Source organism: Salmo salar, chromosome ssa12, assembly GCF_905237065.1.
Source record: "Salmo salar chromosome ssa12, Ssal_v3.1, whole genome shotgun sequence".
NCBI lineage: Eukaryota > Metazoa > Chordata > Actinopteri > Salmoniformes > Salmonidae > Salmo > Salmo salar.
In genome coordinates, this window is record NC_059453.1 from 99,325,233 (window position 1) to 99,397,321 (window position 72,089).

General features: G+C 43.6%; 1 protein-coding gene and 1 pseudogene across 1 annotated transcript; both read left to right on the forward strand.

The window, feature by feature from the left end:
* The first annotated feature begins 9,118 nt into the window (after nt 1-9,118).
* LOC106566247 (asporin-like) lies at nt 9,119-14,651 on the forward strand (annotated as a pseudogene).
* An 18,810-nt stretch (nt 14,652-33,461) lies between these two features.
* Nucleotides 33,462-54,256, forward strand: LOC106566248 (mimecan). Its single transcript, XM_045691992.1, has 6 exons — nt 33,462-33,787; nt 43,184-43,274; nt 48,008-48,172; nt 52,198-52,400; nt 52,739-52,831; nt 53,797-54,256. The coding sequence occupies exons 1-6, from the start codon at nt 33,632-33,634 to the stop codon at nt 53,965-53,967; spliced, it is 879 nt and encodes a 292-aa protein (XP_045547948.1). The 5' UTR covers nt 33,462-33,631; the 3' UTR covers nt 53,968-54,256.
* The last annotated feature ends 17,833 nt before the right edge of the window (nt 54,257-72,089 follow it).

The following is a 72,089-nucleotide window of genomic DNA, read 5'->3' on the forward strand; positions in this document are numbered from 1 at the left end:
GTTTGAGTACCGGGTGGTAGCCGGCTAGTAACAGGTTCAGGGTAGAGTACCGGGTGGTAGCCAGCTAGTAACAGGTTCAGGGTAGAGTACCGGGTGGTAGCCAGCTAGTAACAAGTTCAGGGTAGAGTACCGGGTGGTAGCCAGCTAGTAACAAGTTCAGGGTAGAGTACCGGGTGGTAGCCAGCTAGCAACAGTTTCAGGGTAGAGTACCGGGTGGTAGCCAGCTAGTACAGGTTCAGGGTAGAGTACCGGGTGGTAGCCGGCTAGTAACAGGTTCAGGGTAGAGTACTGGGGGGTAGCCGGCTAGTAACAGGTTCAGGGTAGAGTACCGGGTGGTAGCCAGCTAGTGACAGGTTCAGGGTAGAGTACCGGGTGGTAGGCAGCTAGTAACAGGTTCAGGGTAGAGTACTGGGTGGTAGCAAGCTAGTAACAGGTTCAGGGTAGAGTACTGGGTGGTAGCCGGCTAGTAACAGGTTCAGGGTAGAGTACTGGGTGGTAGCCGGCTGGTAACAGGTTCAGGGTAGAGTACCGGGTGGTAGCCAGCTAGTAACAGGTTCAGGGTAGAGTACCGGGTGGTAGCCAGCTGGTAACAGGTTCAGGGTTGAGTACCGGGTGGTAGCCGGCTAGTAACAGGTTCAGGGTAGAGTACCGGGTGGTAGCCAGCTAGTAACAGGTTCAGGGTTGAGTACCGGGTGGTAGCCAGCTAGTAACAGGTTCAGGGTAGAGTACCGGGTGGTAGCCAGCTAGTAACAGGTTCAGGGTAGAGTACCGGGTGGTAGCCGGCTAGTAACAGGTTCAGGGTAGAGTACCGGGTGGTAGCCGGGTAGTAACAGGTTCAGGGTAGAGTACCGGGTGGTAGCCGGCTAGTAACAGGTTCAGGATAGAGTACCGGGTGGTAGCCAGCTAGTTACAGGTTCAGGGTAGAGTACCGGGTGGTAGCCAGCTAGTAACAGGTTCAGGGTAGAGTACCGGGTGGTAGCCAGCTAGTAACAGGTTCAGGGTAGAGTACCGGGTGGTAGCCAGCTAGTAACAGGTTCAGGGTAGAGTACCGGGTGGTAGCCGGCTAGTAACAGGTTTATCTCAGCCTATGCTACTCTCCAGTCCCTAGACTTACTGGCGCTGACGGAAACATGGATTACCACAGAGAACACTGCTACTCCTACTGCTCTCTCCTCGTCTGCCTACGTGTTCTCGCATACCCCTAGAGCATCGAGCCAGCAGGGTGGTGGCACTGGAATCCTCATCTCTCCCAAGTGGACATTCTCTCTTTCTCCCCTGACCCATCTGTCTATCTCCTCATTTGAATTCCATGCTGTCACAGTTACCAGCCCTTTCAAGCTTAACATCCTAATCATTTATCGCCCTCCAGGTTCCCTTGGAGAGTTCATCAATGAGCTTGACGCCTTGATAAGTTCCTTTCCTGAGGATGGCTCACCTCTCACAGTTCTGGGTGACTTTAACCTCCCCACGTCTACCTTTGACTCATTCCTCTCTGCCTCCTTCTTTCCACTCCTCTCCTCTTTTGACCTCACCCTCTCACCTTCCCCCCCTACTCACAAGGCAGGCAATACGCTTGACCTCATCTTTACTAGATGCTGTTCTTCCACTAATCTCATTGCAACTCCCCTCCAAGTCTCCGACCACTACCTTGTATCCTTTTCCCTCTCGCTCTCATCCAACACTTCTCACTCTGCCCCTACTCGGATGGTATTGCGCCGTCCCAACCTTCGCTCTCTCTCTCCCGCTACTCTCTCCTCTTCCATCCTATCATCTCTTCCCTCTGCTCAAACCTTCTCTAACCTATCTCCTGATTCTGCCTCCTCAACCCTCCTCTCCTCCCTCTCTGCATCCTTTGATTTCCTCTGTCCCCTATCCTCCAGGCCGGCTCGGTCCCCCCCTCCTGCTCCGTGGCTCGACGACTCACTGCGAGCTCACAGAACAGGGCTCCGGGCAGCCGAGCGGAAATGGAGGAAAACTCGCCTCCCTGCGGACCTGGCATCCTTTCACTCCCTCCTCTCTACATTTTCCTCTTCTGTCTCTGCTGCTAAAGCCACTTTCTACCACTCTAAACTCCAAGCATCTGCCTCTAACCCTAGGAAGCTCTTCGCTACCTTCTCCTCCCTCCTGAATCCTCCTCCCCCCCCTCCTCCCTCTCTGCGGATGACTTCGTCAACCATTTTGAAAAGAAGGTTGACGACATCCGATCCTCGTTTGCTAAGTCAAACGACACCGCTGGTCCTGCTCACACTGCCCTACCCTGTGCTTTGACCTCTTTCTCCCCTCTCTCTCCAGATGAAATCTCGCGTCTTGTGACGGCCGGCCGCCCAACAACCTGCCCACTTGACCCTATCCCCTCCTCTCTTCTCCAGACCATTTCCGGAGACCTTCTCCCCTACCTCACCTCGCTCATCAACGCATCCTTGACCGCTGGCTACGTCCCTTCCGTCTTCAAGAGAGCGAGAGTTGCACCCCTTCTGAAAAAACCTACACTTGATCCCTCCGATGTCAACAACTACAGACCAGTATCCCTTCTTTCCTTTCTCTCCAAAACTCTTGAACGTGCCGTCCTTGGCCAGCTCTCTTGCTATCTCTCTCAGAATGACCTTCTTGATCCTAATCAGTCAGGTTTCAAGACTGGGCATTCAACTGAGACTGCTCTTCTCTGTGTCACGGAGGCTCTCCGCACTGCTAAAGCTAACTCTCTCTCCTCTGCTCTCATCCTTCTAGACCTATCTGCTGCCTTTGATACTGTGAACCATCAGATCCTCCTCTCCACCCTCTCCGACCTGGGCATCTCCGGCGCGGCCCACGCTTGGATTGCGTCCTACCTGACAGGTCGCTCCTACCAGGTGGCGTGGCGAGAATCTGTCTCCGCACCACGTGCTCTCACCACTGGTGTCCCAGGGCTCTGTTCTAGGCCCACTCCTATTCTCGCTATACACCAAGTCACTTGGCTCTGTCGTATCCTCACATGGTCTCTCATATCATTGCTATGCAGATGACACACAATTAATCTTCTCCTTTCCCCGTTCTGACAACCAGGTGGCGAATCGCATCTCTGCATGTCTGGCAGACATATCAGTGTGGATGACGGATCACCACCTCAAGCTGAACCTCGGCAAGACGGAGCTGCTCTTCCTCCCGGGGAAGGACTGCCCGTTCCATGATCTCGCCATCACGGTTGACAACTCCCTTGTGTCCTCCTCCCAGAGTGCTAAGAGCCTCGGCGTGACCCTGGACAACACCCTGTCGTTCTCCACTAACATCAAGGCGGTGACCCGATCCTGTAGGTTCATGCTCTACAACATTCGCAGAGTACGACCCTGCCTCACACAGGAAGCGGCGCAGGTCCTAATCCAGGCACTTGTCATCTCCCGTCTGGATTACTGCAACTCGTTGTTGGCTGGGCTCCCTGCTTGTGCCATTAAACCCCTACAACTCATCCAGAACGCCGCAGCCCGTCTGGTGTTCAACCTTCCCAAGTTCTCTCACGTCACCCCGCTCCTCCGCTCTCTCCACTGGCTTCCAGTCGAAGCTCGCATACGCTACAAGACCATGGTGCTTGCCTATGGAGCTGTGAGGGGAACGGCACCTCCGTACCTTCAGGCTCTGATCAGGCCCTACACCCAAACAAGGGCACTGCGTTCATCGACCTCTGGCCTGCTCGCCTCCCTACCTCTGAGGAAGCACAGTTCCCGCTCAGCCCAGTCAAAACTGTTCGCTGCTCTGGCACCCCAATGGTGGAACAAGCTCCCTCACGACGCCAGGACAGCGGAGTCAATCACCACCTTCCGGAGACACCTGAAACCCCACCTCTTTAAGGAATACCTGGGATAGGATAAAGTAATCCTTCTAACCCCCCCTTAAAAGATTTAGATGCACTATTGTAAAGTGGTTGTTCCACTGGATATTATAAGGTGAATGCACCAATTTGTAAGTCGCTCTGGATAAGAGCGTCTGCTAAATGACTTAAATGTAAATGTAAATGTAAGGGTAGAGTACCGGGTGGTAGCCAGCTAGTAACAGGTTCAGGGTAGAGTACCGGGTGGTAGCCGGCTAGTAACAGTCTCTAAGGTTCAGGGTAGAGTACTGGGTGGTAGCCAGCTAGTAACAGGTTCAGGGTAGAGTACCGGGTGGTAGCCAGCTAGTAACAGGTTCAGGGTAGAGTACTGGGTGGTAGCTGGCTAGAAACAGGTTCAGGGTAGAGTACCGGGTGGTAGCCAGCTAGTAACAGGTTCAGGGTAGAGTACCGGGTGGTAGCCGGCTAGTAACAGGTTCAGGGTAGAGTACCGGGTGGTAGCCGGCTAGTAACAGGTTCAGGGTAGAGTACCGGGTGGTAGCCAGCTAGTAACAGGTTCAGGGTAGAGTACCGGGTGGTAGCCGGCTGGTAACAGGTTCAGGTTAGAGTACCGGGTGGTAGCCGGCTAGAAACAGGTTCAGGGTAGAGTACCGGGTGGTAGCCGGCTAGTAACAGGTTCAGGGTAGAGTACCGGGTGGTAGCCGGCTGGTAACAGGTTCAGGTTAGAGTATTGGGTGGTAGCTGGCTAGAAACAGGTTCAGGGTAGAGTACCGAGTGGTAGCCGGCTAGTAACAGGTTCAGGGTAGAGTACCGGGTGGTAGCCGGCTAGTAACAGATTCAGGGTAGAGTACTGGGTTGTAGCCGGCTAGTGACAGGTTCAGGGTAGAGTACCGGGTGGTAGCCGGCTAGTAACAGGTTCAGGGTAGAGTACTGGGTGGTAGCCGGCTAGTAACAGGTTCAGGGTAGAGTACCGGGTGGTAGCCAGCTAGTAACAGGTTCAGGGTAGAGTACCGGGTGGTAGTCAGCTAGTAACAGGTTCAGGGTAGAGTACCGGGTGGTAGCCAGCTAGTAACTGTAACTAAGGTTCAGGGTAGAGTACCGGGTGGTAGCCAGCTAGTAACAGGTTCAGGGTAGAGTACCGGGTGGTAGCCAGCTAGTAACAGGTTCAGGGTAGAGTACCGGGTGGTAGCCGGTTAGTAACAGGTTCAGGGTAGAGTACCGGGTGGTAGCCAGCTAGTAACAGGTTCAGGGTAGAGTCCCGGGTGGTAGCCGGCTAGTAACAGGTTCAGGGTTGAGTACCTGGTGGTAGCCAGGTAGTAACAGGTTCATGGTAGAGTACTGGGTGGTAGCCAGCAAGTAACAGGTTCAGGGTAGAGTACTGGGTGGTAGCCAGCTAGTAACAGGTTCAGGGTAGAGTACCGGGTGGTAGCCGGCTAGTAACAGGTTCAGGGTAGAGTACCGGGTGGTAGCCAGCTAGTAACAGGTTCAGGGTAGAGTGCCGGGTGGTAGCCAGCTAGTAACAGGTTCAGGGTAGAGTACCGGGTGGTAGCCGGCTAGCAACAGGTTCAGGGTAGAGTACCGGGTGGTAGCCAGCTAGTAACAGGTTCAGGGTAGAGTACCGGGTGGTAGCCAGCTAGTAACAAGTTCAGGGTAGAGTACCGGGTGGTAGCCAGCTAGTAACAAGTTCAGGGTAGAGTACCGGGTGGTAGCCAGCTAGCAACAGTTTCAGGGTAGAGTACCGGGTGGTAGCCAGCTAGTACAGGTTCAGGGTAGAGTACCGGGTGGTAGCCGGCTAGTAACAGGTTCAGGGTAGAGTACTGGGGGGTAGCCGGCTAGTAACAGGTTCAGGGTAGAGTACCGGGTGGTAGCCAGCTAGTGACAGGTTCAGGGTAGAGTACCGGGTGGTAGGCAGCTAGTAACAGGTTCAGGGTAGAGTACTGGGTGGTAGCAAGCTAGTAACAGGTTCAGGGTAGAGTACTGGGTGGTAGCCGGCTAGTAACAGGTTCAGGGTAGAGTACTGGGTGGTAGCCAGCTAGTAACAGGTTCAGGGTAGAGTACCGGGTGGTAGCCAGCTAGTAACAGGTTCAGGGTAGAGTACCGGGTAGTAGCCAGCTGGTAACAGGTTCAGGGTTGAGTACCGGGTGGTAGCCGGCTAGTAACAGGTTCAGGGTAGAGTACCGGGTGGTAGCCAGCTAGTTACAGGTTCAGGGTAGAGTACTGGGTGGTACCCGGCTAGCAACAGGTTCAGGGTAGAGTACCGGGTGGTAGCCGGCTAGTAACAGGTTCAGGGTAGAGTACCGGGTGATAGCCGGCTACTAACAGATTCAGGGTAGAGTACTGGGTGGTAGCCGGCTAGTGACAGGTTCAGGGTAGAGTACCGGGTGGTAGCCAGCTAGTAACAGGTTCAGGGTAGAGTACCGGGTGGTAGCCAGCTAGTAACAGTAACTAAGGTTCAGGGTAGAGTACCGGGTGGTAGCCAGCTAGTAACAGGTTCAGGGTAGAGTACCGGGTGGTAGCCGGCTAGTAACAGGTTCAGGGTAGAGTACCGGGTGGTAGCCAGGTAGTAACAGGTTCAGGGTAGAGTACTGGGTGGTAGCCAGCTAGTAACAGGTTCAGGGTAGAGTACTGGGTGGTAGCCAGCTAGTAACAGGTTCAGGGTAGAGTACCGGGTGGTAGCCGGCTAGTAACAGGTTCAGGGTAGAGTACCGGGTGGTAGCCAGCTAGTAACAGGTTCAGGGTAGAGTACCGGGTGGTAGCCAGCTAGTAACAGGTTCAGGGTAGAGTACCGGGTGGTAGCCGGCTAGCAACAGGCTCAGGGTAGAGTACCGGGTGGTAGCCGGCTGGTAACATTAACTAAGGTTCAGGGTAGAGTACCGGGTGGTAGCCAGATGGTAACAGGTTCAGGGTTGAGTACTGGGTGGTAGGCGGCTGGTAACAGGTTCAGGGTAGAGTACCGGGTGGTAGCCAGCTAGTAACAGGTTCAGGGTAGAGTACCGGGTGCTAGCCAGCTAGTAACAGGTTCAGGGTAGAGTACCGGGTGGTAGCCGGCTAGTAACAGGTTCAGGGTAGAGTACCGGGTGGTAGCCGGTTAGTAACAGGTTCAGGGTAGAGTACCGGGTGGTAGCCGGCTAGTAACAGGTTCAGGGTAGAGTACCGGGTGGTAGCCGGCTAGTAACAGTCTCTAAGGTTCAGGGTAGAGTACTGGGTGGTAGCCAGCTAGTAACAGGTTCAGGGTAGAGTACCGTGTGGTAGCCGGGTAGTAACAGGTTCAGGGTAGAGTACCGGGTGGTAGCCGGCTAGTAACAGGTTCAGGGTAGAGTACCGGGTGGTAGCCGGTTAGTAACAGCTTCATGGTATAGTACTTGGTGGTAGCCGGCTAGTAACAGTCTCTAAGGTTCAGGGTAGAGTACCGGGTGGTAGCCTGCTAGTAACAGGTTCAGTGTAGAGTACATGGTGGTAGCCGGTTAGTAACAGGTTCAGGGTAGAGTACTGGGTGGTAGCCGGCTAGTAACAGGTTCAGGGTAGAGTACCGGGTGGTAGCCGGCTAGTAACAGGTTCAGGGTAGAGTACTGGGTGGTAGCAGGCTAGTAACAGTGACTAAGATTCAGGGTAGAGTACTGGGTGATAGCCAGCTAGTAACAGGTTCAGGGTAGAGTACCGGGTGGTAGCCGGGTAGTAACACGTTCAGGGTAGAGTACTGGGTGATAGCCAGCTAGTAACAGGTTCAGGGTAGAGTACCGGGTGGTAGCCGGGTAGTAACAGGTTCAGGGTAGAGTACCGGGTGGTAGCCGGCTAGTAACAGGTTCAGGGTAGAGTACCGAGTGGTAGCCAGCTGGTAACAGGTTCAGGGTAGAGTACTGGGTGGTAGCCAGCTAGTTACAGGTTCTGGGTATAGTACCGGGTGGTAGCTGGTTAGTAACAGGTTCAGGGTAGAGTACCTTGTGGTAGCTGGCTAGTAACAGTCTCTAAGGTTCAGTGTAGAGTACCGGGTGGTAGCTGGCTAGAAACAGGTTCAGGGTAGAGTACTGGGTGGTAGCCAGCTAGTAACAGGTTCAGGGTAGAGTACCGGGTGGTAGCCAGCTAGTAACAGGTTCAGGGTAGAGTACCGGGTGGTAGCCAGCTAGTAACAGGTTCAGGGTAGAGTACCGGGTGGTAGCCGGCTAGTAACAGGTTCAGGGTAGAGTACCATGTGGTAGCCGGGTAGTAACAGGTTCAGGGTAGAGTACCGGGTGGTAGCCAGCTAGTAACAGGTTCAGGGTCGAGTACTGGGTGGTAGCCAGCTAGTAACAGGTTCAGGGTAGAGTACTGGGTGTTAGCTGGCTAGTAACAGGTTCAGGGTAGAGTACCGGGTGGTAGCCGGCTAGTAACAGGTTCAGGGTAGAGTACCAGGTGGTAGCCGGCTAGTAACAGGTTCAGGGTAGAGTACCGGGTGGTAGCCAGTTAGTAACAGGTTCAGGGTAGAGTACCGGGTGGTAGCCAGCTAGTAACAGGTTCAGGGTAGAGTTCCGGGTGGTAGCCGGCTAGTAACAGTCTCTAAGGTTCAGGGTAGAGTACTGGGTGGTAGCCAGCTAGTAACAGGTTCAGGGTAGAGTCCTGGGTGGTAGCCAGCTAGTAACAGGTTCAGGGTAGAGTCCTGGGTGGTAGCCAGCTAGTAACAGGTTCAGGGTAGAGTACCGGGTGGTAGCCAGCTAGTAACAGGTTCAGGGTAGAGTACCGGGTGGTAGCCGGGTAGTAACAGGTTCAGGGTAGAGTACCAGGTGGTAGCCTGCTAGTAACAGGTTCAGGGTAGAGTACCGGGTGGTAGCCAGTTAGTAACAGGTTCAGGGTAGAGTACCGGGTGGTAGCCAGCTAGTAACAGGTTCAGGGTAGAGTACCGGGTGGTAGCCTGCTAGTAACAGGTTCAGGGTAAAGTACTGGGTGGTAGCCAGCTAGTAACAGGTTCAGGGTAGAGTACCGGGTGGTAGCCTGCTAGTAACAGGTTCAGGGTAAAGTACTGGGTGGTAGCCAGCTAGTAACAGGTTCAGGGTAGAGTACCGGGTGGTAGCCAGCTAGTAACAGGTTCAGGGTTGAGTACCGGATGGTAGCCGGTTAGTAACAGTGATTAAAGGTTCAGGGCGTTTTATTACACAGCCACAGCTCCTAGGTCAGAGGGAGGGTTCCTAGGTTCAGTCAGGGTCAAAGGGAGGGCTGGGGGCTCCTAACGCTCCTTTACCGACTCACCTCAACACCATGAACAGCCCTTCAACAACCATCAAATGAGACAGGGTTCAATTATCCTACATCATACTGCATTTTATGGCAATGTAGTACAGTAGCTCCATGAGTCTGGATGGTGAATAATTTGTATGACAGAGTCTGTGATAAAGACCTACTACTGCCTCAGATTCAGCTGGAGGCAAAGGGTCTGTTCACTTCTTATTACACATGATACCTCTCTGTGATCTTATTGGTAAACACCGAGTCCGTCTTTACTGCTACGTGGAGATACACAGCTGGTAGATTGGATTTTACATTTCAAATGTGTTTCCTTGACATCTCGTATCCACAGGGTTGCTCTCCGTGCCAGAGAGAGTCCCCCGGGCCGACACATTAATGATCGACCTCCAGAACAACGACCCTCACTGAGGTCAAGGAGGACAACTTCAAATGGACAAGCTCTATGTAAGAAACACTGACATCCCTCTTACTGTGAACAAACTCTACGTAAAAAAACCCATAAACATCTCTCCTACTTTGATCAACACTGTAAATTCCTTCGCTGTTTCCTCTCAGTTTGGACTAGAGCCCACTGTGCGCAAACTGGTTGAATCGACGTTGTTTCGTCGGAATTTGTCGACGCATTGTGACGTTGAATCTATGTTTGAAACACATTTGGATTTGCAAAAAGTCATCACCCGGTACTGTTTCGTGATCATTTCCACCAGTGTTGAAATGAGGGTAAAACTTCAACTTAAATACAATGACTTAACCTGACTAACGGGTTGGTTTCATTTTATTTAACCTTTTGTGGCAAAGAAGGGGGTCGAGTGATAAATGGCAGATATGTGAGAGCAGAACTAATAAACGGGCTCTGCCCGATCACTAAAATGGCCACCCCGATCAGAACTACAGATCACAAAATGGCCGACTGCCGAAACTACAATTCCCAGAAGCAAGGGGAACTCTCAGAAGGTGGAGCCGACCCACAGATAAAAGGTCAAGAAAAACCAGGAAGGGAGAGAGAGGGCGGGAAGGATCTATGAACCATAGAGAAAGAGACAATCTACATTGGCTGGATTTACCGTGTACGAGCTGGACTGTTTTGGACTTACCTGTTGGCGTTTAGACCTGGACCTACCGAGAACCAGATTTGTGTACCGAACCCTGCTATCCTTGACCTTACCTGCGGCCTGGGTGGACCAGGACAGCGAAACAAACACACAGGTACTGTCATGTTCGAAATAACTTTCATTCTGGTTGAGTACGATGGTCTCGACGACCTCGGCGGACGAACGGGTCTCCGGTCTCCAGGTGAATCAAGTCGAACATCTGTGTTCGGGGGGGTTGTCCCGGTCTGTAGGACCACTGGTGGAAGCGGTGTGCCCTCACGGTATCGGTCACTCCCAGTCTAGTCAGAATCTCTCCCTTGAGTTTATCGTAATCCTGTGCATCCTTCAACTCCAGGTCGAAATATGCTTTTTGAGCGTCCCCTGCCAGGTATGGTGCCAGAAGCCCTGCCCATTCTTCTTTCGGTCACTTCTCCCTCTCTGCCGTCCTTTCGAAGGTGGTAAGATATGCTTCCACATCATCCTGCGCTGTCATTTTTTGAAGAAAATGATTGGCCCACCTTTGGGTATTTGCAGTTGGTAACTGAGCCCCAATTTGGTCCGCTAGCCCCTTTAGGCCTTCTCTTAACTCCCGGGTGTTTCTCTCTTGCTCTTCTCTGAGCAGCTGGTTGGTGCGGTGCTGGACCTGTAACGTGTCCTGATACATTCGCATTGCATCCTGATGAGCTATTTGTTGAGCTCTAGTTGCCTCTTGTTGGGCGGCCGCCGCTTGTAACAGGGCCTGTATGGCTCCCTCCATACTCATTTTCCTGAAAAAAACTGTCCTAACCAAACAAAGCCACAAAAACAAAAAAAACCTGCCTCCCCTTTGGAGTGCTAACTTTTTTTTTCCTTTTTCTACCTAACCAGCGGTATGGTTAATCCAGTGCCCACATTCTCCACCACGTGTGGCAAACCTCTTCAAAGTTAGGAGCGTTTATCACAAATTAAGTGGGAAACTGTCACCAAAGTCAGCCCAGAATGAAAGTTCTTTCGAACATGACAGTACCTGTGTGTTTGTTTCGCTGTCCTGGTCCACCCTTTGAGATATCAGCTGATGTAAGAAGGGCTTTATAAATACATTTGATTGATAGATTGATGTTGTTGTTTTGGGGATTTACATGAAGTGTAAATGAAAAAGGGTTTCTGGTCAACCTGTTCGCGACCCGTCTGACCTGATTGCCTTAATTGTATGGGTAGCCTACGATAATGAATTAACACAGTCATACGGAAGGCACAGGCAAATAACGTGGTGGTAGCCATTTTTCTTTGATGTAGAGAAGGATTATGGTATGTTGTGGAAGGAAGGCCTACTTATCAAGGTGGATAGCATGGGAGTTGGAAGGAAGGCCTACTTATCAAGGTGGATAGCATGGGAGTTGGAAGGAAGGCCTACTTATCAAGGTGGATAGCATGGGAGTTGGAAGGAAGGGTTTTTAATAACTGGATAAAGGATTTTATTTTTGGGCGATCAATTCAAGTGAGGTTTTGCGGAGCTCATAGTCAGAAAGGTATGAGGTAGATAACGGTACCCCGCAGGGAAGTGTCATTAGTCCTTTGTTGTTCTCCATTATGATTGGCGACGTATTCTCTCAGGTGAGACCTGATATTGGGAGGTCACTGTTTGCGGAAGACAAGGGCACTGTGGAAGAGGGACAAATATTACCCATACAGTCAGGAGAGTTCAAGATTTAATCAGTGAAGTTGAGCAGTGGTCCCTCAGGTTCAGTCAAGTTTTCAGTTGAGAAAACACAGACTGTGTTTTTGTTCTAGAAGGAAGGTTGGGGAGGAAATATACCTGAAGTTGGAAGGAAGGAAGGAATCTGGAGAGGGTGGGAGGGGTTTGGTTCCTGGGGGTCTGCTTTGACAGTCAAAGGACATGGGCGGAGCATAGAGTAGTTGTCCAAGGAAAGAAAATATTGAATATGAAGGAAAAGCAGCCAACAAGTGCTCAGCATATGTGGGAACTCCTTCAAGACTGTTGGGAAAGCACTCCTCATGAAGCTGGTTGAGAGAATGCCAAGATTATGCAAAGCTGTCATCAAGGCAAAGGGTGGCTACTTTGAAGAATCTAAAATATATTTTGATTTGTTTAACACCTTTTTGGTTACTACATGATTCCATATGCGTTATTTCATAGTTTTGACGTCTTCACTATTATTCTACAATGTAGAAAATAGTAAAAATAAAGAAAAACCTTTGAATGAATAGGTGTGTCCAAACTTTTAACTGGTTCTGTATGTCCAACGGGCCTCACAACCGCAGACCATGTGTATGGCGTCGTGAGGGCGAGCGGTTTACTGATTTCAACGTTGTGAACATGTAACGGCCGTCGTAGGAAGTGGACCAAAATGCAGCGGGTACGTGAATGCTCATAATTAATTTATTACGAACACCACACAAAAACAACAAACCGAAAACACGAACGACAGCTAACAGTTCTGCAGGCTAAACATAGCAGTGCACGAATACAACTTCCCACAAAGGGACAGGTGAAAACAGGGCGACCTAAGTATGACTCTCAATCAGCAACAACGATGTACAGCTGTTCCTGATTGAGAGCCATACCAGGCCAACACAAAGAAATACACAACATAGAAAACCCATAGAAATACAAAACAAGAACATTACCCAAAAACCCCGGAACACATAAATCAAACACCCCTCTTACATGAATACATAATCCATTAAACCCCGAACCACATAAAACAAATACCCCCTGCCACGTCCTGACCAAACTACAATAACCAATAACCCCTTATACTGGTCAGGACGTGACAGAACAGAGTGCCCTATGGTGGTGGTGGGGTTATGGTATGGGCAGGAATAAGCTACCGACAACGAACACAATTGCATTTTAACGATGACGATTTGAACAGATACCCTGAGGCCCATTGTGAGGCCCATTTTATTAAGGTATCTGTGACCAACAGATGCATATCTGTATCCCCAGTCATGTGAAATCCATAGATTAGTGACTAATGAATTTATTTCAATTGATTGATTTCCTTATATGAACTGTAACTCAGTAAAATCTTTGAAATTGTTGCATTTAAATTTTTGTTCAGTATAATTTGTGTTTTCCAGAAGCAGAAATGCATTTTTTTTTGCCATTTTTCGATATTTCGACTTTGAATATTTTTTTATTTCAGCTTTTACACTGTAAAGCCCCACAGTGGAGGTGTCATAATACCCATAACACCTAGCGGTCAGACAGGGAAATGTTTCCAATCGTAACTGTAACCAAGTTTCTATGTTCATAAGGCTTGAATATTCTATAAATGATTTGTTGTCACTTGCCACGTTTACCCCGCAGGCCCCAATGGACTAGAGTGATTTTGGTTGCATTTACACAGGCAGCCCAATTTGCTTTTCCCAAAAGCATCTTAAAAAGCAAAGTTCATCGTTTGAATGATTTTGGTGAACCCGGGCCCAGATCTTTTTGCCAATAAATGATCAGAATTGGGTTGCCTGTGTATACGTAGACTTTTTCACCCGAGTCCGAATCACCTCCAGACACCCATTTCCCCCATAGGCCTCTATGAAACACAGTGTCCATATTAGGACAGAATCAGAACTTCCATGGCCGTGTGATTCTGTCCTGATATGGACACTGTACTAAGGATGTTACAGCTGTAACAGCTGAGGGAGTGATTGACTGTGTGAACAACAGAGAAAACAAACCACTAACATCTGTTCTTCAGACGGAGACTTTTGATTGTGCTTGCGGTCACAACTTGCGATTAACCAAATGAAGGAATGCCTGAGCCAAGCCTTCCCTGTAGCTCAGTTGGTAGAGCATGGTGTTTGCAACGCCAGGGTTGTGGGTTCGATTCCCACGGGGGGCCAGCACAGAAAAAAAACGTATGAAATTGTATGAAATGTATGCATTCACTACTGTAAGTCGCTCTGGATAAGAGCGTCTGCTAAATATGTAAAATGTAAATGTAAATGTAAGTAATAGCTTTATCGCAGTCTCCTTCCGGACAGAATGAAAAACTGAACCAGCGTTTACCTTCAGATCCATCGGTCTATACAAGATCTGTAAAACACCCTGTAGAAGGCTATACGATTGTAATTGCCCAGCAATGTTGCCTAAGATAAAAATATGACTCTGGATGTTGCTTTGAGGGCTTCACCCGGCCTTGAAAATAGAGACGGACCCTTTTAGTTTAGCTTAGGCCAACGTTTTTTCCTAAACAACCTCCATTGTCCTCCAAGGGTTGCTGAATATATTTCCCATTCCCAGGCCCTGTTCCTGGTGAACAACAAGATCTCTAAAATCCATCCTAAGGTCTTCCTTAACATAGATCAGCTGCAGCTGCTGTTTACCTGTCCTACAACCAGCTGACCCAGATACCTGCCAACCTGCCCCCCGGAACATCCTGGAGCTGCCGATCCATGACAACAAGATCAACAAGGTCCAGAAGGAGGCCGTCAAAGGGATCAAATCACTGCATGTTCTGGGTACGGACCACAAGCTAGTGATCGCTGGTGACTTCTGGTCTAGTGACAGAGACCAAAGAGATAGAGTCTCTCGGATGTGACACGCTAGAGTATATGGTGTGGGTCTCGGGCTGGGAGATATGGCCTTATGGGTGATTCACAATACGCAGTACCTTTTAGGTTACAGCCTTAAATGGATTAAATTGTAACATTTTTTTTGAAATTTTTGCAAATTTATAAAAAACATTTACATAAGTATTCAGACCTTTTACTCAGTACTTTGTTGAAGCACCTTTGGTAGCGATTACAGCCTCGAGGGTTCATGGGTATGACGCTACAAGCTTGGCACACCTGTATTTGGGGAGTTTCTCCCATTCTTCTCTGCAGATCCTCTCAAGCTCTGTCAGGTTGGATGGGGAGCGTCGCTGCACAGCTATTTTCAGGTCTTTCCAGAGATGTTCGATCGGGTTCAAGTCCAGGCTCTGGCTGGGCCACTCATGGACATTCAGACACTTGTCCCAGAGAATCTAAAATCTAAAATACTTTTTTGGTTACTACATGATTCCATATATGTTCCACACGGGGTACAGCTGGGTAACAACCGGAGGAAGTAACAGTGTGTCTGGACACAGGGGGTACAGCTGGGTAACAACAGTAGGAAGTAACACCCACATGCATAATCACGCACACACACGCACGCACGCACGCACACGTGTCTGTCCAATATCCTCCCTGACACCATAGGGTGGTCTCATCACAACTGAGATGCTGAACGACAAACTGAGTGTCAATCTGTTTCATTGTCTTGTATTGTTGCACCATATCTGTTGTATGTCCCACTATCAGGGATGTTGAGTGGTCGGTTTCCTGGCCCTGTGGCACATCTCTAAGGACTGGATACAAACAACAGATGACAGATTGGCTGGGGCTAAAAACTATCAGGAGAAGCTTGGACCATATTGTTGATATCCTATATCCTGTACGATCTAATTGGGGGTAGGGACTGGACTATCACCATCACAAGCATCCTATAGCGCCTCCTGGTGGTCGACTTCAGTAATAACCACCACCTCAACACCATTTCCTCAACACATGAGGGATTTTTTTTTTTTTTTATAAAGACCAACTCTTCCATCTCTTCTCAGTGAGTCAACAGTGAACAACAACAACAACAACCAACCCTGATTATACTTCAATACCTTTAAAAAAAAAAAAATTAACCTGTTTATTGTAGCAGTAGTGACAACTGTGGGTTTGGTCCCCCTGTATATTTATTTCTTAACATTGGATGTCTCACTTCACAAATCTGCTAGATAAGACTAGTGGTGCTAAATACAGAAAATTACAGAAAATATTAGTTTAGGTTTACACGTGCCTTCATATGAATATGATTCTCTGTTGTAGACCCTGTTCTAATGCTATGCTTTATTTTATGAAGACTAAATAAACTTCAACATTTCCTTTGTCTGTCATTTACATGTCACCTTTTTATTTTCAAATCAAATCAAATTGTATTGGTCACATACACATGGAAAGCAGATGTTAATGCGAGTGTAGCGAAATACTTGTGCTTCTTGGTTTCCGAAAGGTGCAGTAATATCTAACAATTCAACAACAACTACCTAATGCACACCAATCTAAAAAGGGGGAAATGAGAATATGTACATATAAATATATGGATGAGCAATGGCTGAGAGGCATAGGCAAGATGCAGTAGATGGTATAGAATACAGTGTATACATGTGATATGAGTAATGTAATATATGTGAACATTATTAAAGTGGCATTATTTAAGGTGGCATTGTTTAAAGTGACTAGTGATCCATTTATTAATCAAATCAAATGTATTTATATAGCCCTTCTTAGATCAGCTGATATCTCAAAGTGCTGTATAGAAACCCAGCCTAAAACCCCAAACAGCAAGCAATGCTGGTCTAGAAGCACGGTGGCTAGGAAAAACTCCCTAGAAAGGCCAAAACCTAGAGAGGAACCAGGCTATGAGGGTTGGCCAGTCCTCTTCTGGCTGTGCCGGGTGGAGATTATAACAGAACATGGCCAAGATGTTCAAATGTTTATAAATGACCAGCATGGTCAAATAATAATAATCATAGTAGTTGTCGAGGGTGCAACAGGTCAACACCTCAGGAGTAAATGTCAGTTGGCTTTTCATAGCCGATCATTCAGAGTATCTCTACTGCTCCTGCTGTCTCTAGAGAGTTGAAAACAGCAGGTCTGGGACAGGTAGCACGTCCGGTGAACAGGTCAGGGTTCCATAGCTGCAGGCAGAACAGTTGAAACTGGAGCAGCAGCACGGCCAGGTGGACTGGGGACAGCAAAGAGTCATCATGCCAGGTAGTCCTGAGGCATGGTCCTAGGGCTCAGGTCCTCCGAGAGAGAGAAAGAAAGAGAAAATTAGAGAGAGCATACTTACAGTACTTACAGTACACCGGATAAGGCAGGAGAAATACTCCAGATATAACAGACTGACCCTAGCCCCCCGACACATAAACTACTGCAACATAAATACTGGAGGCTGAGACAGGAGGGGTTAGGAGACACTGTGGCCCCGTCCAAAGATACCCCCGGATAGGGCCAAACAGGCAGGATATAACCCCCCCCCCCCACTTTGCAAAGCACAGCCCCCACACCACTGGAGGGATATCTTCAACCACCAACTTACCGTCCTAAGACAAGGCCGAGTATAGCCCACAAAGATCTCCGCCACGGCACAGCCCAAGGGGGGGGGGCGCCAACCCAGACAGGAAGACCACGCCAGTGACTCAACCCACTCAAGTGACGCACCCCTCCCATGGACGGCATGGAAGAACACCAGTAAGCCAGTGACTCAGCCCCTGTAATAGGGTTAGAGGCAGAGAATCCCAGTGGAGAGAGGGGAACCGGCAAGAGACAGCAATGGCGGTTCGTTGCTCCAGTGCCTTTCTGTTCACCTTCACACTCCTGGGCCAGACTACACTTAATCATAGGACCTACTGAAAAGATGAGTCTTCAATAAAGACTTAAAGGTTGAGACCGAGTCTGCGTCTCTCACATGGGTAGGCAGACCATTCCATAAAAATGGAGCTCTATAGGAGAAAGCCCTGCCTCCAGCTGTTTGGTTAGAAATTCGAGGAACAATTAGGAGGCCTGCGTCTTGTGACCGTAGCGTACGTGTAGGTATGTACAGCAGGACCAAATCGGAAAGATAAGTAGGAGCAAGCCCATGTAATGCTTTGTAGGTTAGCAGTACAACCTTGAAATCAGCCCTTGCCTTAACAGGAAGCCAGTGTTGGGAGGCTAGCACTAGAGTGATATGATATATTTTTTGGTTCTAGTCAGGATTCTAGCAGCCGTATTTAGCACTAACTGAAGTTTATTTAGTGCTTTATCCGGGTAGCCGGAAAGTAGAGCATTGCAGTAGCCTAACCTAGAAGTAACAAAAGCATGGATTAATTTTTCTGCATCATTTTTTGACAGAAAATGTCTGTTTTTTGCAATGTTACGTAGATGGAAAAAAGCTGTCCTTGAAACAGTCTTGATATGTTCCTCAAAAGAAAGATCGGCGTCCAGAGTAACGCCGAGGTCTTTCACAGTTTTATTTGAGACGACTGTACAACCATCCAGATGAATTGTCATATTCAACAGAAGATCTCTTTGTTTCTTGGGACCTAGAACAAGCATCTCTGTTTTGTCTGAGTTTAAGAGTAGAAAGTTTGCAGCCATCCACTTCCTTATGTCTGAAACACAGGCTTCCAGCGTGGGCAATTTATGGGCTTCACGATGTTTCATTGAAATGTACAGCTGTGTGTCATCCGATAGCAGTGAAATTTAACATTATGTTTTCGAATGACATCCCCAAGAGGTAAAATATATAGTGAAAACAATAGTGGTCCTAAAATGGAACCTTGAGGAACACCGACATTTACAGTTGATTTGTCAGAGGACAAACCATCCACAGAGACAAACTGATATCTTTCCGACAGATAAGATCTAAACCAGGCCAGAACTTGTCCGTGTAGACCAATTTGGCCTTCCAATCTCTCCAAAAGAATGTGGTGATCGATGGTATCAAAAGCAGCACTAGGAGCACGAGAACAGATGCAGAGCCTAGGAGCACGAGAACAGATGCAGAGCCTTGGTCTGACGCCATTAAAAGGTAATTTACCACCTTCACAAGTACAGTCTCGGTGCTATGATGGGGTCTAAAACCAGACTGAAGTATTTCGTATACATTGTTTGTCTTCAGGAAGGCAGTGAGTTGCTGCGCAACAGCTTTTTCAAATTGTTTTGAGAGGAATTGGAGATTTGATATAGGCCGATAGTTTTTACTGGGTCAAGGTTTGGCTTTTTCAAGTGAGGCTTTATTACTGCCACTTTTGGTGAGTTTGGTACACATTCGGTGGATAGAGAGACGTTTATTATGTTCAACATAGGAGGGCCAAGTACAGGAAGCAGCTCTTTCAGTAGTTTAGTTGGAATAAGGTCCAGTATGCAGCTTGAAGGTTTAGAGGCCATGATTATTTTCATCATTCTGTCAAGAGATATCAGGTAGCAAAGTAAGGTTAGCAACAAAACGCACAGCAGCACGTAAACAAGTCTGCAAGTTGTGACCGGAAATGACAAGTTGAAATTAGTTTCCAGTGATTGGGTCTCCATGTAGGCAGCAACCTCTGAGTTAATGATATCTGTTTTGCAGTCTGATGGCCTTGAGATAGAAGCTGTTCTTCAGTCTCTCGGCCCCAGCTTTGATGCACCTGTACTGACCTCGCCTTCTGGATGGTAGCGGCGTGAACAGGCAGTGGCTCGGATGGTTGTTGTCTTTGATCTTTTTGCCTTCCTGTGACATTGGGTGCGGTAGGTGTCATGGAGGGCAGGTAGTTTGCCCCCGGTGATGTTTTGTGCAGACTACACCACCCTCTGGAGAGCCTTGCGGTTGAGGGCGGAGCAGTTGCCGTACCAGGCTGTGATACAGCCAGACAGGATGCTCTTGATTGTGGATCTGTAAAAGTTAGTCAGGGTTTTGGGTGACAAGCCAAATTTCTTCAGCCTCCTGAGGTTGAAGAGGCGCAGTTGCGCCTTCTTCACCACACTGTCTGTGTGGATGGACCATTTCTGTTTGTCAGTGACGTGTACGCAGAGGAACTTAACTTTCCACCTTCTCCACTGCTGTCCCGTCGATGTGGATAGGGGGGTGCTCCCTCTGCTGTTTCCTGAAGTCCATGATAATCTCCTTTGTTTTGTTGACGTTGAGGGAGAGGTTGTTTTCCTGACACCACACTCTGAGGGCCCTCACCTCCTCCCTGTAGGCTGTCTCGTCATTGTTGGTAATCGAGCCCACTACTGTTGTGTCGTCTGCAAACTTGATGATTGAGTTGGAGGCGTGTATGGCCATGGAGTCATGGGTGAACAGGGACTACAGGAGGGGACTGAGCACACACCCTTGTGGAGATGTTGTTACCTACCTTCACCACCTGGGGGTGGCCCTTCAGAAAGTCCAGGACCCAGTTGCACAGGATGGGGTTGAGGCCCAGGGCCTCTAGCTTAATGATGAGCTTGAAGGGTACTATGATGTTGAATGCTGAGCTGTTGTCAATGAACAGCATTCTTACATAAGTATTCCTCTTGTCCAGATGGGATGGGGCAGTGTGATGGCGATTTCATCGTCTGTGGACTTGTTAGGGCGGTATGCAAACTGAAGTGGGTCTAGGGTGGCAACTAAGGTGGAGGTGATATGATCCTTGACTAGACTCTCAAAGCACTTCATGATGACAGAAGTGAGTGCTACGGGGCGGTAGTAATTTTGTTCAGTTATCTTTGCCTTCTTGGGTACAGGAACAATGGTGGCCATCTTGAAGCATGTGGGGACCGCAGACTGGGATAGGGAGCGATTGAATATGTCCGTAAACACACCAGCCAGCTGGTCTGAACATGCTTTGAGGACGCGGCTAGGGATGCCGTCTGGGTCAGCAGCCTTGCGAGGGTTAACATGTTTAAATGTCACGTTGACCACGGAGAAGGAGAAGGGGGGGCTAGTTCTTGTTAGCGGCGGCGAGGGTGGCACTGTATTATCCTCAAAGCGGGCAAGAAGGTGTTTAGTTTGTCTGGAAGCGTGTTGTCGGTGTCTGTGACGTGGTTGGTTTTCTTTTTGTAGTCCGTGATTTGCTGTAGTCCCTGCCACATACATCTCGTGTCTGAGCCGTTGAATTGCGACTCCACTTTGTCCCTGTACTGGCATTTTGCTTGTTTGATTGCCTTGCGGAGGGAATAACTATACTCTTTATATTCGGCCATATTCCCAGTCATCTTTCCATGGTTAACCTCTATGGGCTAGCTGGGACGCTTGCGTCCCACCTTCTCAACAGCCAGTGTAATCCCGTGGCGCGTTATTCAAATACCTTAGAAATGCAAAACCTCAAACATATGACTATTTTACACCATTTTAAAGATAAGACTCTCGTTAATCTAACCACACTGTCCGATTTCAAAAAGGCTTTACAACGAAAGCAAAACATTAGATTATGTCAGCAGAGTACCCAGCCAGAAATAATCAGACACCCATTTTTCAAGCTAGCATATAATGTCACATAAACCCAAACAAGATCATCAGAGGTTAGTGGTGCATTTAGCTGTGGTTTTGGTTTTTGTGACATATATGCTTGCTTTGAAAATGGCTGTGTGATTATTTTTGGCAGGGTACTCTCCTGACATAATCTAATGTTTTGCTTTCGCTGTAAAGCCTTTTTGAAATCGGACAATGTGATTAGATTAACGAGAGTCTTGTCTTTAAAATGGTGTAAAATAGTCATATGTTTGAGAAATTGAAGTTATAGCATTTTTGAGGTATTTGTATTTCGCGCCACGCGATTCCACTGGCTGTTGACTAGCCCAGACAGGTTAACATAAAACTTCAATAATATTCCAACCGGACGATTCCAATGTCTTGAAAAATGTTATGGAACACAGCTTCCTCCTCATGTGAATGCGCTCCAATGAACTCATGTCATTTTCTGAGTCACCATCTTCCCGGCCTTGTTGTTCGCTCTCTGTTCACTGCAAAAGGCTGAAACTAGGTTCTAAAGACAGTTGACATCTAGTGGAAGCCTTAGGAAGTGCAAAATGAAACCTAAGTCACTGTGTGTTAGGCAATGACTTGGAAAGATTCAGACGCATCAGATTTCCACTTCCTGGTTGGATTTTTCTCAGGTTTTTGCCTACCATATGAGTTCTGTTATACTCACAGACATCATTCAAACAGTTTTAGAAACTTCAGAGTGTTTTCTATCCAAATGTACTAATAATATGCATATCCTAGCTTCTGAGTTTGAGTAGGAGGCAGTTTAATATGGGCATGTATTTCATCCGAAAGTGAAAATACTGCCCCCTACATGTAAGAAGTTTTAAAGACACGTGTCCAGTCTTAGCATGTGAATGCTTTGTTAAAGCCATGTGTCCAGTCTTAGCATGTGAATGCTTTGTTAAAGCCATGTGTCCAGTCTTAGCATGTGAATGCTTTGTTAAAGCCATGTGTCCAGTCTTAGCATGTGAATGCTTTGTTAAAGCCACGTGTCCAGTCTTAGCATGTGAATGCTTTGTTAAAGCCATGTGTCCAGTCTTAGCATGTGAATGCTTTGTTAAAGCCATGTGTCCAGTCTTAGCATGTGAATGCTTTGTTAAAGCCACGTGTCCAGTCTTAGCATGTGAATGCTTTGTTAAAGCCACGTGTCCAGTCTTAGCATGTGAATGCTTTGTTAAAGCCACGTGTCCAGTCTTAGCATGTGAATGCTTTGTTAAAGCCACGTGTCCAGTCTTAGCATGTGAATGCTTTGTTAAAGCCACGTGACCAGTCTTAGCATGTGAATGCTTTGTTAAAGCCACGTGACCAGTCTTAGCATGTGAATGTTTTGTTAATGCCACGTGTCCAGTCTTAGCATCTGAATGCTTTGTTAAAGCCACGTGTCCAGTCTTAGCATGTGAATGCTTTGTTAAAGCCACGTGTCCAGTCTTAGCATGTGAATGCTTTGTTAAAGCCACGTGTCCAGTCTTAGCATGTGAATGCTTTGTTAAAGCCACGTGTCCAGTCTTAGCATGTGAATGCTTTGTTAAAGCCACGTGTCCAGTCTTAGCATGTGAATGCTTTGTTAAAGCCACGTGACCAGTCTTAGCATGTGAATGCTTTGTTAAAGCCACGTGTCAAGTCTTAGCATGTGAATGCTTTGTTAAAGCCACGTGACCAGTCTTAGCATGTGAATGCTTTGTTAAAGCCACGTGACCAGTCTTAGCATGTGAATGCTTTGTTAAAGCCACGTGTCCAGTCTTAGCATGTGAATGCTTTGTTAAAGCCACGTGTCCAGTCTTAGCATGTGAATGCTTGGTTAAAGCCACGTGTCCAGTCTTAGCATGTGAATGCTTTGTTAAAGCCACGTGTCCAGTCTTAGCATGTGAATGCTTTGTTAAAGCCACGTGTCCAGTCTTAGCATGTGAATGCTTTGTTAAAGCCACGTGTCCAGTCTTAGCATGTGAATGCTTTGTTAAAGCCACGTGTCCAGTCTTAGCATGTGAATGCTTTGTTAAAGCCACGTGTCCAGTCTTAGCATGTGAATGCTTTGTTAAAGCCACGTGTCCAGTCTTAGCATGTGAATGCTTTGTTAAAGCCACGTGACCAGTCTTAGCATGTGAATGCTTTTTTAAAGCCACGTGTCCAGTCTTAGCATGTGAATGCTTTGTTAAAGCCACGTGTCCAGTCTTAGCATGTGAATGCTTTGTTAAAGCCACGTGACCAGTCTTAGCATGTGAATGCTTTGCTATTTTTTTTTTCTCCCTCAAAAACAGAAAAGTTGCAACCCGCCAGTCTTTTCTGTTAATCAGGGGGACTTGGACAGGTTGTGTGAGGCCAAGTGGAGTTGAGGAGAGAACCCTGCGTCCCAAATGGCACCCTATTCTTGATGTAGTGCACCACTTTTGACCAGGGCCCATAAGTAGTGCACTATATAGGAAATAGGGTCTTAAGTAGTGCACTATATATGGAATAGGGTCTAAAGTAGTGCACTATATAGGGAATAGGGTCTAAAGTAGTGCACTATATAGGGAATAGGGTCTAAAGTAGTGCACTATATAGGAAATAGGGTCTAAAGTAGTGCACTATATAGAGAATAGGGTCTAAAGTAGTGCACTATATAGGGAATAGGGTCTAAAGTAGTGCACTATATAGGGAATAGGGTCTAAAGTAGTGCACTATATAGGGAATAGGGTCTAAAGTAGTGCACTATATAGGGAATAGGGTCTAAAGTAGTGCACTATATAGGGAATAGGGTCTAAAGTAGTGCACTATAAAGGGAATAGGGTCTAAAGTAGTGCACTATATAGGGAATAGGGTCTAAAGTAGTGCACTATATAGGGAATAGGGTCTAAAGTAGTGCACTATATAGGGAATAGGGTCTAAAGTAGTGCACTATATATGGAATAGGGTCTAAAGTAGTGCACTATATAGGGAATAGGGTCTAAAGTAGTGCACTATATAGGGAATAGGGTCTAAAGTAGTGCACTATATAGGGAATAGGGTCTAAAGTAGTGCACTATATAGGGAATAGGGTCTAAAGTCGTGCACTATATAGGAAATAGGGTCTAAAGTAGTGCACTATATAGGGAATAGGGTCTAAAGTAGTGCACTATATAAGGAATAGGGTCTAAAGTAGTGCACTATATAGGGAATAGGGTCTAAAGTAGTGCACTATATAGGAAATAGGCTTTAAAGTAGTGCACTATATAGGGAATAGGGTCTAAAGTAGTGCACTATATAGGGAATAGGGTCTAAAGTAGTGCACTATATAGGGAATAGGGTCTAAAGTAGTGCACAATATAGGGAATAGGGTCTAAAGTAGTGCACTATATAGGGAATAGGGTCTAAAGTAGTGCACTATATAGGGAATAGGTTCTAAAGTAATGCACTATAAAGGGAATAGGGTCTAAAGTAGTACACTATATAGGGAATAGGGTCTAAAGTAGTGCACTTTGTAGGGAATAGGGTCTAAAGTAGTGCACTATATAGGGAATAGGGTCTAAAGTAGTGCACTATATAGGGAATAGGGTCTAAAGTAGTGCACTATATAGGGAATAGGGTGAATATGGGTCTCAGTGTGTCTGATCAGAGAGTGGAGCTCTACAAACATAAGGAACAGATCTACCGGTTGGCCAGACCTCCACAGCTCTGCCACGTCTCACACACCGCTCAGACACTCCGCAGCACAGCTTTAAACACTGAGTATGGGTTGGGACCCAGCACAGCCTGACACCTGGGGAGAGGACAGGCCAGTTCAGTCTGGCCCAATCCCAGAGCTCAGTCCCAGCACAGCCTGACACCTGGGGAGAGGACAGGCCAGTTCAGTCTGGCCCAATCCCAGAGCTCAGTCCCAGCACCCCCAGCAGCCCCAGCTCAGGCCAGTTCAGTCTGGCCCAATCCCAGAGCTCAGTCCCAGCACCCCCAGCAGCCCCAGCGCAGGCCAGTTCAGTCTGGCCCAATCCCAGAGTTCATTCCCAGCGCCCCCAGCCCTGCACCTGAGGAGTCACGAGTAGACCTGCCCCTCAACCTCCACATTTCAAAGCCACAAACCTCCTGGTAAAAGAACCTGGTAAAACTCACTGGTTGTCTTTTAACACGCCAGTCAGGAGTAAAGCCCTTCTAATAACACGTTACTTCCCTCACTAGGCTCTCCGCTCTTCCCTCTAAATATTGTGAAAGGGTCAATATTCTGGTATTACTTTCTAGAAGTTCATCTGGAAAACCAGACACTCATGTTGTTGTTATTATTATCCCTGGTGTTTTTTAATCCTGCGGTGAGACTAGCAGGACGACTGTTTGATCGACGACTCAAACTGAATTCTTCCTCCATGTTCGATACATTCTTCTGTCTGAGACTGACATCGTAGAAGTCGTTTGTGGTGACGTCAAAAAAAAAAAACAGGGGTGTTGTACAAAACAAAAGTTGTTAGTGATTGGATCATCTCTAACCAATCAGAGTAACGAAGCCAAATGAAATATTTTCTAAACTTTATGTTCTGGTTCTGGGCCCAACACCTCGGTTTCTGGGACCAATCAGACGGTCTAGAATGTGTTTCCATTCTAGAAATCATAGGGGAGGTACTCAGATCCAGACTCATTGCGGAGAAGAGTAGTATTTGGCTGGAGCAAGGAGTTTGGGTCGCCAGGCAATACGACCACGGCGCTATTTTTGACCAGTGCACTACTTTTGAACAAGCCCTGCATGTAGGGAATAGGGTGCCATTTGGGACACAAGACTATGAGTAGAAAGGTCTGTGATGGAGGAAATCCCATTTGATTTATATTACTGCTCTTTTAAATAGGTTTTCCAGTCTGATTACGTTCACCTTGTCACACTGCCTGTGCGTGTGGGTCTGCGTGTGTGTGTATGTGTTTTTCTGTGTGTTTTTCTGTGTGTGTGTGTCTACAAAATAATAATTTGTCATGTTGCCCCGATTTCTGCGGTACTTTGTCTCACCTGAACAATGCACTCCCGTCCCCAAACAGATCATCTCTACTTTACCTGCATGTGGACTAATGCTGGCTGGAACAATCCATGTTGGCATGTAATTACTACTTATCCATCCAGTATCCAGTACTGTGCATGAAAACTTCATCGAGTGCAGATAGCACAGCCACAACTGTGGACACTTGAAGAACATTGAAGTGTTCCAGGGCCCGTCCCCTCAGGGCCCGTCCCCTCAAGGCCCGTCCCCTCAAGGCCCGTCTCTCAGGGCCCGTCTCTCAGGGCCCGTTCCTCAGGGCCCATCTCTCAGGGCCCGTCTCTCAGGGCCCGTCACCTCAGGGCCCGTCCCTCAGGGCTCATCCCTCAGGTGAGCTGAATGACACAGCTGACAGGGAAAGGAGAGAGTAAGGGTTTTACTCAACAGTGAGTCGTTTGGGTTTTACGGGAATGAAGGCATTCCTCCCATTCCAAACCTCTCTATTTAAACCACATGGACCGCAAATAACATTTTAAGTATTTAATTGTTAGTTTATTAAGCATTTCACTGTTAGCCTATACCTGTTGTTTACGAAGCATGTGACAAATAACTTTAGATTTAATCTCACACAAACCTTTCCTGTAAATAAAAATCACATTGACCTGTTGATCTGGTGAAAATGTACCTCCTAATTAGAGGAAAACTCTGACTGTGACTACTGATGACACTGGGTAATCTACTGGAATAGACCAGGATTTAACTGGTGTGTCTAGGACTTGTTAATTTAAAAGCACCTTACAGACCAGCCAAAAACTATCTAGGAAGAACAACGAGTCCTCCTCAGTCAAAAGTGCCAGTACTTGTCTTGAGTAATAGACGAAAAGTACAATACTTAAAGGAGAAATACAGCTGTAGAACATTCTGGTCATCAGAGACCAGGGAGACGTGCCAGTTTGTCACAGAGAAACAAGCTCTGAAGACTGACTTGAGAAGCTTTCTGGCAAAGTCGCGGCATAGTTGGAGAGTGGGAACAATACATCAGCCTCCTCACATCTCTCTTTCCCTCTCTCTCCTCACATCTCTCTTTCCCTCTCTCTCCTCACATCTCTTTCCATCTCTCCTCATCTCTTTCCTTCTCTCTCCTCACATCTCTCTCCCTCTCTCTCCTCACATCTCTCTTCCTTCTCTCTCCTCACATCTCTCTTCCTTCTCTCTCCTCACATCTCTTTCCATCTCTCCTCACATCTCTTTCCTTCTCTCTCCTCACATCTCTTTCCCTCTCTCTCCTCACATCTCTCTTCCTTCTCTCTCCTCACATCTCTTTCCATCTCTCCTCACATCTCTTTCCTTCTCTCTCCTCACATCTCTTTCCCTCTCTCTCCTCACATCTCTTTCCCTCTCTCTCCTCACATCTCTCTTTCCCATCTCTCTTTCCCTCTCTCTCCTCACATCTCTTTCCCTCTCTCCTCACATCTCTTTCCCTCTCTCCTCACATCTCTTTCCCTCTCTCTCCTCACATCTCTTTCCCTCTCTCTCCTCACATCTCTTTCCCTCTCTCTCCTCACATCTCTCTTTCCCTCTCTTTCTTTCCCTCTCTCTCCTCACATCTCTCTTTCCCTCTCTCTCCTCACATCTCTTTCCCTCTCTCCTCACATCTCTTTCCCTCTCTCCTCACATCTCTTTCCCTCTCTCTCCTCACATCTCTTTCCCTCTCTCTCCTCACATCTCTCTTTCCCTCTCTTTCTTTCCCTCTCTCTCCTCACATCTCTCTTTCCCTCTCTCTCCTCACAGAGAGAGAGAGAGGGAAAGAGAGATGGAAGAAAGAGCGACGTGAGGATGGAGAGAAAGAGGAGTTGTGGCTGTGCTAAGGTGCTCAGTGGTGTAAAGTACTTAAGTAAAAATACTTTAAAGTACTACTTGGGGTATCTGTACTTACTATTTATATTTTTGACAACTTTTACTTTTACTTCACTACATTCCTAAAGAAAATTATGTACTTTTTACTCAATACATTTTCCCTGACACCCAAAAGTACTCGTTACATTTTGAATGCTGGACAGAACATGACAGAGCAGAGCAGGACAGAAAATTGTCCAATTCGCACACTTATCAAGAGAACATCCCTGGTCATCCCTACTGCCTCTGATCTGGAGGACTCACTAAACAGAGAACATCCCTGGTCATCCCTACTGCCTCTCATCTGGAGGACTCACTAAACAGAGAACATCCCTGGTCATACTGCCTCTGATCTGGAGGACTCACTAAACAGAGAACATCCCTGGTCATCCCTACCGCCTCTGATCTGGTGGACTCACTAAACAGAGAACATCCCTGGTCATCCCTACTGCCTCTGATCTGGAGGACTCACTAAACAGAGAACATCCCTGGTCATCCCTACTGCCTCTGATCTGGTGGACTCACTAAACAGAGAACATCCCTGGTCATCCCTACTGCCTCTGATCTGGAGGACTCACTAAACAGAGAACATCCCTGGTCATACTGCCTCTGATCTGGAGGACTCACTAAACAGAGAACATCCCTGGTCATACTGCCTCTGATCTGGAGGACTCACTAAACAGAGAACATCCCTGGTCATCCCTACTGCCTCTGATCTGGAGGACTCACTAAACACACGTTTTGTGTTTAAATTATGTCTGATTGATGGAGTGTGACCCTGGCTATCCGTAAAAAAATAAAAACTAGAAAATTGTGCCGTCTGGTTTACTTAATAAGGAACTTTTAATCATTTGTACATTTACTTTTGATAATTAAGTATATTTAAAACAAGCTACTTTTAGACTTTTACTCAAGTAGTATTTTACTGGGTGACTCACTTTTATTTGAGACTTTTACTCAAGTATGAGATTTTAGTACTTTTTCAACCACTGGTTGTACTTTCAAGTATTTTTACTTAAGAACTTTATACCACTGGGTTTTTGCGAGTGAGATATGGTTGTCCAATAGAGCCATTGGATGTCTTTCAGCGATGATCCTATCGGCGGATTCATTGCCAAATGTCCAAGGAGACACATGTTTTCCATTCTCTGAAAGATTACAACTTGTGTTGGGCGGTGCTTCATACCGTCCCCGTTCCCAAAGGCCGGCTATTCTTTTTTTATTGGGATCGGTGTTCCTTCCACGGGACGGTTGAGCTAATGTAGGCTAATGCGATTAGCATGAGGTTGTAAGTAACAAGAACATTTCCCAGGACATAGACATATCTGATATTGGCAGAAAGCTTAAATTCTTGTTAATCTAACTGTACTGTCCAATTTACAGTAGCTATTACAGTGAAAGAATACCATGCTATTTTTTGAGGAGAGTGCACAATTTTGAACATGAAAAGTTATTAATAAACAAATTAGGCACATTTGAGCAGTCTTGAAACAACATTTTGAACTAAAATGCAATGGTTCATTGGATCAGTCTAAAACTTTGCACATACACTGATGCCATCTAGTGGCCAAAATCGAAATTGCACCTGGGATGGAATAATACATTACGGCCTTTCTCTTGCATTTTAAAGATGATGGTGCAAAAAAAATACAAAATAACGTTTTTTTTTTTCTTTGTATTATCTTTTACCAGATCTATAGTGTTATACTCTACTACATTCCTTTCACATTTCCATAAACTTCAAAGTGTTTCCTTTCAAATGGTACCAAGAGCATGTATATCCTTGCTTCAGGGCCTGAGCTACAGGCAGTTAGATTTGGGTACGTCATTTTAGGAGAAAATTGGAAAAAAAGGGGCTAATCCTTAAGAGGATGAAGGTGGAGGACATAAAAAAAAAAAACCTTTTGGCAAAACTGAAAGCACTGATCAGACGCAATGGCTTCAAGTGATTCCTCTCATCAACATGAATTTGACGATGGAGCATCTCTAGCACGTGACATTAAACCTGAATATAGCAAAGAGGATTTGAAACAAAGAGTTGGATTTAGCTAACATTAGTAGCTCCGCTACAGCCGATGCCAGCACCAAGAGGGAAACTTTAGTTTATCTACTGAATAATATTGTGTATTGCTGGCTAACATACAACAGTGGGGGGTAATCAATCATTTTTCTGTTTGCTAACTATGCAGCTAGCTAGCTAGCTAGGTAGGTAGGTAGCTAGATAAACAACTACTAGTAGCCATATCTGTGACTAAAAATAGAAGATGTTTTTCAATCAGATTGTATGACTTCATGAGTCGTATCAATAAATGCCAACCTGCGTTCTGTTCAGCTGGAGCTTTGGAATGTTACCTAATATTTAAGGAGCATGAACTGTTGGCTGGGTGAACCCTGACCTCTAGCCCCTTAGCAGGAGGAGTTGGGCCCCTTGGCAGCTGAAGCAGGGCTGCAGTTTTGGAGTTCTCCAACCTGGAACCTCCGTTCTACTAGAGCAGTGGAAACCTCCGTTCTACTAGAGCAGTGGAAACCTCCGTTCTACTAGAGCGGTGGAACCTCCGTTCTACTAGAGCGGTGGAACCTCCGTTCTACTAGAGCGGTGGAACCTCCGTTCTACTAGAGCGGTGGAACCTCCGTTCTACTAGAGCGGTGGAACCTCCGTTCTACTAGAGCAGTGGAAACCTCCGTTCTACTAGAGCGGTGGAACCTCCGTTCTACTAGAGCGGTGGAAACCTCCGTTCTACTAGAGCAGTGGAAACCTCCGTTCTACTAGAGCGGTGGAACCTCCGTTCTACTAGAGCGGTGGAAACTCCGTTCTACTAGAGCGGTGGAAAGCTCCGTTCTACTAGAGCGGTGGAAACCTCCGTTCTACTAGAGCGGTGGAACCTCCGTTCTACTAGAGCGGTGGAAACCTCCGTTCTACTAGAGCGGTGGAAACCTCCTGTAGCAGCAGCCCTGCCCCTGCTGTGCTGACTAATCGCAATCACTATGAGTCTGGACTGAGTCTGGAGCTCTGGACAGACAGCCCAGCCAACTGCTTTCAAATCAGTCCCTGCTGGCACAGATTTCCCCGGCAGGAATTAGACGAGAGGAGAGAGAAATGATGCTGAGTCCATCCAAATCGGACTGTTTACAGTGAAGTGGGACTGAGGCCAATGGTTATGATTTGATTTGCTACTGACATAATAATATAGATCAGTTGTTGTTGCTGAGGCATTGTTCACTAACGCATGAATAAAACATGAGGGATTAGACATTATGCTGAATTTCAAGCTGATGACTCACGAGGAGCTGAATGGCAGTTTGGTCATGAGAACACTCCTCCCACAGCTTTACAAATATTCTTTGAACTGTATGTTCCTTTGGAATGGCAGTTTCATCCACCGCTCCCATTATCTGCTGATCACCAGTTCTCTTCGCTGTAGATTGTTACACCAGATAATGTGATTTAACCGATTACAGCCTCGAGTCTTCTTGGGTATGACGCTACAAGCTTGGCACAGCTGTATTTGGGGAGTTTCTCCCATTCTTCTCTGCAGATCCTCTCAAGCTCTGTCAGGTTGGATGGGGAGTGTCGCTCCACAGCTATTTTCAGGTCTCTCCAGAGATTTTCAATCAGGTTCAAGTCTGGGCTCTGGCTGGGCCACTCAAGAACATTCAGAGACTTGTCCCTAAGCAACTCCTGCATTGTCTTGGCTGTGTGTTTAGGGTTGTTGTCTGGTGAACCCTTGCCCCAGTCTGAGGTCCTGGGCACTCTGGAGCAGTTTTTCATCAAAGATCTCATATTTCCCTCGATCCTGACTAGTCTCCCAGTCCCTGCTGCTGAAAAACATCCCCACAGCATAATGCTGCCACCACCATGCTTCACCGTAGGGATGGCCAGGTGATGAGCGGTGCCTGGTTTCCTCCAGACGTGATGCTTGGCATTTGGGCCAAAGAGTTCAATCCTGGTTTCATCAGACCAGAGAATCTTGTTTCTCATGATCTGAGAGTCTTTAGGTGCCTTTTGGCAAAGTCCAAGCGGGCTGTCATGTGCTTTTTACTGAGGAGTGGCTTCTGTCTGGCCACTCTACCATAAAGGCCTGAGTGGTGGTGGAGTGCTGCAGAGATGGTTGTCCTTCTGGAAGGTTCTCCCATATCCACAGAATAACTCTAGAGCTCTGTCAGAGTGACCATCAGGTTCTTGGTCATCTCCCTGACCAAGGCCCTTCTCCCCCGACTGCTCAGTTTGGCCGGGCGGCCAGCTCTAGGAAGAGTCTAGGAGGCCACTATGTTCTTGGGGACCTTCATCGCTACAGACATTTTTTGGTACCCTTCCCCAGATCTGTGCCTCGACACAATTCTGTCTCGGAGCTCGATGGACAATTCCTTTGACCTCATGGCTTGGTTTTTGCTCTGACATGCACTGTCAACTGTGGGACCTTATATAGACAGGTGTGTGCCTTTCCAAATCATGTCCAATCAATTGAATTTACCACAGGTGGACTCCAATCAAGTTGTAGAAACATCTCAAGGATGATCAATGGAAACAGGATGCACCTGAGCTCAATTTAGAGTCTCATAGCAAAGGGTTTGAATACTTATGTAAATACATTGTGTTTTTGTTCATTTGCATGAATGTATAAAAAACAGTTTTTGCTTTGTGATTATTTGGGTATTGTGTGTAGATTGCTGAGATGTATTTATTTTTACTCCATTTTAGAACAATGCTGTAATGTAACAAAATGTGTAAAAAGTCAAGGGGTCTGAATACTTTCCGAAGTCACCTGTATAAACACAACAGTACTGGACCCAAAATGGAACCTCCTGGATGGGAGACCAGGTGCTGCTGGAAGTGGTGTTGGAGGGCCAATACGAGGCACTCTTTCCTCTGGTCAAAAAATAAAATCCCAATGCCCCAGGGCAGTGATTGGGGACATTGCCCTGTGTGAAGTCCTGTCTTCGGATGGGATGTTAAACGGGTGTCCTGACTCTCTGTGAAAACTTAAGATCCCATGGCACTTATCTTAAGAGTAGTGGTGGTAATCCTGGTGTCCTGGCTAAATTCCCAATCTAGCACTTCATACCATCATGGCCAGCTAATCATCCCCAGCTTCCAATTGGCTCATTCATCTCCCTCCTCTCCCCTGTAACTATTCCCCAGGTTGTTGCTGTAAATGAGAATGTGTTCTCAGTCAACTTACCTGGTAAAATAAGGTTTAAATAAATAAAATACATTTACGAGAAAGGTTTTTACTTGTGATTGCTCTAACATTTAAAGGCGCCATATTCAATGAGTGTGGGGCCACTCTGCCCCAGGGGCATTGCCTCGAGGTAACCAATGGAATAACAACCAAATTATTAACGTTACAACCACATTTTCCGACAGTCTCCAATCTATCAGTAGGGTAGGAGATAACAGTTTGTATAAACTCACTAGAAGACGGAGTTAAAGGAACATAAATTAGGTTAGTCACAATAACCATAGTGACTAGCAGCAGCAGCAAAGTGGAGAGGGGATCGGATTCCCTCTGTCTAAACTGGCAACCAAGGGGTTAACCATCTGTTCCATAAACTCTCCCATGCTTCAAGAATCCCCTGGAAGATACTTCTGCAGGCTTTAAATACTGATTTGACAAATCACATTTTACACACAGCCTGCCACTGAGAAAATAGCCTACTACTACTAGCCCATAGCTTGCACAACACACCACAGCACAGACACACAGACACGATGGGAACTGTGAGAGTGTTACTCTTCTCCGTTCTACTGTCACCGTGGGTGCTCTCCTTGACTGGGAAACACTTTAACCAGGATTCAACCATCCGACTGGAACAACAGGATGTATTGTTTGATAGAGAAGCTTATCTGGAAGCAAGGAGGTCTAAGGTAGGCTTATAAGATGTATTTTTATATCAGTTTTCTTTTCCAGTATTGAAAATAATGCCAAGAGTGTGCATTGCTGTCGTTAAGGCAAAGGGGTGGCTACTTTGAAGAATCTCAAACATAAAACATAATTTTGATTTGTTTAACACTTTTTTTGGTTACTACATGATTCCATATGTGTTATTTCATAGTTTTGATGTCTTCACTATTATTCTACAATGTAGAAAATAGTAAAAAAAAAAAATTAAAAATGGAATGACTGGTACTGTGTGTGTGTGTGTGTATGTACATATATATATATACTATGTAATTAGAGGCTAATAATTACATAACCAGTTGCTTGATTTATACTTTGAAAACTAATAATCTACTTTCCTTCGAACATTCAATTTGTTTTAGTTGTATGCAAACGTTGTTTTATTTATGCGTTAGTGAACAATGCCTCAGCAATAACAACTGATCTATATTATTATGTCAGTAGCAAATCAAATCATAACCATTGGCCTCAGTCCCACTTCACTGTAAACAGTCCGATTTGGATGGACTCAGCATCATTTCTCTCTCCTCTCGTCTAATTCCTGCCGGGGAAATCTGTGCCAGCAGGGACTGATTTGAAAGCAGTTGGCTGGGCTGTCTGTCCAGAGCTCCAGACTCAGTCCAGACTCATAGTGATTGCGATTAGTCAGCACAGCAGGGGCAGGGCTGCTGCTACAGGAGGTTTCCACCGCTCTAGTAGAACGGAGGGTTCCACCGCTCTAGTAGAACGGAGGTTTCCACCGCTCTAGTAGAACGGAGGTTTCCACCGCTCTAGTAGAACGGAGGTTCCACCGCTCTAGTAGAACGGAGGTTTCCACCGCTCTAGTAGAACGGAGGTTCCACCGCTCTAGTAGAACGGAGGTTCCACCGCTCTAGTAGAACGGAGGGTTCCACCGCTCTAGTAGAACGGAGGTTCCACCGCTCTAGTAGAACGGAGGTTTCCACCGCTCTAGTAGAACGGAGGTTTCCACCGCTCTAGTAGAACGGAGGTTTCCACCGCTCTAGTAGAACGGAGTTTCCACCGCTCTAGTAGAACGGAGGTTCCACCGCTCTAGTAGAACGGAGGTTCCACCGCTCTAGTAGAACTGAGGTTCCACCGCTCTAGTAGAACTGAGGTTCCACCGCTCTAGTAGAACTGAGGTTCCACCGCTCTAGTAGAACTGAGGTTCCACCGCTCTAGTAGAACTGAGGTTCCACCGCTCTAGTAGAACTGAGGTTCCACCGCTCTAGTAGAACGGAGGTTCCACCGCTCTAGTAGAACGGAGGTTCCACCGCTCTAGTAGAAAGGAGGTTCCACCGCTCTAGTAGAAAGGAGGTTCCACCGCTCTAGTAGAAAGGAGGTTCCACCGCTCTAGTAGAAAGGAGGTTCCACCGCTCTAGTAGAAAGGAGGTTCCACCGCTCTAGTAGAAAGGAGGTTTCCACCGCTCTAGTAGAACGGAGGTTCCACCGCTCTAGTAGAACGGAGGTTCCACCGCTCTAGTAGAACGGAGGTTCCACCGCTCTAGTAGAACGGAGGTTCCACCGCTCTAGTAGAACGGAGGTTCCACCGCTCTAGTAGAACGGAGGTTCCACCGCTCTAGTAGAACGGAGGTTCCACCGCTCTAGTAGAACGGAGGTTCCACCGCTCTAGTAGAACGGAGGTTTCCACCGCTCTAGTAGAACGGAGGTTCCACCGCTCTAGTAGAACGGAGGTTCCACCGCTCTAGTAGAACGGAGGTTCCACCGCTCTAGTAGAATGGAGGTTTCCACCGCTCTAGTAGAATGGAGGTTTCCACCGCTCTAGTAGAACGGAGGTTCCACCGCTCTAGTAGAACGGAGGTTCCACCGCTCTAGTAGAACGGAGGTTTCCACCGCTCTAGTAGAACGGAGGTTCCAGGTTGGAGAACTCCAAAACTGCAGCCCTGCTTCAGCTGCCAAGGGGCCCAACTCCTCCTGCTAAGGGGCTAGAGGTCAGGGTTCACCCAGCCAACAGTTCATGCTCCTTAAATATTAGGTAACATTCCAAAGCTCCAGCTGAACAGAACGCAGGTTGGCATTTATTGATACGACTCATGAAGTCATGCAATCTGATTTTAAACCTAACCCTAACACTGCAAGCCCTAATGCCTAACCCTAACCTTAAAAGGAAGATTCATCCATATGATACCATACTCATTATACTGCCTGTATTTCTGCCTGCTTGAACAGAGAATATCTCAGATACACATGAAACATGACCCCGGGAATCGATATAACATAATACAGAAATGCACAAAAAAACTATACTCAAAATGAGTGAATCGTTCCTTTAAATTAAGACCAAAAAAGCACATTTTAGTTTTCATGATTATTTACAATATAGCCAATTTTACTTAGCAGCTGGCCCATCTAGCGGAAAGCACTGAGTTTTGCCTCCAGGGCTCATGACAATCAGGTTGGTTCCAGTCTGCTGAGCTCCTTTCCAAACAACAGACCTGGTTTAGCTGCCAAGGGGCCAGGATTCAGGGCTCACTCAGCAAACAGTTAACATTCCTATAACTTTGGGTAACATTCCAATGGAGGCCAAATTTAGTTTGGTTGCTGCGGGAGTCTCCAACTGAGTTGAGGTATGAAGCAGTGAACCCCTATCCAAACAGCAGTCCTGTCTCTGAAGCCAAGGGGCCCTGCTTCTCCCCTTGCTAAGAGGCCAGCGCTCAATACTCACCCAGCAAACAGTTAACCTTCCTATAATGTTAGGTTATGTTGGGGTAAGGTACTGTATGTAACCAATGGAGTCCCAATGGAGCAGAAGCAGTCTAGGAACTCACAGCAGCCCTGGTCTGACAGCCAAGAAAACAGTGAACGTTTCTACAACGTTAGGCAACACTCTAACGCCCAATTGAGCAGAACTGAGATTCCAGTCTGGAGTACTCCCATCCAAACATTTGCCAAGGGGCCCTCCTCCTCCTGCCAAGGGGCCAAAAAAGCTCAGGGCTTGAATGTTCCATGGACGTCAGGTAGGCTTAAATTCCAAGGCTCATACCTGGTTCTGAAGCCAAAGGGGCCAAAGCTCAGGGCTCACCCAGAACACAGTTAACATTCCGACAATGTTTAGGTAACATTAAAATGGCGCGTAACTGAGGTTTCTGTCTGGAGAACTCCAAACAGCACCCCTGGCTCAGATACCAGGAGGTCATGGCTCAGGTTCCTGTCTGGAAAACTCCCATCCAAACAGTTCCCCTGGTCCAGATACCAGGAGGTCATGGCTCAGGTTCCTGTCTGGAAAAGTCCCATCCAAACAGCTCCCCTGGCTCAGATGCCAGGAGGTCATGGCTCAGGGACTGGAGGCCTGGGGGAGTAGTTATTTTACCAGACCAGGCAAGTGAACACCTAGACAGAAACAAGTCGTGACTGCTGTGCTCTGCTGGGTTAGGCTCCACACCAGTTCACAACCAGTGGCTAAAAAGTTCAGGGGGAACAGCTACAGTGCCTTGCAAAAGTATTCATCCCCCTTGGCATTTTTTTCTATTTTGCTGCATTACAACCAGTAATTTAAATAGATTTTTAGTTAGATTTAATGTAATGGACACACACAAAATAGTCCAAATTGGTGAAGGGAAATGAAAAAAATAACTTAAAAAAAATATTAAAATTACAAATGGAAAAGTGGTGCATGCATATATATTCACCCCCTTTGCTATGAAGCCCCTAAATAAGATCTGGTGCAACCAATTACCTTCAGAAGTCACATAATTAATTAGATTGTACACAGGTGGATTTTATTTAAGTGTCACATGACATGATCTCAGTTATATATATATATATATATATATATATACACCTGTTCTGAAAGGCCACAGAGTCTGCAACACCACTAAGCAAGGGGACCCACCAAGCAAGCTGCACCATGAAGACCAAGGAGCTCTCCAAACAGGTCAGGGACAAAGATGTGGAGAAGTACGTGGAGAAGTACAGATCAGGGTTGGGTTCTAAAAAAATATCCGAAACTTTGAACATCCCACGGAGCACCATTAAATCCATTATTAAAAAATGGAAAGAATATGGCACCACAACAAACCTGCCAAGAGAGGGCCGCTCACCAAAACTCACGGACCAGGCAAGGAGGGCATTAAAACCTCTTCAGCGTCTCATCCCGTTAGCGGGATCAAAATCCAGCGAAAAATCATATCGCCAATTAGCATTAAAAAAAATAATAATAAAAAAAAAAAAGAAGAATTTTTGTTTTTTTGGTTTTATAGATACACCTCTCCTGAATCGACCCACGTCGTCCGATTTCAAAAAGGTTTTACAGGAAAAGCAAATCATTAGATTATGTTAGATGAGTCCATCGTAAAAAGCAGCAACATAGCCATTTTCCGACCAACCACTTGCATCACAAATAACCAAAAAACAGCTAAATGCAGCACTAACCTTTTACAAACTTCATCAGATGACACACCTAGGACATCATGTTACACAATGCATGCATTCTTTTGTTCAATAAAGGTCATATTTATATATAAAAACAGCATTTTACATCGGCGTCTGACGTTGACTAACTATTTTCCCCTCAAATGCGTCCCCGGGAAACAGTGCTACAATTCCCTAAATTACTATTCGAAAACGATTTTTTAAATTTATATTGTCAATCTAACATTTATAGATGAATATCTCTTGAGAACACCTGTCATACCAGATTTTAAATTAACTTTACTGGGTAATCACACTTTGCGATAAAAGGAGATGCGATACTCAGAAAATGAGCTAATATACCGAGCTCGGCGCCATCTTGGAACAATCGCATGTCACATCTCATCTTGTATAATATTGTCAATAATCGCCTACCTTTAGTTGTCTTCATCAGAAAGCACTTCCAGGAATCCCAGGTCCACAACAGATGTATTTTCGGTCGAAAAAGTCCATCCTTCATTTCCATTAGCCTGCTGTTGGTAGCGCGTCCTAGGGCTCTCTCCAAATTCTCTGACGTGCGCAGGGCTGCAGTTTCGGATAAAATTAGATTTTCCCGCCTTTAGGTTCGTTCAAACATGTCAAACGTTGTAAAACATTAATCTTCAGGGCCTGTAACACCAAGAGAGCCAATCAGATTCGACGGGGACGGTTGTAGAGTGTTTTAAAATGTTTCCAAAGGTGGGGGTAGACAGGGCCGCCGGCGTCATAATGGTGATGGCCCATCCCCTGTGACCAATTTCCAATGCGTCTCATTCACTGAGTTTCGACTGTATAAGGCTCAAACCACTGTGAAAAGACTGGCGACATCTAGTGGAAGCAATAGGAAGTGCTCACTGAACCATTGTTAACGGTGTGATTAATAGGGAAAGATGAGAAGTCGAGTCCACAATTCAGAATTCCACTTCCTGGTTCAATCGGTCTCGGGGTTTTGACTGCCACTTGAGTTCTGTTATACTCACAGACACCATTCAAACAGTTTTAGAAACTTTAGGGTGTTTTCTATCCATATATAATAAGTATATGCATGTCCTAGCTTCTGAGTTTGATTAGTAGGCCGTTGAAAATGGGAACGAATTTTTTTCAAAATGCGCTGTGGCGCCCCCTATCCTAGGGTATCCTCAAGAGAAGCAACAAATAGACCAAAGATAACCCTGAAGGAGCTGCAAAGCTCCACAGAGGAGATTGGAGTATCTGTCCATAAGACCACTTTAAGCTGTACACTCCACAGAGCTGGGCTTTATGGAAGAGTGGCCAGAGAAAAGCCACTGATTAAAGAAAAAAATAAGCAACACATTTGGTGTTTGCCAAAAGGCATGTGGGAGACTCCCCAAACAGATGGAAGAAGGTACACTGGTCAGATGAGACTAAAATTGAGCTTTCTGGCCATCAAGGAAAATGTTAGGTCTGGCGCAAACCCAACACCTCTCATCACCCCGAGACACCATCCCCACAGTGAAGCATGGTGGTGACAGCATCATGCTGTGGGGATGTTTTTCATCGGCAGGGACTGGGAAACTAGTCCGAATTGAAGGAATGATGGATGGCGCTAAATACACGGAGATTCTTGAAAGAACCCGGTTTCAGTCTTCCAGAGATTTGAGACTGGGACGGAGGTTCACCAAGTGTTCAGCAACACTTGTGTGATTTAAGGGAAAACATTTAAATGTCTTGGAATGGCCTAATCAAAGCCCAGAACACAATCCAATTGAGAATCTGTGGTATGACTTAAAGATTGCTGTACACCAGCGGAACCCATCCAACTTGAAGGAGCTGGAGCAGTTTTGCCTTGAAGAATGGGTAAAAATCCCACTGGCCGTATGTGCCAAGCATATAGAGACATACCCCAAGAGACTTGCAGCTGTAATTTCTGCAAAAGGTGGTTCTACAAAGTATTGACTTGGGGGGGGGGGTGGGTGAATAGTTATGCACGCCCAAGTTTTCATTTTTTTTTGTCTTATTATTTGTTTGTTTCACAATAAAAAATATTTTGCATCTTCAAAGTGGTAGGCATGTTGTGTGAATCAAATGATACAAAAAAATCAATTTTAATTCCAGGTTGTAAGGCATCAAAATAGGAAAAATCCCAAGGGGGGGTGAATACTTTCACAAGCCACTGTATGGGTAAGAGATTCAGAACTGCTGTAATGCTGCAACTGAAATTCCCAGCAATGGAATAATAGAAACTTCTGGAATAAGAATCTAAACAGCTTTTAGTTAGTTTAACTATAATAAGTGAAGAGTGTATACTCCTGTAAGACACCAAAGGCAAACAATGCTAACAAAAGCTCAAACTTGCTGTTTCTGCCAGATGGCTAGAGAAGCTGGAAGATCACAGTACATCTCTCCAAAATACAGCAACTGTCACAGGCTGTGGAAAGGAGTAGATCACAGTGCAGCGTGTGTGTCGTTCCACATTTTATTTAATCTGTGAAACTATGCAATACATAAAATAAACTGAATAAACAAAACAACAAACTGTGACACAGAGGTGAAACAAACACTACTCAAAAAATAATCACCCACAAAACCCAGATAGAAAAAAAAAACCTAGTTAAGTATGATCTCCAATTAGAGACAACGAGGACCAGCTGCCTCTAATTGGAGATCATCCCAAACAAACCAACATAGAAATACAAAAACTAGAACCTAACAACATAGAAATAGAAGACATAGAATGAATAAACCTCCACTGTCACACCCTGACCTACTCTACCATAGAAAATAACAGCTTACCATGGTCAGGACGTGACAACAACAATCTATGACAGAAACAGTCAGATCTTCAGGGATGCCAATATAAAGTTACTTGGTGTTGAAGTTGCACTTTCTCCCACCATATGACCATATTGATTGTATGTTGTTTTACTCCTCAACTTGTTCTCAACTTGCCTACCTGGTTAAATAAAGGTGAAATAAAATACAAAAATAAAATAATAAATAAATAAAATACTCTCTGTTTATTACCCCTTTACCTACATGTACATATTACCTCAATTACCTTGACTAACCGGTGCCTCCGCACATTGACTCTGTACCGGTACCCCCTGTATATAGCCTCCACATTGACTCTGTACCGTAACACCCTGTATATAGCCTCCACATTGACTCTGTACCGGTACCCCTGTATATAGCCTCCACATTGACTCTGTACCGGTACCCCCTGTATATAGCCCCCACATTGACTCTGTACCGGTACCCCCTGTATATAGCCTCCACATTGACTCTGTACCGGTACCCCCTGTATATAGCCTCCACATTGACTCTGTACCGGTACCCCCTGTATATAGCCTCTACATTGACTCTGTACCGGTACCCCCTGTATATAGCCCCCACATTGACTCTGTACCGGTACCCCCTGTATATAGCCTCCACATTGACTCTGTACCGTAGCACCCTGTATATAGCCTCCACATTGACTCTGTACCGGTACCCCCTGTATATAGCCTCCACATTGACTCTGTACCGGTACACCCTGTATATAGCCTCCACATTGACTCTGTACCGTAGCACCCTGTATATAGCCTCCACATTGACTCTGTACCGGTACCCCCTGTATATAGCCCCCACATTGACTCTGTACCGGTACCCCCTGTATATAGTCTCCACATTGACTCTGTACCGGTACCCCCTGTATATAGCCTCCACATTGACTCTGTACCGTAATACCCTGTATATAGCCACCACATTGACTCTGTACCGGTACCCCCTGTATATAGCCTCTACATTGACTCTGTACCGGTACCCCCTGTATATAGCCTCCACATTGACTCTGTACCGGTACCCCCTGTATATAGCCTCCACATTGACTCTGTACCGTAACACCCTGTATATAGCCTCTACATTGACTCTGTACCGTAACACCCTGTATATAGCCTCCACATTGACTCTGTACCGTAATACCCTGTATATAGCCTCCACATTGACTCTGTACCGTAATACCCTGTATATAGCCTCCACATTGACTCTGTACCGTAATACCCTGTATATAGCCTCCACATTGACTCTGTACCGTAATACCCTGTATATAGCCTCCACATTGTTATTTTATTATTGCTCCTTAATTATTTGTTATATTAAAATATTTTTTTTCTTCATAAATCTGCTTTGTTGGTTAAGTGCTTGTAAGTAAACATTTCACTGTAAGGTCTTCACCTGTTGTATTCAGAGCATGTGATAAATACAATTTTATTTTATTTTATTTCTGGAAAACCTTGGATTATTTGGGAAAGTTAGGGGAATTTTCCTGCCGTAACTGTCCAGTACACTAACAATTCAAACTCAAACGTAGCCCCAACACACAGAGGCAACAGATCAATAGACGCCCAGACCAGCGAGACACTCTCCCAAACCTACGGGACCCCCCCCCCGGACCTACACACAGTGTTATTCTACAGTGTTAATCCTAACAGTGTTATTCTACAGTGTTAATCCTAACAGTGTTATTCTACAGTGTTAATCCTAACAGTGTTATTCTACAGTGTTAATCCTAACAGTGATATTCTACAGTGTTAATCCTAACAGTGTTATTCTACAGTGTTAATCCTAACAGTGTTATTCTACAGTGTTAATCCTAACAGTGTTATTCTACAGTATTAATCCTAGCAGTGTTATTCTACAGTGTTAATCCTAACAGTGTTATTCTACAGTGTTAATCCTAACAGTGTTACTCTACAGTGTTAACCCTAACAGTGTTACTCTACAGTGTTAACCCTAACAGTGTTACTCTACAGTGTTAACCCTAACAGTGCTATTCTACAGTGTTAATCCTAACAGTGTTATTCTACAGTGTTAATCCTAACAGTGTTATTCTACAGTGTTAATCCTAACAGTGTTATTCTACAGTGTTAATCCTAACAGTGCTATTCTACAGTGTTAATCCTAACAGTGTTACTCTACAGTGTTAATCCTAACAGTGTTACTCTATCCTCCACTAGAGAGAAGCAGCAGAGTTGTGGCTGGGAGAGGACTATGACTCCAGCATGGTCTTCCTGCCTGCTGATGAACCAGACGATGCCCCAGCCTCAGGTAAGATAGCTACTTTAGCTTTCTCTGCTTCTTCTCTCCCTCCCCTTCTCCCTCTGTCCATACTGGTCTCTCTCTGCCTCTTCCTCCCTCCCTGCCCTCCTCTCCCCTCCTCCTCCCCTTCTCCCTCTGTCCATACTGGTCTCTCTCTGCCTCTTCCTCCCTCCCTGCCCTTCTCTCCCTCCCCTTCTCCCTCTGTCCATACTGGTCTCTCCCTCTGACTCTCCCTCTCCCCCTGCCTCACTCTCCATCTCCCTCTTGCCCTGCCTCAGTCTTTGTCTCCCTGTCTATCCATGCCTTTCCCTGCCTCTCCCTCTCCCAGACTCACTCTCTTTCCTGATGTACTGCCTAGCTGTGTGGGGTAGCAAAGGGATCAGGGTGGAACACACAACAGCACTAATTGGAAGCTGTCATGCACCACGCCTGCCTGCCTGCCTGCCTGCCTGCCTGCCTGTCTGTCTGTCTGTCTGTCTGTCTGTCTGTCTGTCTGTCTGTCTGTCTGTCTGTCTGTCTGTTTCTTGTCGGCCTGGGAGAGGAACAAACCTGGCTTCAAATACAATTTAAAATCATTTCAATCCTATAGCTGTACTTGATCGATGGTGCAATACAACCAGTACAAGTTTCATAGTGCCCCCCCACACACACACACATCTGGCAGGCTGAAGAAAACTCTGGTCATATTGTTTGCTCTGTACACCAGGCAGCATCGGAGCTTATTAAAAACATGACTTAGAGGAGAGAAACCTCACGACTTGGCTATAGCCTCCATTATAGTACCAGCGGTCCCTATAGCCATTATACCTTGGCTATAGCCTCCATTATAGTACCAGAGGCCCTATAGCCATTATATCCTGGCTATAGCCTCCATTATAGTACCAGAGGCCCCTATAGCCATTATACCTTGGCTATAGCCTCCATTATAGTACCAGTGGCCCTATAGCCATTATATCCTGGCTATAGCCTCCATTATAGTACCAGAGGCCCTATAGCCATTATATCCTGGCTATAGCCTCCATTATAGTACCAGAGGCCCTATAGCCATTATACCTTGGCTATAGCCTCCATTATAGTACCAGTGGCCCTATAGCCATTATACCTTGGCTATAGCCTCCATTATAGTACCAGTGGCCCTATAGCCATTATACCTTGGCTATAGCCTCCATTATAGTACCAGAGGCCCTATAGCCATTATATCCTGGCTATAGCCTCCATTATAGTACCAGAGGCCCTATAGCCATTATACCTTGGCTATAGCCTCCATTATAGTACCAGAGGCCCCTATAGCCATTATACCTTGGCTATAGCCTCCATTATAGTACCAGAGGCCCCTATAGCCATTATACCTTGGCTATAGCCTCCATTATAGTACCAGAGGCCCCTATAGCCATTATACCTTGGCTATAGCCTCCATTATAGTACCAGAGGCCCTATAGCCATTATATCCTGGCTATAGCCTCCATTATAGTACCAGAGGCCCCTATAGCCATTATACCTTGGCTATAGCCTCCATTATAGTACCAGAGGCCCCTATAGCCATTATACCTTGGCTATAGCCTCCATTATAGTACCAGAGGCCCCTATAGCCATTATATCCTGGCTATAGCCTCCATTATAGTACCAGAGGCCCCTATAGCCATTATATCCTGGCTATAGCCTCCATTATAGTACCAGAGGCCCCTATAGCCATTATACCTTGGCTATAGCCTCCATTATAGTACCAGAGGCCCTATAGCCATTATATCCTGGCTATAGCCTCCATTATAGTACCAGAGGCCCCTATAGCCATTATACCTTGGCTATAGCCTCCATTATAGTACCAGTGGCCCCTATAGCCATTATACCTTGGCTATAGCCTCCATTATAGTACCAGAGGCCCTATAGCCATTATATCCTGGCTATAGCCTCCATTATAGTACCAGTGGCCCCTATAGCCATTATATCCTGGCTATAGCCTCCATTATAGTACCAGAGGCCCTATAGCCATTATACCTTGGCTATAGCCTCCATTATAGTACCAGAGGCCCCTATAGCCATTATACCTTGGCTATAGCCTCCATTATAGTACCAGAGGCCCCTATAGCCATTATATCCTGGCTATAGCCTCCATTATAGTACCAGAGGCCCCTATAGCCATTATATCCTGGCTATAGCCTCCATTATAGTACCAGAGGCCCCTATAGCCATTATATCCTGGCTATAGCCTCCATTATAGTACCAGAGGCCCTATAGCCATTATATCTTGGCTATAGCCTCCATTATAGTACCAGAGGCCCCTATAGCCATTATACCTTGGCTATAGCCTCCATTATAGTACCAGAGGCCCTATAGCCATTATATCCTGGCTATAGCCTCCATTATAGTACCAGAGGCCCTATAGCCATTATATCCTGGCTATAGCCTCCATTATAGTACCAGAGGCCCCTATAGCCATTATATCCTGGCTATAGCCTCCATTATAGTACCAGAGGCCCTATAGCCATTATACCTTGGCTATAGCCTCCATTATAGTACCAGAGGCCCTATAGCCATTATACCTTGGCTATAGCCTCCATTATAGTACCAGAGGCCCCTATAGCCATTATATCCTGGCTACCAGGACAAAACCTAGAGGAAAACTAAAGAAATAGTTAAACCAACGAAAGCAACTTTTGCAACAACAATAGCTAAAGTGCCCTTGTAAACGAATCCAAAATAAATCTTAGAAGTGTCCATGAAAGAGGATGATATGCAGTCTGTTATTATACGTTATAAACCCAAACACAGTTGAAGTCGGAAGTTTACATACGCTTAGGTTTTTATTTATTTATTTCACCTTTATTTAACCAGGTAGGCCAGTTGAGAACAAGTTCTCATTTACAACTGCGACCTGGCCAAGATAAAGCGAAGCAGTTCGACAACATACAACAACACAGAGTTACACATGGAATAAACAAAACATACAGTCAATAATACAGTAGAACAAAAGAAAACAAAAAGTCTATATACAGTGAATGCAAATGAGGTAAGTTAAGGTTATCCAACAGGTTGGATACACTTAGGTTGGAGTTAACAAACTATAGTTTTGGCAAGTCGGTTAGGACATCTACTTTGTGCATGACACAAGTAATTTTTCCAACAGTTGTTTACAGACAGATTATTTCACTTATAATTCATTGTATCACAATTCCAGTGGGTCAGAAGTTTACATACACTAAGTTGACTGTGCCTTTAAATAGCTTGGATAATTCCAGAAAATGACGTCATGGCTTTAGAAGCTTCTGATAGGCTAATTGGCATAATTTCAGTCAATTGGAGGTGTACCTGTGGATGTATTTCAAGGCCTACCTTCAAACTCAGTGCCTCTTTGCTTGACATCATGGGAAAATCTAAAGAAATCAGCCAAGATCTCAGAAAAAAAATTGTAGACCTCCATAAGTCTGGTTCATCCTTGGGAGCAATTTCCAAACACCTGAAGGTACCACGTTCATCTGTACAAACAATAGTACGCAAGTATAAACACCATGGGACCACGCAGCCATCATACCGCTCAGGAAGGAGATGCATTATGTCTCCTAGAGATGAACGTACTTTAGTGCGAAAAGTGCAAATCAATCCCAGAACAACAGCAAAGGACCTTGTGAAGATGCTGGAGGAAACGGGTACAAAAATATCTATATCCACAATAAAATGAGTCCTATATCGACATAACCTGAAAGGCCGCTCAGCAAGGAAGAAGTCACTGCTCCAAAACCGCCATAAAAAAAGCCAGTCTACGGTTTGAAACTGCACATGGGGACAAAGATGGTACTTTTTGGAGAAATGTCCTCTGGTCTGATGAAACAAAAATAGAACTGTTTGGCCATAATGACCATTGATACGTTTGGCGGAAAAAGGGGGAGGCTTGCAAGCCGAAGAACACCATCCCAACCGTGAAGCATGGGGGTGGCAGCATCATGTTGTGGGGGTGCTTTGCTGCAGGAGGGACTGGTGCACTTCACAAAATAGATGGCATCATGAGGTAGGACAATTATGTAGATATGTTGAAGCAACATCTCAAGACATCAGTCAGGAAGTTAAAGCTTGGTCGCAAATGGGTCTTCCAAATGGACAATGACCCCAAGCACACTTCCAAAGTTGTGGCAAAATAGCTTAAGGATAACAAAGTCAAGGTATTGGAGTGGCCATCACAAAGCCCTGACCTCAATCCCATAGAACATTTGTGGGAAGAACTGAAAAAGCATGTGCGAGCAAGGAGGCCCTCAAAACTGACTCAGTTACACCAGCTCTGTCAGGAGGAATGGGCCAAAATTCACCCAACTTATTGTGGGAAGCTTGGGGACGGCTACCCGTAACGTTTGACCCAAGTTAAACAATTTAAAGGCAATGCTACCAAATACTGATTGAGTGTATGTAAACTTCTGACCCACTGGGAATGTGATGAAAGAAATATAATCTGAAATAAATCATTTTCTCTACTATTATTCTGACATTTCACATTCTTAAAATAAAGTGGTGATCCTAACTGACCTAAAACAGGGAATACTTACTAGGATTAAATGTCGGGAATTGTGAAAAACTGAGTTTAAATGTATTTCGCTAAGGTGTATGTAAACTTCCGACTTCAACTGTAGGTTGGGCATCTGAAAGATTCAAGACCCTTTAATGACACAAAAATCTGTCAGTCAATCCATTCACCCACCCATCCATCCATCCATCCATCCATCCATCCATCCATCTTGTGTGTTCTGTGTCTCCAGAGCTGCCCACATGCCTGCTGTGTGTGTGTCTGACCGGCTCTGTGTACTGTGAGGAGGTCGTTCCAGAGATGACTGCTGTGCCCACCCTGCCCAAGGAGACTGCCTACTTCTACGCACGCTATAACAAGATCAACAAGATCACCAATAAAGACTTCGCAGATATCGGTGAGTAGGGAAGTTTCCAGATCCAAAGAAAACTGATTTTTCCAAATGTCCTGGTTGGAGGATCCTCTCCTTGCTAATTTTCACCTGAAGCCAGATATCTGGGATACACCAGGATTTCTAGAAACCTGGGAAGTAATACTACTGGAACATGTCCAATATATATATAATACTACTGGAACATGTCCAATGTATATACACTGCTCAAAAAAATAAAGGGAACACTTAAACAACACAATGTAACTCCAAGTCAACCACACTTCTGTGAAATCAAACTGTCCACTTAGGAAGCAACACTGATTGACAATAGATTTCACATGCTGTTGTGCAAATGGAATAGACAACAGGTGGAAATTATAGGCAATTAGCAAGACACCCCCAATAAAGGAGTGGTTCTGCAGGTGGTGACCACAGACCACTTCTCAGTTCCTATGCTTCCTGGCTGATGTTTTGGTCACTTTTGAATGCTGGCGGTGCTTTCACTCTAGTGGTAGCATGAGACGGAGTCTACAACCCACACAAGTGGCTCAGGTAGTGCAGCTCATCCAGGATGGCACATCAATGCGAGCTGTGGCAAGAAGGTTTGCTGTGTCTGTCAGCGTAGTGTCCAGAGCATAGAGGCGCTACCAGGAGACAGGGCAGTACATCAGGAGACGTGGAAGAGGCCGTAGGAGGGCAACAACCCAGCAGCAGGACCGCTACCTCCACCTTTGTGCAAGGAGGAGCAGGAGAAGCACTGCCAGAGCCCTGCAAAATGACCTCCAGCAGGCCACAAATTTACATTTACATTTTAGTCATTTAGCAGACGCTCTTATCCAGAGCGACTTACAGTAGTGAATACATACATTTCATACATTTATTTTTGTCCTGGCCCCTTGTGGGAATCGAACCCACAACCCTGGCATTGCACACACCATGCTGGCGTTGCAAACACCATGCTCTACCAAATGAGCCACAGGGGGGTGTGTCTGCTCAAACAGTCAGAAACAGACTCCATGAGGGTGGTAGAGGGCCCGACGTCCACAGGTGGGGGTTGTGCTTACAGCCCAACACCATGCAGGACGTTTGGCATTTGCCAGAGAACACCAAGATTGGCAAATTCGCCACTGGCGCCCTGTGCTCTTCACAGATGAAAGCATGTTCACACTGAGCACATGTGACAGACGTGACAGAGTCTGGAGACGCCGTGGAGAACGTTCTGCTGCCTGCAACATCCTCCAGCATGGCCAGTTTGGCGGTGGGTCAGTCATGGTGTGGGGTGGCATTTCTTTGGGGGGCCACACAGCCCTCCATGTGCTCGCCAGAGGTAGCCTGACTGCCATTAGGTACCTAGATGAGATCCTCAGACCCCTTGTGAGACCATATGCTGGTGCAGTTGGCCCTGGGTTCCTCCTAATGCAAGACAATGCTAGACCTCATGTGGCTGGAGTGTGTTAGCAGTTCCTGCAAGAGAAAGGCATTGATGCTATGGACTGGCCCGCCCGTTCCCCAGACCTGAATCCAATTGAGCACATCTGGGACATCATGTCTCGCTCCATCCACCAACGCCACGTTGCACCACAGACTGTCCAGGAGTTGGCGGATGCTTTAGTCCAGGTCTGGGAGGGGATCCCTCAGGAGACCATCCGCCACCTCATCAGGAGCATGCCCAGGTGTTGTAGGGAGGTCATACAGGCACGTAGAGGCCACACACACTACTGAGCCTCATTTTGACTTGTTTTAAGGACATTACATCAAAGTTGGATCAGCCTGTAGTGTGGTTTTCCACTTTAATTTTGAGTGTGACTCCAAATCCAGACCTCCATGGGTTGATAAATTGGATTTCCATTGCTTATTTTTGTGTGATTTTGTTGTCAGCACATTCCACTATGTAAAGAAAAAAGTATTTAATAAGATTATTTCATTCATTCAGATCTAGGATGTGTTATTTTAGTGTTCCCTTTATTTTTTGAGCAATATATATAATACTACTGGAACATGTCCTATATATATATATATAATACTACTGGAACATGTCCAATATATATAATACTACTGGAACATGTCCAATATTTATAATACTACTGGAACATGTCCAATATTTATAATACTACTGGAACATGTCCAATATATATAATACTACTGGAACATGTCCAATATTTATAATACTACTGGAACATGTCCAACATATATAATACCAATGGAACATGTCCAGCATATATAATACTACTGGAACATGTCCAATATATATAATACTACTGGAACATGTCCAATATTTATAATACTACTGGAACATGTCCAATATATATAATACTACTGGAACATGTCCAATATATATAATACTACTGGAAAATGTCCAATATATATAATACTACTGGAACATGTCCAATATATATAATACTACTGGAACATGTCCAATATATATAATACTACTGGAACATGTCCAATATTTATAATACTACTGGAACATGTCCAACATATATAATACTACTGGAACATGTCCATATATATATATAATACTACTGGAACATGTCCAATATATACATATATAATACTACTGGAACATGTCCAATATATATAATATTACTGGAACATGTCCAATATATATATATATAATACTACTGGAACATGTCCAATATTTATAATACTACTGGAACATGTCCAATATATATAATACTACTGGAACATGTCCAATATATATAATACTACTGGAACATGTCCAATATATATAATACTACTGGAACATGTCCAATATTTATAATACTACTGGAACATGTCCAATATATATAATACTACTGGAACATGTCCAATATTTATAATACTACTGGAACATGTCCAATATTTATAATACTACTGGAACATGTCCAACATATATAATACCAATGGAACATGTCCAATATATATAATACTACTGGAACATGTCCAATATATATAATACTACTGGAACATGTCCAATATTTATAATACTACTGGAACATGTCCAATATATATAATACTACTGGAACATGTCCAACATATATAATACCAATGGAACATGTCCAATATATATAATACTACTGGAATATGTCCAATATATATAATACTACTGGAACATGTCCAACATATATAATACCAATGGAACATGTCCAATATATATAATACTACTGGAACATGTCCAATATATATAATACTACTGGAACATGTCCAATATATATAATACTACTGGAACATGTCCAATATTTATAATACTACTGGAACATGTCCAACATATATAATACCAATGGAACATGTCCAATATATATAATACTACTGGAATATGTCCAATATATATAATACTACTGGAACATGTCCAATATATATAATACTACTGGAACATGTCCAACATATATAATACTGCTGGAACATGTCCAATATATATAATACTACTGGAACATGTCCAATATATATAATACTACTGGAACATGTCCAATATATGCAGAGGAACATTCATTCAGGGAAGAAGGAAAGATAACAGATGGACATTTATTGGCCTTGCGGAGGGTCTGTAGACATCTAAGTGCTTCCTTTAGTTGGGCATGTGTTTGTGTTCGTTGATGTTATGTGGGCCCCTCGAGGCCCGGCCATGGACCTTTACTGACATAAGTAGAGGCACATCTGGATTTAAAGCTGGCGAGACGGAATGTCTGGCAAACTCTCTCGGTCTCTATCCCAGTTTTAGATTTACCCTGCAGAAGTTTAAACTCCCAGAAGGATAGTTCTGAATCATCCATATCTCTGTGTGTACATGTGGAAATTAGTCAAAATATTGCATAACTTACTTTATTTATAGATTAACCATTCCCATCAGAGCATGAGGGCTATAGCTTAGCAGTGCTATGTGTTAGATAAAACAGCAATTTCGCAATTTTACAACCTCGGATCGACAATTAAGTTCTATTCTATTCTACTCCAATATATTCTGTAGAGGATCGACCTGATGGGGAACCTGATCTCTGAACTTATGTTCGATTCTGATTCTAGAATTAGAGTATGTTCTTTGTTCTACGTTCTATTTTCCATCTTATCTCCAGTGACTCTGAAGAGAATCGACCTGACGGGGAACCTGATCTCGGAGATCCAGGACGGAGCGTTCTCCAAGCTTACCCTGTTGGAGGAACTCAATTTGGCTGAGAACCATCTGGTCAAGCTGCCCATGCTGCCCGGCAAGCTCACAACCTTCAACGCCAACCACAATCATCTCAAAACCAAAGGGGTCAAGGCCAACGCCTTCAAGGTATGTTTCAGTCTTTTATACTCCCAAGTGGTGTATTAAGATACTCAACAGCAATGTTTCCATCCCACTGGGATCTTTGTCAGGTAAGACGTTGAGTGATTGTGTAGCTAGCTACAATTTTAGCCACCTTGTGTGCTTGACTGTGGCTCGTCAGGTGGCTGATTGGAGCATTTCCAGGACTACCTTCCACTTAATAACATACCCTTGCATGTTAGAAAGGATGGAGTTGTAAAAAGGAATGAGAAATAATCCTTGTATACTGACTATTAAAAGTCCAAGAGGATATTTCAAGATGGATCGTCATCAGCACATTTAATAACGTTGGTGATTTCATGCAGAAACTGAAGCAGCTGGTTAACCTGTTCCTCGGAGACAATGAGCTGGAGGCCGTGCCAGTGATCCCTGAGAGCGTTCGCATTATTCACCTACAGGTCAGTACCACACACTAGACTCAGACTGGACACTACAGAATGAGTTCAAAACGGCATGCATAGGAGTCTGAGTTTATCCTGACAGGGCTAGCAAAGTTTCAGAAACTTTTCCAAAGTTTCCCACCCAGAAATCTGAGTGCTTTACCTAACTGCTTGACCTGACCAGGAAAAAGTATTGAAATGGTCAAATAGCTCTGCTGTCTTCATGTGTTGGTCAAAAAAGCACTGCTCTCTGAGTGCTGTCTGGGGCATGAGTTTCTCCTGCTCATACATGATCAAGAAAAACTCCTAGAGCAGGGATTACCCTTACCCAGGGATGGGCAACTGATGGCCCAGAACTCTGAACTTACTTTTGAGAGTAAAAGGCCAGGGACGGCCCTGGCTACTTTTAAAATGCATTTAGTGAAGAGAGTTAAAGCTGCAATGTATCACTTTTTGGGCGACTCGAACCAAATTCACATAGAAATGTTATTTTATAGATCTGTCATTCTCATTAAAAGCAAGTCTAAGAAGTGGTAGATCTGTTCTATGTGCGGTATTTCTATGCTTCCCGTTCTCAAGTTTAGTTTTTGCGTCTTTTACTTTCGGTTTTGTCCACCAGCTTCAAACAGCTAAAAATACAATATTCTTGGTTATGGAAAATATATTTCACAGTGGTTTAGATGGTACAATAATTCTCTACACTCTACATTCTCTACACAGTCCTTATTTGTCACATAAACTGACATTTTTGCAACCAGGAAATGGTGGAGCTATTTCTGCATATTGCACCTTTAAGTACTTTAACTGCACAAATAGTTTGATTGCACAAAATAACTTGTCAGCATGTGTAGGTATGGATGTGCGTACGCAGACCCGCGAGCCACTGCGGCCCCACATGATTCACTACCCCATCAAAGTTGCCCATCCCTGTCCTAGAGTAATAATGATCCTGCTCTTCTTCTCTCTTTTCTCTGCCATTACAGAACAACAACATCACTGATGTCACCACCGACACGTTCTGTAATGGCAACAACACGTACTACATCAGACCCAACCTGATAGAGGTGAGGTTGGATGGGAACCCAGTGCTGCTGTCCAAGTCCCCAGACAGCTTCACCTGCCTCAAGTCTCTTCCCGTCGGAAAGTACCGCTAAACAAAAGACTCCCCGGGGGGAAAGGTCTTCTGTAAGGTTGTGAAATTTCGGTAACTTTTCCAAAATTCCCAGGTTTTCCAGAAATCCTAGTTGGAGGAGTCCTAGAGCCTGTTGAGAACAGACGTTCCGCTAGCAGAACGCCTAGCCAACATCCAATGGAACAGCAGGGCGCGAAATACAAACCTCAAAAATCTAATAATTTCAATTTCTCATTATTTTATTCTCTCACTATTTTACAACCATTTTAAAGATACACTTCTCCTTAATCCAACCACATTGTCCGATTTCACAGCGAAAGCAAAACATTAGATTATGTTAGGAGAGTACATAGGCCAAAATAACCACACAGCCATTTTCCAAGCAAGGATATATGTCACAAAAACCCAAAACACAGCTAAATGAAGCACTAACCTTTGACGATCTTCATCAGATGACACTCCTAGGACATCATGTTACACAATACATGTATGTTTTGTTCGATAAAGTTCATATTTATATCCAAAAACAGCATTTTACATTGGCGCGTGATGTTCAGAAAATGTATTCCCACCAAAAACTTCCGGTGAATTTACAAAAATACTCATCATAAACGTTGACAAAATACAATACAATTATTTTAAGAATTATAGATACAGAACTCCTTTATGCAACCGCTGTGTCAGATTTTAAATAGCTTTACGGAGAAAGCACATTTTTCAATATTCTGAGTACATAGCTCGCCATCACAGCAAGCTATACAGACACACACCAAGTTCGGGGTCACCTAAACTCAGAATTAGGATTATAAATATTCTCTTACCTTTGCTGATCTTAGTCAGAATGCACTCCCAGGACTGCTACTTCCACAAGAAATGTTGTTTTTGTTCAAAATAATCCATATTTATGTCCAAATACCTCCGTTTTGTTCGTGCATTCAGGTCACTATCCAAAGGCATAACGCGCGAGTACAATTCGAGACACAAAAAGTCAAAATGTTCCATTACCGTACTTAGAAGCATGTCAAACGTTGTTTAAAATCAATCTTTATGTGATTTTTAACGTAAAAATGCGATTGTTTTCCAACCGGACAATAGCGTATTCATTCAAGGAGAAAAAGAAGGAACAGCGCACTTGCGGGACCGCGCATATCCAATCCCTTTGTCCCCAGGCAGTCCACTCAGTGACTGAGCTCCTATACTCTGCCTAGTTACAGGAGACAGATGAAACAACTTTCTTAAGGCTTTTGACAGCCAATTGAAGCCTTAGGAAGTGAAACGTGACCCCACAGACACTGTAGTTTCGAAAGGGATTAGAAAAAAGAACTACAATTCTCAGATCCTCCACTTCCTGGTTGAATTTTTCTCAGGTTTTTGCCTGCCATATGAGTTCTGTTACACTCACAGACACCATTCAAACGGTTTTAGAAACTTCAGAGTGTTTTCTATCCAAATCTACTAATAATATGCATATTCTAGTTTCTGGGCAAGAGTAGTAACCAGTTTAATTTGGGTACGTTTTTCATCCGGCCGTGAAAATACTGCCCCCTATCCTCAACAGGCTAGAATCAGTAGGGAATAAGCAGGGAATCCGGAATACTCCAAACAGGATTTCTGTATAACTAGAGGATTTAGGGAAAGTTTTCCAACGTTAATGGACTTCCTGGTTATTAAATAACGTTACAGTAGTAATACAGACAGCTTCTACAGGGCTTTCAGCCAGACAGGCAGACATGTACTGAATAGATTCAACACAATTCCCTAATCTACTTGACAAAGACAAGACCATCTGTTATGACTGGTCGTCTACACCATACATTCCATTTCTGTCTGAACGTTTCTTCTGTAAAAAAAAAAATTGTGCCCAGGTCTTTTCTCAGTGTCTTTCAGAAGGCTAGTGGATTGGGACTGAAACGTTAGCGTGTCACTTCTCTCTGTTGTTTCTGATTCATCTCCTTTACATTTAGACTGGTCTTGAACATAAACTTGAACACATGAGCTAAATGGTCGGAAGCCTTTGTAAATACACCTTTTATTCAACGTTTGCTTCTGCATAATGTATGAATTATGACTTATTCAAAATGTTGAGTCAAGCTTTTGGCTTTCTGAATTCTGTGAATTACCTTCATGTAAACTGGTTCTTTTAAGTAGAAGTTGACAATAAATGTATCTTTGAAATACGTAGCCTGTGGTATTGTGAACCTAATGCGTCTGTGTCTCAAAATTGTAAGCTTTGATATTGAAATAGTGGAATCAGAGGTGGTATGATCCTTTTCTGAAGTCCTTTTTAGAAAAGGATAATTAGGAATTATCACCCGTGGTTATTACCCGTGGTTACTACCCGTGGTTACTACCCGTGGTTACTACCCGTGGTTATTACCCGTGGTTACTACCCGTGGTTATTACCCGTGGTTATTACCCGTGGTTACTACCCGTGGTTATTACCCGTGGTTATTGCCCGTGATTATCACCCGTGGTTATCACCTGTGGTTACTACCCGTGGTTACTACCCGTGGTTATTACCCGTGGTTATCGCCCGTGATTATCGCCCGTGGTTATCACCCGTGGTTATCACCCGTGGTTATTACCCGTGGTTATTACCCGTGGTTATCGCCTGTGATTATTACCCGTGGTTACTACCCGTGGTTACTACCCGTGGTTATTACCCGTGGTTATCTCCCGTGATTATCGCCCGTGGTTATCACCCGTGGTTATCACCCGTGGTTATCACCCGTGGTTATCGCCTGTGATTATCACCCGTGGTACTACCCGTGGTTATCACCCGTGGTTATCACCCGTGGTTATCACCCGTGGTTACTACCCGTGATTATCGCCTGTGATTATTACCTTTGATTCTGACCTGTACAGTAAAAACAAAAAAAATTGTATTTGACCGTGGCTGTGTTTTATTATATTTTAATAAAATTAAAATTCTTTAAAAAAAATTTTTTTTTAAATGAAACCCTGTATGAACGTCAACCAAACAAAAACCCCCATTTTGTTTTTCCGAGTGTAATTTGTAAACAACAACAACCAGTAACATTGACACGGTACAGGGACGTGATTAAGGGCAAGGGATAACTTTCTACACAATATCAAACTATGAACTGCAAGGAAAGCAAATATCTACGGTTTAGTAGTTTACACTCAAATAGTGAAGATCTGGGGTAATAATATTCCTTTAAGCCAGACAACTTGGCAGACACCACCACTACATACTCCAAGTAAACAGGAGAATAGTTTACATTCCACAATCCAGTTTGATTTCTTTTCCCATCTTGATATAAAACATGCTTTCAGATCTCCCACCCCCCCTCTAATACAGACACACAACTCACAATTATCTACAGATACCCCCCCCCCCCATCTCTAACAATCAGAAACTCAATACAAACTTCTGTATCCTACTAAGCCAAACTATTTCCAGTGATATACAGTATAACAGCACACCATCAGAACTATTTCCACTGATATACATTATAACAGCGCACCATCAGATATATGCTTTTCTAACAGGGTATAATAGTAAGAGTATGTTTATCCAGTTAATCCTGATTCTCCAACAAGAAAGTGATATCTGGCAAAAGATATCACACTGAGCTACTGCTCATCTGTAAGCTTGACAGGTTGGCTAGGCTATAAGAGGTTGGCTAGGCTATAAGAGGTTGGCTAGGCTATAAGAGGTAGGCTAGGCTATAAGAGGTTGGCTAGGCTATAAGAGGTAGGCTAGGCTATAAGAGGTAGGCTATAAGAGGTTGGCTAGGCTATAAGAGGTTGGCTAGGCTATAAGAGGTTGGCTAGGCTATAAGAGGTTGGCTAGGATATAAGAGGTAGGCTAGGCTATAAGAGGTTGCCTAGGCTATAAGAGGTTGGCTAGGTTATAAGAGGTAGGCTAGGCTACAAGAGTTTGGCTAGGCTATAAGAGGTAGGCCAGGATATAAGAGGCTATAAGAGATAGGCTAGGCTATACGAGGCTATAAGAGGCTATAAGAGGTAGGCAAAGCAATAAGAGGTTATAAGACGTAGGCTAGGCTATAAGAGGTAGGCTAGACTATAAGGAGTTGGCTAGGCTATAAGAGGTTGTCTTGGTTAAAAGAGTTGGCTAGGCTACAAGAGGTAGGCTAGGTTATAAGAGGTAGCCTAGGCTATAAGAGGTAAGCAAGGCTATAGAAGGTTGGCTAGGCTATTAGAGGTTGGTTAGGCTATAAGAGGTAAGCAAGGCTATAGGAGGGAGGCTAGGTTATAAGAGGTAGCCTAGGCTATAAGAGGTAAGCAAGGCTATAGGAGGTTGGCTAGGCTATTAGAGGTTGGTTAGGCTATAAGAGGTTGGCTAGGCTATTAGAGGTTGGTTAGGCTATAAGAGGTTGGCTAGGGTATTAGAGGTTGGTTAGGCTATAAGAGGTTGGCTAGGCTATTAGAGGTTGGTTAGGCTATAAGAGGTTGGCTAGGCTATTAGAGGTTGGTTAGGCTATAAGAGGTTGGCTAGGCTATTAGAGGTTGGTTAGGCTATAAGAGGTTGGCTAGGGTATTAGAGGTTGGTTAGGCTATAAGAGGTAAGCAAGGCTATAGGAGGTTGGCTAGGGTATAAGAGGCTATAAGAGGTTGGCTAGGCTATAGGAGGTTGGCTAGGTTATAAGAGGTAGCCTAGGCTATAAGAGGTAAGCAAGGTTATAGGAGGTTGGCTAGGCTATAGGAGGTTGGTTAGGTTATAAGAGGTAGCCTAGGCTATAAGAGGTAAACAAGGTTATAGGAGGTTGGCTAGGGTATACGAGGCTATAGGAGGTTGGCTAGGGTATAAGAGGCTATAAGAGATTGGCTAGGTTAGAAGAGGTAGACTAGGTTATAAGAGGTAGGCCAGGGTATAAGAGGTTGCTTAGGCTATATGATGCTGTAAAAGGTAGACTAGTATATAAGAGGTAGGCTTGGCTATAAGAGGCTATAAGAGGTAGGCTAGGCTATACGAGGTAGGCTAGGTTATAGGAGGTAAGCTGGGCTATAAGAGGTAGGCTAGGCTATAAGTGGTAAGCTAGGCTATAAGAGGCTATAAGGTAGGCTAGGGTATAAGGGTAGGCTAGGGTATAAGAGGCTATAAGAGGTAGGCTAGGCTATACGAGGTAAGCTAGGCTATAAGAGGCTATAAGGTAGGCTAGGGTATAAGGGTAGGCTAGGGTATAAGAGGCTATAAGAGGTAGGCTAGGCAATACGAAGTAGGCTAGGTTATAGGAGGTAGGCTGGGCTATAAGAGGCTATAAGAGGTGGGCTAGGCTATAAGAGGTTATGTGGTAGGCTAGGGTATAAGAGTAGGCTAGGGTATAAGGGTAGGCTAGGGTATAAGAGGCTTTAAGAGGTAGGCTAGGCTATAGGAGGTAGGCACCGCCGAGTGCTGGAAGCGCATAGCGCATAACAATGGTCTGTCCTCGGTTGCAAACGGCCTCTGGAAGCAACGTCAGCACAACAACTGTTCGTTGGTAGTTTCAGGAAATGGGTTTCCGTGGCCGAGCATCTGCCGCCAAAAAAGCTCACCGCCATTGGACTCTGGAGCAGTGGAAATGTGTTTTCTGGAGTGATGAATCACGCTTCGCCGTCTGGCAGTCCAACGGACGAATCTGGGTTTGGCGGATGCCAGGAGAACGCTAACTGCTCCAATACATAGTGCCAACTGTAAAGTTTGGTGGAGGGGGTCTGGGGCTGTTTTTCATGCTTCTGCCTTGGCCTCTTAGTTTCAGTGAAGGAAGATCTTAACGCTTTATGTGCTTCCAACTTTGTGGCAACAGTTTGGGGAAGGCCTTTTCCTGTTTCAGCATGGCAATGCCCCCCGTGCACAAAGCGAGGTCCATACAAAAATGGTTTGTCGAGATCGGTGTGGATGAACTTGACTGGCCTGCAAAGATGAATTGGAACGCCGACTGCGAGCCAGGCCTAATCGCCCAACATCAGTGCCCGACCTCACTAATGCGCTTGTGGCTGAATGGGAGCAAGTCCCCGCAGCAATGTTCCAACATCTAGTGTAAAGTCTTCCCAGAAAATAGAAGGCTGTTATAGCAGCAAAGGGGGGGACCAACTCCATATTATTTCAGTAGGAGATGTTCGATGAGCAGATGTCCACATACTTTTGGTCATGTAGTGTATATAGTAGATGCTTCAGAGTGACATGTCAGTCATTTAGCAGATGCTCTTATCCAGAGCCACTTTCATTTAGTGAATTCATCTTCAGATAGCTAGGTGGGACTATCACAGTCATAGTCAGTACATTCATCTTCAGATAGCAAGGTGGACCAGTCCATAGTCAGTACATTCATCTCCAGATAGCTAGGTGAACCAGTCATAGTCAGTCCATTCATCTCCAGATAGCTAGGTGAACCAGTAATAGTCAGTAGATGTTTTTTATTTGATTTATTTAACTAGGCAAGTCAGTTAAGAACAAATTCTTATTTTCAATGTCAGCCTAGGAACAGTGGGTTAACTGCCTTGTTCAGGGGCAGAACGACAGATTTGTACCTTGTCAGCTCAGGGATTCGATCCTGCAACCTTTCGGTTACTAGTCCAACACTCTAACCACTAGGCTACCTGCCTCTCTAACCTGCCTCTCTAACCACTAGGCTACCTGCCTCTCTAACCTGCCTCTCTAACCACTAGGCGAGCTGCCTCTCTATCCCCTAGGCTACCTGCCTCTCTAACCCCTAGGCTACCTGCCCCTCTAACCACTAGGCTACCTGCCTCTCTAACCACTAGGCTACCTGCCTCTCTAACCACTAGGCTAGCTGCCTCTCTATCCACTAGGCTACCTGCCTCTCTAACCACTAGGCTACCTGCCTCTCTAACCACTAGGCTAGCTGCCTCTCTATCCACTAGGCTACCTGCCTCTCTAACCACTAGGCTACCTGCCTCTCTAACCACTAGGCTACCTGCCTCTCTAATCACTAGGCTACCTGCCTCTCTAACCACTAGGCTACCTGCCTCTCTAACCACTAGGCTACCTGCCTCTCTAACCACTAGGCTACCTGCCTCCTCTAACCACTAGGCTACCTGCCTCTCTAACCACTAGGCTAGCTGCCTCTCTAACCACTAGGCTACCTGCCTCTCTAACCACTAGGCTACCTGCCTCCTCTAACCACTAGGCTAGCTGCCTCTCTATCCACTAGTCTACCTGCCTCTCTAACCACTAGGCTACCTGCCTCTCTAACCACTAGGCTACCTGCCTCTCTAATCACTAGGCTACCTGCCTCCTCTAACCACTAGGCTAGCTGCCTCTCTAACCACTAGGCTAGCTGCCTCTCTATCCACTAGTCTACCTGCCTCTCTAACCACTAGGCTACCTGCCTCTCTAACCACTAGGCTACCTGCCTCCTCTAACCACTAGGCTACCTGCCTCCTCTAACCACTAGGCTAGCTGCCTCTCTATCCACTAGTCTACCTGCCTCTCTAACCACTAGGCTACCTGCCTCTCTAACCACTAGGCTACCTGCCTCCTCTAACCACTAAGCTACCTGGCACCCTGACACCCATTTTTGCTCAATAAAGAAGTTATCAGCAAATTCAGTGCTTGTAGGAAAAGTGCAGTTATTTTTATAGATATTTTTTTTTGGGGGGGGGGATTAGTCTTATTGAAGATACTCTTTTCCATTATATAGTCTAGTCCATCACATAGTCTTCAAGGAAATATGAGTACAGAGAGTTAGTTGGTCTTAACAGAGAAATATAGAGAGTTAGTTGGTCCTCTTAACAGAGAAGTATAGAGAGTTAGTTGGTCCTCTAACAGAGAAGTATAGGGAGTTAGTTGGTCCTCTTAACAGAGAAGTATAGGGAGTTAGTTGGTCCTCTTAACAGAGAAGTATAGAGAGTTAGTTGGTCCTCTTAACAGAGAAGTATAGGGAGTTAGTTGGTCCTCTTAACAGAGAAGTATAGGGAGTTAGTTGGTCCTCTTAACAGAGAAGTATAGGGAGTTAGTTGGTCCTCTTAACAGAGAAGTATAGGGAGTTAGTTGGTCCTCTTAACAGAGAAGTATAGGGAGTTAGTTGGTCCTCTAACAGAGAAGTATAGAGAGTTAGTTGGTCCTCTTAACAGAGAAGTATAGAGAGTTAGTTGGTCCTCTTAACAGAGAAGTATAGGGAGTTAGTTGGTCCTCTTAACAGAGAAGTATAGGGAGTTAGTTGGTCCTCTTAACAGAGAAGTATAGGGAGTTAGTTGGTCCTCTTAACAGAGAAGTATAGAGTCAGTTGTTTTCAACCAACCTCAAAAAGCCCAAATCGTACAGCAATAGGACAGACCAAATGTTTTCTGCAGAAGAGAAACATTTGATGGCATTTCTGTTTGGAAGGAGCAGATCTGTTGAAATCTCCAGATTGAAGTTGATAAATTCACTAAAGTAAACATCTGTCTATAAACTTAATACTCACTCAGGATTCAGCAATAAAATGGCTTAAATCTATGGCTACTTTTCCACTACTAGGCAAATATATCTAGAGAGATGATGCCAAGGCTCTGGTCAAGCCAAACACAAAGGTTACTTCCCAAATGGTTCCCTATTCCCTACATAGTGCACCATTTCTGAAGGGCCCAGCATCCCAAATGGCATCTTATTCCCTACATAGTGCACTACTTTCTTTCTTTTTTACCAGGGCCCCTGCACATTATTCCCTATATAGTGCCCTTCTTTTGACCAAACCCCTATGGGCCCTGGTCAAAAGTAGTACACTACATAAGGAATAGGGTGCCGTTTGGGATGCGTGAGAGAACAATCTTCCAGCAGCACAGACTACGGACAACAAATCGGATCTCGTCTAACAACAGCCTGTAGATTTAACTCTAACCTGGGCAGTGAGCCTACGGACCAGAACCAATGTTATACACACCCACCCTCTGGTCCTACTCCAACGTTGAAAGCAGTGTACTTCTCTATAATAGTGTTTAGTAGAGAACTAATCACACTAAATGAACGTCAACACGTGAACTGAACAACAACTACAAATAGTCTCACCTCTGGGTTCTTTCCTGTTTAACATTTACAGATGATGTGGACCTATAAGTAGATCTATACAAGTAGGTCTATAGAAGTAGGTCTATACAAGTAGGTCTATAGAAGTAGGTCTATACAAGTAGGTCTATAGCATTATGATGTGGACCTATAAGTAGGTCTATACAAGTAGGTCTATAGCATTATGATGTGGACCTATAAGTGGGTCTATACAAGTAGGTCTATAGCATTATGATGTGGACCTATAAGTAGGTCTATACAAGTAGGTCTATAGCATTATGACGTGGACCTATAAGTAGGTCTATAGCATTATGATGTGGACCTATAAGTAGGTCTATACAAGTAGGTCTATATAAGTAGGTCTACATCATTATGATGTGGACCTATAAGTAGGTCTATATAAGTAGGTCTATAGCATTATGATGTGGACCTAAAAGTAGGTCTATAGCATTATGATGTGGACCTATAAGTAGGTCTATATAAGTAGGTCTATATAAGTGGGTCTATATAAGTAGGTCTATATCATTATGAAGTGGACCTGTAAGTAGGTCTATATAAGTAGGTCTATATAAGTGGGTCTATATAAGTAGGTCTATATAAGTAGGTCTATATAAGTAGGTCTATAGCATTATGATGTGGAACTATAAGTAGGTCTATATAAGTAGGTCTGTAGCATTATGATGTGGACCTATAAGTAGGTCTATATAAGTAGGTCAATATAAGTAGGTCTATATAAGTAGGTCTATAGCATTATGATGTGGACCTATAAGTAGGTCTATATAAGTAGGTCTATATAAGTAGGTCTATAGCATTATGATGTGGAACTATAAGTAGGTCTATATAAGTAGGTCTATAGCATTATGATGTGGACCTATAAGTAGGTCTATATAAGTAGGTCTATATAAGTAGGTCTATATAAGTAGGTCTATAGCATTATGACGTGGACCTATAAGTAGGTCTATAGCATTATGATGTGGACCTATAAGTAGGTCTATATAAGTAGGTCTATATCATTATGATGTGGACCTATAAGTTGGTCTATATAAGTAGGTCTATATAAGTAGGTCTATAGCATTATGATGTGGACCTATAAGTAGGTCTATATAAGTAGGTCTATATCATTATGACATGGACCTGTAAGTAGGTCTATATAAGTAGGTCTATATAAGTGGGTCTATATAAGTAGGTCTATATCATTATGACATGGACCTGTAAGTAGGTCTATATAAGTAGGTCTATATAAGTAGGTCTATATAAGTAGGTCTATAGCATTATGATGTGGACCTAAAAGTAGGTCTATAGCATTATGATGTGGACCTATAAGTAGGTCTATATAAATAGGTCTATATCATTATGACATGGACCTGTAAGTAGGTCTATATAAGTAGGTATATATAAGTGGGTCTATATAAGTAGGTCTATATCATTATGACGTGGACCTGTAAGTAGGTCTATATAAGTGGGTCTATATAAGTAGGTCTATATAAGTAGGTCTATATCATTATGACGTGGACCTATAAGAAGGTCTATATAAGTAGGTCTATATAAGTAGGTCTATAGCATTATGATGTGGAACTATAAGTAGGTCTATATAAGTAGGTCTATAGCATTATGATGTGGACCTATAAGTAGGTCTATATAAGTAGGTCTATATAAGTAGGTCTATAGCATTATGATGTGGACCTATAAGTAGGTCTATATAAGTAGGTCTATATAAGTAGGTCTATAGCATTATGATGTGGAACTATAAGTAGGTCTATATAAGTATGTCTATAGCATTATGATGTGGACCTATAAGTAGGTCTATATAAGTAGGTCTATATAAGTAGGTCTATAGCATTATGACGTGGACCTATAAGTAGGTCTATAGCATTATGATGTGGAACTATAAGTAGGTCTATATAAGTATGTCTATAGCATTATGATGTGGACCTATAAGTAGGTCTATATAAGTAGTTCTATATAAGTAGGTCTATAGCATTATGACGTGGACCTATAAGTAGGTCTATAGCATTATGATGTGGACCTATAAGTAGGTCTATATAAGTAGGTCTATATAAGTAGGTCTATATCATTATGATGTGGACCTATAAGTTAGTCTATATAAGTAGGTCTATATAAGTAGGTCTATAGCATTATGATGTGGACCTATAAGTAGGTCTATATAAGTAGGTCTATATAAGTAGGTCTATAGCATTATGATGTGGACCTATAAGTAGGTCTATATAAGTAGGTCTATATAAGTAGGTCTATAGCATTATGATGTGGAACTATAAGTAGGTCTATATAAGTATGTCTATAGCATTATGATGTGGACCTATAAGTAGGTCTATATAAGTAGGTCTATATAAGTAGGTCTATATAAGTAGGTCTATAGCATTATGACGTGGACCTATAAGTAGGTCTATAGCATTATGATGTAGACCTATAAGTAGGTCTATATAAGTAGGTCTATATAAGTAGGTCTATATCATTATGATGTGGACCTATAAGTTAGTCTATATAAGTAGGTCTATATAAGTAGGTCTATAGCATTATGATGTGGACCTATAAGTAGGTCTATATAAGTAGGTCTATATAAGTAGGTCTATAGCATTATGATGTGGACCTATAAGTAGGTCTATATAAGTAGGTCTATATAAGTAGGTCTATAGCATTATGATGTGGAACTATAAGTAGGTCTATATAAGTATGTCTATAGCATTATGATGTGGACCTATAAGTAGGTCTATATAAGTAGGTCTATATAAGTAGGTCTATATAAGTAGGTCTATAGCATTATGACGTGGACCTATAAGTAGGTCTATAGCATTATGATGTGGACCTATAAGTAGGTCTATATAAGTAGGTCTATATAAGTAGGTCTATATCATTATGATGTGGACCTATAAGTTAGTCTATATAAGTAGGTCTATATAAGTAGGTCTATAGCATTATGATGTGGACCTATAAGTAGGTCTATATAAGTAGGTCTATATAAGTAGGTCTATAGCATTATGATGTGGAACTATAAGTAGGTCTATATAAGTAGGTCTATAGCATTATGATGTGGACCTATAAGTAGGTCCATATAAGTAGGTCTATATAAGTAGGTCTATATAAGTAGGTCTATATAAGTAGGTCTATAGCATTATGATGTGGACCTATAAGTAGGTCTATATAAGTAGGTCTATATAAGTAGGTCTATAGCATTATGATGTGGACCTATAAGTGGGTCTATATAAGTAGGTCTATATAAGTAGGTCTATATAAGTAGGTCTATAGCATTATGACGTGAACCTATAAGTAGGTCTATAGCATTATGATGTGGACCTATAAGTAGGTCTATATAAGTAGGTCTATATAAGTAGGTCTATATAAGTAGGTCTATAGCATTATGACGTGGACATATAAGTAGGTCAATGTAAGTAGGTCTATATAAGTAGGTCTATATAAGTAGGTCTATATAAGTAGGTCTATATCATTATAACGTGGACCTAAAGGTAGGTCAATATAAGTAGTTCTATATAAGTAGGTCTATATAAGTAGGTCTATATCATTATGATGTGGACCTATAAGTAGGTCTATATAAGTAGGTCTATATCATTATGATATGGACCTATAAGTAGGTCTATACAAGTAGGTCTATAGCATTATGATGTGGACCTATAAGTGGGTCTATATAAGTAGGTCTATATTAGTAGGTCTATAGCATTATGACGTGGACCTATAAGTAGGTCCATATAAGTAGGTCTATAGCACTATGATGTGGACCTATAAGTAGGTCTAGAGCATTATGGCGTGGACCTATAAAAAAGGTTTATATAAGTAGGTCTATATCATTATGACGTGGACCTAAAAGTAGGTCTATATAAGTAGGTCTATATAAGTAGGTCTATATAAGTAGGTCTATAGCATTATGATGTGGACCTAAAAGTAGGTCTATATAAGTAGGTCTATATAAGTAGGTCTATAGCATTATGACGTGGACCTATAAGTAGGTCTATATAAGTAGTTCTATATAAGTAGGTCTATATAAGTAGGTCTATATCATTATGACGTGGACCTATAAGTAGGTCTATATAAGTAGGTCTATATCATTATGACGTGGACCTAAAAGTAGGTCTATATAAGTAGGTCTATATAAGTAGGTCTATAGCATTATGACGTGGACCTATAAGTAGGTCTATATAAGTAGTTCTATATAAGTAGGTCTATATAAGTAGGTCTATAGTATTATTATGTGGACTTATAAGTAGGTCTATAGCATTATGACGTGGACCTTTAAGTAGATCTATATAAGTAGGTCTATATAAGTAGATCTATATAAGTAGGTCTATAGCATTATGATGTGGACCTATAAGTAGGTCTATATAAGTAGGTCTATATCATTATGACGTGGACCTATAAGTAGGTCTATATAAGTAGGTCTATAGCATTATGACGTGGACCTATAAGAAGGTCTATATAAGTAGTTCTATATAAGTAGGTCTATATAAGTAGGTCTATATCATTATGACATGGACCTATAAGTAGGTCTATATAAGTAGGTCTATATAAGTAGGTCTATGTCAATATGAAGTGGACCTATAAGTAGGTCTATATAAGTGGTTCTATATAAGTAGGTATATATAAGTAGGTCTATATAAGTAGGTCTATATAAGTAGGTCTATATCATTATGACGTGGACCTTTAAGTAGGTCTGTATAAGTAGGTCTATATATCATTATGACGTGGACCTATAAGTAGGTCAATATAAGTAGTTCTATATAAGTAGGTCTATATAAGTAGGTCTATATCATTATGACGTGGACCTAAAAGTAGGTCTATATAAGTAGGTCTATATAAGTAGATCTATAGCATTATGACGTGGACCTATAAGTAGGTCTATATAAGTAGGTCTATAGCATTATGACGTGGACCTATAAGTAGGTCTATATAAGTAGTTCTATATAAGTAGGTCTATATAAGTAGGTCTATAGTATTATGATGTGGACCTATAAGTAGGTCTATAGAATTATGACGTGGACCTATAAGTAGGTCTATATAAGTAGGTCTATACAAGTAGGTCTATATAAGTAGTTCTATATAAGTAGGTCAATAGCATTATGATGTGGACCTATAAGTAGGTCTATATAAGTAGGTCTATATCATTATGACGTGGACCTTTAAGTAGATCTATATAAGTAGTTCTATATAAGTAGATCTATATAAGTAGGTCTATAGCATTATGATGTGGACCTATAAGTAGGTCTATATAAGTAGATCTATATCATTATGACGTGGACCTATAAGTAGGTCTATATAAGTAGGTCTATAGCATTATGACGTGGACCTATAAGTAGGTCTATATAAGTAGGTTTATAGCATTATGATGTGGACCTATAAGAAGGTCTATATAAGTAGGTCTATATAAGTAGGTCTATGTCAATATGAAGTGGACCTATAAGTAGGTCTATATAAGTGGTTCTATATAAGTAGGTATATATAAGTAGGTCTATATAAGTAAGTCTATATAAGTAGGTCTATATCATTATGACGTGGACCTTTAAGTAGGTCTGTATAAGTAGGTCTATATATCATTATGACGTGGACCTATAAGTAGGTCAATATAAGTAGTTCTATATAAGTAGGTCTATATAAGTAGTTCTATATAAGTAGGTCAATAGCATTATGATGTGGACCTATAAGTAGGTCTATATAAGTAGGTCTATATCATTATGACGTGGACCTGTAAGTAGGTCTATATAAGTGGGTCTATATAAGTAGGTCTATATAAGTAGGTCTATATCATTATGACGTGGACCTGTAAGTAGGTCTATATAAGTGGGTCTATATAAGTAGGTCTATATAAGTAGGTCTATATCATTATGACGTGGAACTATAAGTAGGTCTATATAAGTAGGTCTATAGCATTATGATGTGGACCTATAAGTAGGTCTATATAAGTAGGTCTATATAAGTAGGTCTATAGCATTATGATGTGGACCTATAAGTAGGTCTATATAAGTAGGTCTATATAAGTAGGTCTATAGCATTATGATGTGGAACTATAAGTAGGTCTATATAAGTAGGTCTATAGCATTATGATGTGGACCTATAAGTAGGTCTATATAAGTAGGTCTATATAAGTAGGTCTATAGCATTATGACGTGGACCTATAAGTAGGTCTATAGCATTATGATGTGGACCTATAAGTAGGTCTATATAAGTAGGTCTATATAAGTAGGTCTATATCATTATGATGTGGACCTATAAGTTAGTCTATATAAGTAGGTCTATATAAGTAGGTCTATAGCATTATGATGTGGACCTATAAGTAGGTCTATATAAGTAGGTCTATATAAGTAGGTCTATAGCATTATGATGTGGACCTATAAGTAGGTCTATATAAGTAGGTCTATATAAGTAGGTCTATAGCATTATGATGTGGAACTATAAGTAGGTCTATATAAGTATGTCTATAGCATTATGATGTGGACCTATAAGTAGGTCTATATAAGTAGGTCTATATAAGTAGTTCTATATAAGTAGGTCTATAGCATTATGACGTGGACCTATAAGTAGGTCTATAGCATTATGATGTGGACCTATAAGTAGGTCTATATAAGTAGGTCTATATAAGTAGGTCTATATCATTATGATGTGGACCTATAAGTTAGTCTATATAAGTAGGTCTATATAAGTAGGTCTATAGCATTATGATGTGGACCTATAAGTAGGTCTATATAAGTAGGTCTATATAAGTAGGTCTATAGCATTATGATGTGGAACTATAAGTAGGTCTATATAAGTAGGTCTATAGCATTATGATGTGGACCTATAAGTAGGTCCATATAAGTAGGTCTATATAAGTAGGTCTATATAAGTAGGTCTATATAAGTAGGTCTATAGCATTATGATGTGGACCTATAAGTAGGTCTATATAAGTAGGTCTATATAAGTAGGTCTATAGCATTATGATGTGGACCTATAAGTGGGTCTATATAAGTAGGTCTATATAAGTAGGTCTATAGCATTATGACGTGAACCTATAAGTAGGTCTATAGCATTATGATGTGAACCTATAAGTAGGTCTATATAAGTAGGTCTATATAAGTAGGTCTATATCATTATGATGTGGACCTATAAGTTGGTCTATATAAGTAGGTCTATATAAGTAGGTCTATATAAGTAGGTCTATATCATTATGATGTGGACCTATAAGTTGGTCTATATAAGTAGGTCTATATAAGTAGGTCTATATCATTATGATGTGGACCTATAAGTTGGTCTATATAAGTAGGTCTATATAAGTAGGTCTATATAAGTAGGTCTATAGCATTATGACGTGGACATATAAGTAGGTCAATGTAAGTAGGTCTATATAAGTAGGTCTATATAAGTAGGTCTATATAAGTAGGTCTATATCATTATAACGTGGACCTAAAGGTAGGTCAATATAAGTAGTTCTATATAAGTAGGTCTATATAAGTAGGTCTATATCATTATGATGTGGACCTATAAGTAGGTCTATATAAGTAGGTCTATATCATTATGATATGGACCTATAAGTAGGTCTATACAAGTAGGTCTATAGCATTATGATGTGGACCTATAAGTGGGTCTATATAAGTAGGTCTATATTAGTAGGTCTATAGCATTATGACGTGGACCTATAAGTAGGTCCATATAACTAGTTCTATAGCACTATGATTTGGACCTATAAGTAGGTCTAGAGCATTATGGCGTGGACCTATAAAAAAGGTTTATATAAGTAGGTCTATATAAGTAGGTCTATAGCATTATGATGTGGAACTATAAGTAGGTCTATATAAGTAGGTCTATAGCATTATGATGTGGACCTATAAGTAGGTCTATATAAGTAGGTCTATATAAGTAGGTCTATAGCATTATGATGTGGACCTATAAGTAGGTCTATATAAGTAGGTCTATATAAGTAGGTCTATAGCATTATGATGTGGAACTATAAGTAGGTCTATATAAGTATGTCTATAGCATTATGATGTGGACCTATAAGTAGGTCTATATAAGTAGGTCTATATAAGTAGGTATATAGCATTATGACGTGGACCTATAAGTAGGTCTATAGCATTATGATGTGGACCTATAAGTAAGTCTATATAAGTAGGTCTATATAAGTAGGTCTATATCATTATGATGTGGACCTATAAGTTAGTCTATATAAGTAGGTCTATATAAGTAGGTCTATAGCATTATGATGTGGACCTATAAGTAGGTCTATATAAGTAGTTCTATATAAGTAGGTCTATAGCATTATGATGTGGACCTATAAGTAGGTCTATATAAGTAGGTCTATATAAGTAGGTCTATAGCATTATGATGTGGAACTATAAGTAGGTCTATATAAGTATGTCTATAGCATTATGATGTGGACCTATAAGTAGGTCTATATAAGTAGGTCTATATAAGTAGGTCTATATAAGTAGGTCTATAGCATTATGACGTGGACCTATAAGTAGGTCTATAGCATTATGATGTGGACCTATAAGTAGGTCTATATAAGTAGGTCTATATAAGTAGGTCTATATCATTATGATGTGGACCTATAAGTTAGTCTATATAAGTAGGTCTATATAAGTAGGTCTATAGCATTATGATGTGGACCTATAAGTAGGTCTATATAAGTAGGTCTATATAAGTAGGTCTATAGCATTATGATGTGGAACTATAAGTAGGTCTATATAAGTAGGTCTATAGCATTATGATGTGGACCTATAAGTAGGTCCATATAAGTAGGTCTATATAAGTAGGTCTATATAAGTAGGTCTATATAAGTAGGTCTATAGCATTATGATGTGGACCTATAAGTAGGTCTATATAAGTAGGTCTATATAAGTAGGTCTATAGCATTATGATGTGGACCTATAAGTGGGTCTATATAAGTAGGTCTATATAAGTAGGTCTATATAAGTAGGTCTATAGCATTATGACGTGAACCTATAAGTAGGTCTATAGCATTATGATGTGGACCTATAAGTAGGTCTATATAAGTAGGTCTATATAAGTAGGTCTATATCATTATGATGTGGACCTATAAGTTGGTCTATATAAGTAGGTCTATATAAGTAGGTCTATATAAGTATGTCTATAGCATTATGACGTGGACATATAAGTAGGTCAATGTAAGTAGGTCTATATAAGTAGGTCTATATAAGTAGGTCTATATAAGT

Coding starts and splice junctions, on each gene's coding strand:
- LOC106566248 (XM_045691992.1), top strand. CDS start 33,632: ATGGGAACTGTGAGAGTGTTACTCTTCTCCGTTCTACTGTCACCGTGG. Junction 33,788..43,183: donor TGGAAGCAAGGAGGTCTAAG/GTAGGCTTATAA, acceptor ATCCTCCACTAG/AGAGAAGCAGCAGAGTTGTG. Junction 48,173..52,197: donor TAAAGACTTCGCAGATATCG/GTGAGTAGGGAA, acceptor TCTTATCTCCAG/TGACTCTGAAGAGAATCGAC.